This window comes from Oryza brachyantha, chromosome 10, assembly GCF_000231095.2.
Source record: "Oryza brachyantha chromosome 10, ObraRS2, whole genome shotgun sequence".
Classification (NCBI taxonomy): Eukaryota; Viridiplantae; Streptophyta; class Magnoliopsida; order Poales; family Poaceae; genus Oryza; species Oryza brachyantha.
In genome coordinates, this window is record NC_023172.2 from 2,835,302 (window position 1) to 2,895,388 (window position 60,087).

General features: G+C 40.7%; 4 protein-coding genes and 3 pseudogenes across 4 annotated transcripts; 2 read left to right on the plus strand and 5 right to left on the minus strand.

The window, feature by feature from the left end:
- Nucleotides 1-987, minus strand: part of LOC102721201 — a 1,983-nt pseudogene extending 996 nt beyond the window's left edge.
- Nucleotides 988-4,586: 3,599 nt separating this feature from the next.
- LOC102707711 (bisdemethoxycurcumin synthase-like) lies at nucleotides 4,587-7,005 on the plus strand. The gene is made up of 2 exons (XM_006661609.1): nucleotides 4,587-4,785; nucleotides 6,011-7,005. The coding sequence occupies exons 1-2, from the start codon at nucleotides 4,587-4,589 to the stop codon at nucleotides 7,003-7,005; spliced, it is 1,194 nt and encodes a 397-aa protein (XP_006661672.1).
- A 7,699-nt stretch (nucleotides 7,006-14,704) lies between these two features.
- On the minus strand, nucleotides 14,705-20,050 carry LOC102721485. The gene is made up of 5 exons (XM_040528433.1): nucleotides 19,517-20,050; nucleotides 16,227-16,523; nucleotides 15,813-16,031; nucleotides 15,582-15,707; nucleotides 14,705-15,296 (listed from the first exon to the last, which is right to left on the minus strand). Exons 1-5 carry the CDS (start codon nucleotides 19,787-19,789, stop codon nucleotides 15,060-15,062), a joined length of 1,152 nt encoding a protein of 383 aa, XP_040384367.1. The 5' UTR covers nucleotides 19,790-20,050; the 3' UTR covers nucleotides 14,705-15,059.
- A 4,850-nt stretch (nucleotides 20,051-24,900) lies between these two features.
- LOC102721773 (bisdemethoxycurcumin synthase-like) lies at nucleotides 24,901-26,731 on the minus strand. Its single transcript, XM_006662160.1, has 2 exons — nucleotides 26,533-26,731; nucleotides 24,901-25,895 (listed from the first exon to the last, which is right to left on the minus strand). The coding sequence occupies exons 1-2, from the start codon at nucleotides 26,729-26,731 to the stop codon at nucleotides 24,901-24,903; spliced, it is 1,194 nt and encodes a 397-aa protein (XP_006662223.1).
- Nucleotides 26,732-29,538: 2,807 nt separating this feature from the next.
- LOC102722053 lies at nucleotides 29,539-30,085 on the plus strand (annotated as a pseudogene).
- A 3,765-nt stretch (nucleotides 30,086-33,850) lies between these two features.
- Nucleotides 33,851-36,450, minus strand: LOC102722335 (annotated as a pseudogene).
- A 3,624-nt stretch (nucleotides 36,451-40,074) lies between these two features.
- Nucleotides 40,075-44,761, minus strand: LOC102707431 (HVA22-like protein i). The gene is made up of 7 exons (XM_006661608.2): nucleotides 44,610-44,761; nucleotides 44,453-44,497; nucleotides 43,652-43,750; nucleotides 43,509-43,565; nucleotides 43,362-43,425; nucleotides 43,063-43,281; nucleotides 40,075-40,892 (listed from the first exon to the last, which is right to left on the minus strand). Exons 2-7 carry the CDS (start codon nucleotides 44,482-44,484, stop codon nucleotides 40,341-40,343), a joined length of 1,023 nt encoding a protein of 340 aa, XP_006661671.1. The 5' UTR covers nucleotides 44,485-44,497; nucleotides 44,610-44,761; the 3' UTR covers nucleotides 40,075-40,340.
- Nucleotides 44,762-60,087: the final 15,326 nt, after the last annotated feature.

Sequence of the window (60,087 nt, forward strand, 5' to 3'; positions counted from 1 at the left end):
ATTTGTAACCTGAAATATAAAAGGAAGTACCCACGTCTCTTATTCTTAATATTTTGCACTTCTATGGTTAATGCAGAAATAAAATATATTATCAAACAGTTAAACAAAAATTTAATAGGATTAATAGACGTGCTTTTATTGAAACACCGGAGGAATGATGATACAGTCGTGGGTACATATAACTCTAGTTATCCACAGACATTTATATCATGTTTTCATCAATTATAGACATGTGAGAAGTATTTCAATATCAGTTTACTAAGAACCATAGATTTATAGTCCAGACTCCCTTTGTTGAGTTTTATTTTTTTGTTAAAAGTGCGAACTCTTCACACAAATCTGACTACGTACTATTGTGTGTATTTGTGATGGCAGTACATGCCATGTGGATCATCTTTTTTAAAATCACATAGACCCATATGACTTGTACCTTCATTGATCCCGAAGATCGCGTGCAAAAGGCGACAAATATGTATCATGAACGAGGTCGAATAATATTTATTACCATTCTGATTTCTAAATAGTGCAGGTAATATCTGGCGAATGTACGTACCAAGGATTCATATAGTCGATATACCATTTTATAAAAGTATAAAAAGGCAGGATAGTTAATAATAATAATAATCATCGTCATAATAGGTGGAATATGTGATCGACGTGCTTACATATCCTCTTCATCTTGTCCTTGAGCTCCGTAAGGTGGTCACTCTTGGTGAGGCCGAAGTAGTAGTCGGCAAACTCGTCCTGAAGCACCACTTTTGCCGGGTTCGCCGTGCCGATGGCGAGCACCGCGGCTGGGCCTTCTGCAGGCTGTCAGCAACGCCGTTGGTATCTGCTCCAGGCATGGCCGATGAAAATGGGAGAAGCTGTACGTACGTGCTTATGGAATTAATTAGCTGCCTGCCTTGAGAGGGAGATGGCTGCTGTGATGTGCTTGTGAATATTGGAAACTCTACGTGCTGATCCTGTGGCTTTATACTGGTTCATCGGTCGCCAACCTGGGCCTAGCTAGGTGGCCCCCAACTATGTGTGCGCGCATTAGTAAATGATTTGGACAAGTTTAATAAAAATCATCACATGTTGATCCATGAAGTATTTTAAAGAAAAAAGTATATTATCTTGTATACAGAGCATACATTATAACTTGCAAGCATGCATAACATAGTGGCTGAACTGTCAACAAGATCACATTTTAAGAGAAAATTATGTCTATTTCATACTCGGAACCATGTAAGTTCAATTATTTTTTAAAATTATTTTTTGCAGATGTATATATGTTTTATTTCGGTTACTAATTTGGCAAATTGCTTTTCCTGGTCCATTACTTCACTGGAATAAATATTCTCGCTTTTTCGAAAATAGATTTTTTTAGTCTTGATAACTTTCCAAAAACTGCCCTACATATATAATGGCATCTTACGAATTCACTTAAAGGATGGAAATGGAATTTTAGTAATTTTTATTTCACTTGCAACGGTAACCTAACTTTTGATGCTCTTATTGTGCGACGCCATGGCATGTGGTGTTCGACGAGAAAATGGGGCTGAGTGAGAGAGAGTGTGGGAAATACCAAGTGTCAAATATATGGTGTGAATTTATGAAATAGTAAAACTGTTGGATTATATGTAGGAGTAATAAATACGGCCAATATAGTTTAGCTTTTATCTTGCGGAACACTATGTCAAAATGGTGTTTTGCATGCGGTTGGGACCGGTTTTTACACGAGGGATCCTAGCCACCTGTGAGCAATCTCACCTGTGAAAATCAACAGTTTATGCTAGCGGTGACCCAATCTCGACAAATATGCATTTTTGTTGGTGACCTGCCCTATAATTATAATTTTCTAGGAGAACAAATATTCAGCGAAAAACCAAAAAATTCAAAAATCTGCCTAATCCCCCATCCCATCGCCAGGTCGCTGGCTTGTTGTTGTTGTCATCATCGTCGTTGCCACATCCACTAGATCTAGCCTCCCGCCAGTTGACGTAGTCGGATCCGGCTATTGTCGTAGCCGCCTCGGTGGGCTGGCCAAGCAGCTAAGCATCACTCGTCGCCGTCATCATTGCCACCTCTTCCGGATCCCCATGTCACCGATGTCATTTCTACCGCTGCCTTGCCACTACGTGCCACGCTGGCCAAGCTGCCGCGCGTTGCTGATGATAGAGAGAGTGTGTAGGAGAGGTAATAGAGAGTGGACGATAGGGGATGGAGAGGTGGCGGTTGATCTTTACTTTTCCTCCAAAGTGGTAGATCGGTCCTCTACAAATATCATATTTATTGGCAGCATATAACTAGACAGTCCCTTAGATATCTTTTGCATACGCATAATTAGCTAGTCTCTTAGATCATTTTCTACGTGCGGCCATCGATTCACCAGGATGCAATTTACATGTCCAGTTATCTGCAAAAATCATTTTTTGGTGTAGTGAAACCTATCTCTGTCTGTGAGCACCATTCTTTTAAGATCGAGATGCATGAGCTCCACTACATCAGGACTCAGATGGGGAATTAATTACGTCAGTTTACTAGCATGACGATCATGTGTGTAGATACTATAATGATCGCACTATACATTTACTATCCGGAGATCCCCAACATCACTTGACTTAACGTATCGTGTGCACGACTGCACGTACGGGGGATCCATGTTGTTTATTTGCTCCTTGATTCCCATGGCCACTCATTCGATTGATCGTGGAGAAAAAAATAATTTATGACTACTCTCTCGATTACTACTTCCGTCCCTAAATGTTTGACGCTGTTGACATTTTATATACGTTTTATTCAAAATTTTTTATCAAATTTGTAAAACTATATACATACATAAAAGTATATTTAACGATAAATGAAATGATATAAAAATAATTAATAATTATATAAATTTTCTGAATAAGACGAGTAGTCAAACGTGTATAAAAAAAGTCAACAGTGTCAAACATTTAGGGATTGAGGGAGTATAATTCTGGGCTTCATCAACATCTGCACGTTCAGGTGCTAAATGTGAAATTATGCCCTAGGATTAGACAAATCGATATCGAATTATATATACACTACAAACTCTCCAGCGCATTAGTTGATCATCCATATTTTATTGAGTCCATGTTGATGATCATAGCCTGCTTACGAAGATACGAATCAATGGTGAAATATTCAGCTATCAAATTATAATTAAACTAGTGTGAATTCGAAGATATTTTTCCCATTATCTAAAAATAATAAAGAATTACATATCAATAAGGTGCATGCAGATGCAAATCTAAAGATCATATATGATACGGCGTTATCATCCAGGTAGGAGGTTCTTCTCATACAATAAAACGTAAACACACACCTCTTAAAGTAGTTGGGGCAGGGTGTTAAACATTTGCCATGTTGATGACTACTTTGCACGATGTTTGAGCTAATGACACGAATATTGGGAAACAAGTCCCTCGTCCAAACCACATTTGCTTCTTTTCTTTCTTTCACATTTTGGCAATGGCTGACCTCATGATCTAACATCTAAAACAAATTACGGAGCATTTTAATTATACTACTAATATGCACGTGAATTGCAACAACCTCATATAATAAGCTTTTTCAACATTCTTGAAAAGGTATATTAAGGTACCATATTTTTTAGTGTAAAAATATTGTACCTTGAGACACCTAAATTTTGCACTAAAATTTTTGGTATCTCAAGTTAACTTTCAAGAATGGTAAAAAAAAACCCATATAATTGATGGAATACACAGAGTCATAGAGAAAAGAAAGGATTTTTAAAGAAATGATTTGATTTTTTAATTTCCTACGGTGATTTTTAACTGACTTTTGGATGGAGAAGAGGACTGATGAAACGCTAGTACTACCATTTCCTTTTTCTTAAAAAATAACTCGGTATTTTGGAATGCATATACCAACGGGAAACTTTGATCAAGGGCATCATTGACATTATCAGGATTAATAGTTTTATAACAAATGTCTTGTTAGGTTTATCGTTAGAAATACTTTCGTTATTTATGATAATTGTTTATATTATTACTTTTTTTTACAATTGTACTATTAATGACCAGGATTGTAAAATTAACCGACTGTTGATAAGAAGTGTTTTGACAGACAGATGGGTCCTGTACTGTTTAAATATGTCGTCAATCCGACACTTCACCATAAAATTCCAAACGGGAAGGGGCCCAGGACAGTTTTGATTTGTACTCAGAAGCTGAACCAAGAAACAAAACTAATTTGAAGAACTTCGAACTGACATCCTGTCAAGTGCAGACAACACCTAATTTTCTCTAAAATTGTGATTCCGTCCATGTTTCAGCAACTATATATATATTATGCTTGCATGTTATCTTAAATTGTCGTGTATAGAAAACAATATATTTCCGTTTAAACTACATCGTGGAACATGTGATGACTTTTTATAAAAAGATCTCAATGCAGACATAGTTGGGAGCTAACAAGGCCCAGGTGGTCGATCTGGACAAGTATAAAGCCACACCACGAGCAGCTAGAGTTTCCACCCACAAGCACATCGCTGCAGCCATCTCTGTGTCAAGGCAGCTAATACCACAAGCACACAGCTTCTCCCATTTTCATCAGCCATGCCTGGAGCAGCTACTGCCGCCGCTGTTGCTGACAGCAGCCGGTGCACGCTGCGCGCAGAAGGCCCTGCTGCGATCCTCGCCATCGGCACGGCAAACCCGGCAAAAGTGGTGCCTCAGGATGAGTTTGCCGACTACTACTTTGGCCTGACCAAGAGCGACCACCTTACGGAGCTCAAGGACAAGATGAAGAGGATATGTAAGCTCGTCGATCATCTCACTTATTATGGTCATTATTATTAACTGTTTCAGCTAAATCTGACAAAACTGAGAAACAAACAATGAAGGAGCTTAGTTGTGTGCATGATTGTACTACCACTGTATATGTATTTAGAACATGGTAAGACTGTATGAATCCTCGGTACGATTGTCTCAGTACGATTGTTTGACTTTTTCATCAAACGTCATATTTATAAATAAAAAATTATTTGTGAATAAAATTTTCATATGTGTATTTTTAGCAATCTAAAAGCTGAGACTGGGAAATGAACTTCGTTGGAAATGCTCAAAATGAACTCCAAATTTATAGTTGTGAATTTAAATTTTACCTTATAAGCATAAGCAGAATAAAAAAATGGTGGTCATAGGCTAGATATTTCCATGTACTCTCCAGAAATTAGAAGAGTATAAATAATACTACCTCTGTTTTATGATGGAAGATATTTAACTTTTTTTGTTGTAACATTTGATCATTCATTTTATTCAAAAATTTAGTACAAATATAAAAAATGATAAGTCATGCTTAAAGTTCTTTTGATAATAAAGTAAGTCACAAGAAAATTAATCAAACATTATAAGAAAAAAGTCAAACATCTTATATTATGAAGCGGAGAGAGTATTCTTTTACTTCATCTGTGATACTTTTTTTTTGACTTTTTACAATCTTCGAGATCAATCAAGGTACAAGTCAAATGGTTCCATGCCATGTTAAAAAAACGATCAGCATGCCACGTACGGCCACCTGCTCACGCAGTCACGCTGCCATCCCACATAGACATACATATGAAGAGTTTGCGTTTTTAACAAAAACTGAACAATGGGAATTAGGAGGACAAATCTATGTATCTAACAAAATTAACATTGCAATAATTCGAGCTAATTGTTAAGAACAATATATAAATCTTGTGGATACACTTATGTACCCATGACTATATCAACATATCTGTGGTGCTTCAATAAAGCCACTTCTACTAATCCAATCATTGAATTCTTAAAAATTGTTTACCTTCCAAAATATTTTGATAGGACAGGGAGAATCGAATTTGTGATCTCTTATGGAAAGCATGTAATTTCTTGGACAAAAATTAATTATTACTCTAAACATTTTTAAGTCAATTTAAATGTTCCATGACAGGTTTTATTTTTGAATTAACCTTATAACTGTAAAATACTAAGAATCATGTGTGCTTTCTTTTATATTTCAGGTCAAAAATCCGGCATAGATAAGCGCTATATCCACCTTGATGGTGACCTCATCCATGCCAACCCAGAGATCATTGACAAATACCAGCCCTCCCTTGAGGCTCGTGTTAACATCGTTGCTATCGAGGTCCCAAAGCTCGCTGAATTAGCTACACGGAAGGCTATAACCGAGTGGGGTCGTCCAGCTACAGACATCACTCACCTCATCTTTAGCACCTACTCTGGATGTCGTGCCCCGAGTGCTGACCTCCAGCTAGCGTCCCTCCTTGGCCTTCGCCCTTCTGTCTCCCGCACCATCCTCAGCCTTCATGGATGCTCTGGTGGTGGCAGGGCACTCCAACTGGCCAAGGAGATTGCTGAGAATAATCATGGTGCACGTGTTCTCGTAGCCATGTCAGAGTTGACTCTGATATGTTTCTCAACCCCTGACGAAAGCAAACTCGTCGGCCATGGTATATTCGGGGATGGCGCGGGTGCACTCATTGTTGGTGCTGGCCCCTTGATAGATGAGCGTCCTCTAGTCGAGATGGTATTTGCTACACAGACTACGATACCAGGAACCGACCATGTCCTCGGCATGCAGGCCAAGAGCAGCGGTGTTGATTTTCATCTCTCCATCCAAGTGCCAAAACTAATAAAGGAAAACATCCATCAAAGCTTGCTCAACGTATTCCAATCCGTTGGAAACAAGGATCCTAACTGGAATGACTTCTTTTGGGCAGTGCACCCTGGAGGTCGTGCTATCCTCGACAACATAGAGGGTGAGCTCCAGTTGCAGCCATGGAAGCTTGCGGCAAGCCGCCATGTGTTGAGCGAGTATGGGAACATGAGTGGAGCAACAGTTGCATTTGTTCTTGACGAACTACGCCGTCGTTGGGAGAAGGAAGAAGAGAAGCAACAACTTGAGTGGGGTGTTATGCTAGCTTTCGGACCAGGAATCACAATTGAGACAATGGTGTTGCGTAACCCACTATTTCATGGCACGAAGGAAAACTAGTTGCCATTATCATGAATAAAAGTAGTCGTGAGCTGCACTGGTTTCACACTATATTCCGGTAATTAATTAATGCTTCACATACACTCAATTGTTCATGCTTAAGTGGGATTATTCATGTTTGTGTCATCAACAACTAGAAATTACAAATAATGGTTGACCTTGTAAAGATAATTCATATTACTTCCATGTACCCTCTTATTGTAAATCTTTTGGAATTTGGAACAAAATTGTAATACCATGCGATTTGTACGTATATAACACAATGGACACAATATATTCCTTACAGCTTTCCTAAGTACGAGTTTTAACGTACTGAAATGAAGTTATAAAGCACGTGATGAAGATGAAACTAACATGGTAAGTGTTTTCATGTTATAAATATTGTCAAGATTACCACTCTATCAAACCAATTGCATACTCATTTCTAATTTCTCAGATTCATGACACAAATATAATTGATGTTATTTCCCTCATACTGATTTGTATTTTGTGAGATTCATGACACAAATATAATTGCATTTTATTTCCTAATACTTTTCAGTGCATGTATTTCTTCCACTTTCTCCTAGTAGTTATATTGTTACCTTATATATTCTTGCGATGGTTGTATTAATTGTTTACTTACATAGATTTTCAAGAACACAACTGCTGCATTTTGATGATAACACCTTTCCGTGCGCAATGTTGCATATCCATGTTGATTGTAAGATATTAAATGTTGAATTACATGAACGTATCTGTTCAGAAAACAATTACATGAACGTATGAATTAATCCATGTTGATTAACCTGAGCATCATGTCTAGGAGAGTCGCTGCCACAACCACTGGCAGTAATACCCGCCTAGCGGTGCCAGCTCCCATGGTTCTAGTCAATTCTCCTCCCCCATATTCCAGACATTTAGGAGTGACAATAGGCCAAGCCCTCGGTCCTTTCAGTTCAGCCTATTTTAAATCCAAAACACAAACAGCTCATCACCCCACCCCTGCACCCATCCACCTTGCCAATGCTCTGTGTCAGCGCTCTCCCCTATGGCCATGTTCGGTTGTTTTGGATTTAATCCCCAAAGGGAAGCTATAGAGGTGGGGACTGAGTAAGTCCCTCCCACCTCATTCAGATCCTGCTATCTCCCTACTGTAGGATCGCAACAGAGTAAAACACCTACCAGAGGGAATCTTTTTGCTGAAATAAAAGATTACATTCACAAAAGCCTTAGCAAAGCCTTCGGCCGCACTGCGTCTATGCCACCGGTCAAACCAACATTATATGGCCAGTCAGACCGCGCGCATAACTTCGGTCAGACCGCCGTTGAGTGGCTAGTCAAACCGTCAGCCTACCTGTGGTTAGACCGTCGGGATCCTGGAAAAACGCCGATCGACAAAACTTCAAGATGTAGATTGAACCTCTCGACTTTTATTGATCAACCAGTGTTTACAAAGTGCATAGAAAGCACTTCTAACAAAAACTTTCGATCTACTATCGAAATAGAGTCGAAACCCTAATTTTCTCTCACGAACAACACAAAAAAGCTCAACGGGGGCATACCCCTCGGTACTTATTTATAACCTCGCCCTGGACATGCAAAGCCCACATATCTAGCACGAATTAGGACTCCCAATCTCGTGGGAAACCAATCCTTATCCGTAACTAACCATATCTCTATCTCTAATACAACAAATCTTCTCAAATCCGGACTCTATCCGAATTCAACTTTCATATCCCATACGCACACAATATCTCCATCGTACGCTATATGGAATCTTCACTAACCATATGCATTGAACTCTAGCCTATGTATCCCGCATGATATCTTGACTGCCGGACGTCACCTTATCTCCAAGTTAACTCCCGATCCATCACCGGTATACCCTCCCGAAGCATTAAGTCACCTACACATGAATCAAACAAAGAAACCATATTCCGAGAACAAGCTATCTCCAACTTGACTCATGATTAGCAAAACAACAGTACCCATACGTATAGAAACCAACTAGAAGTCGAATTCACCAAGAACAAATCCGAAAACGAAAAGAACACCGAAAACTGAAACTGTCAGGGCTGACCTGCCGGTCTGACCACCCACATACCTGCAGTCTGACCACAGTTGTCTGAAAGGTTTGACTGCTCATATACCTGCGGTCTGACTGCCCGGTCAAATATCACAAAAACATTTAACTCGCAAACCACCAATTTGTTCATCACAAAAACATGTAGATCACTTCTTGATCTTACACCTACAAACCATGTGTTTGGTTTTGGCTGGAATTTTAGAAAAATGGAAACAAAAATATCACTCAGCAATGAGAATAGTCTCACCATGACAGAAACAAGATGTGTTGCGGAAGTTTGTAATGTCACTTCAGGAAAACACAAATGGTGTATAAGTGCTCAACGAAGTAACACACGTAGAGATATTTGCTTCAGTCCAATAAAAAGTACCTCTAGGTACCAGTATCTCGCGGTACCAAATTATTTCTGATCGTTGGATCAAACAGTGCATATCCTACTCAGCTAGATCCAATGGTGGGAAATGATTTGGTATTTCAAGATGTCAATATCTCAAGATATTTTTTGTTGGACCGGAGCAAATCTCCACACAGAAGTACTTAAATTCTGAACCTGTTCAGATGCTACTGAAAGTTTGAACCAAAGAGCACTGAAACCCATCTTGCGGCTAGCTGCACTACAAATTACTCAGGTCCAAGATAAGTGAGTGGCACGAGCTGACGTGCAACAGAACATACTACACTTGCCTTTCAAGAACAGAAATTGAGTGCAGAGAGAAAAGCGTCCATAACCTAAAATGCCTTGGTAGTAAAAAGCCTACAAGGAAAAAAGAAGTTTCCTTTACTTTCCAACTGTAAATCAATGATATATTCTACTGGAGACAATATAAGGAGAAATCTACCAACACCAATCAATCAATACATAGATTTTTGGAAAGATCTTTGGTAGTTACATGGTGAACCTCTATTGACAAAATTAAGCAGGTGAAAGTAGCAGCAGCAGCAGCCTAGATGCTGTGCTGAGCTACTCGCAACTTCAAATGTGAAGTCCTCAACATATTCAGAATACTGAAGGTTTCTGGCCCTACTTTTTGGATTAATTAGTTGATGCATGTGGCGTGGACTGCCCGGATTACTCCTGCACGCGTTGCTTGACTGCATTCAGTTGCGCACCAAGATCAGAGCAAACAAAAACATAATACGATCTCTGATTAATCTGGCTGAACCAAAAAAATTACCACATAGATGATGCGACCATCAGAGTTCATGTCCTACCTTTTTCTTTTATCATTTAAACTCAAACCATAGCATTGGCTGTGGACACTACGAAATCTTTATATATACTCCATAGTCGATCCACCTTCCTACTGCTTAACCAAAATTAAATCTGTAAGTCTTAGCTCATCTATTCCAACAAAGAAATTTTTATGAAATTGTGTTTCCAGATTGGCCTAGCTCCTGATAGAATTTGAGACAATGAAGAAAACCATGTGAAACCCGATCCAGAAAGTGACAGTGGGAACAACCGAACCTTCAAGGTGTCTTGAGCCGATGCCTCTCCACATTGTGCTAGGAATTGACTGACATGTTCAATTGTAGAAACATCATCTTGCCCTAAAAATTTGGAGAATTCTGGTATCCTATATCGGCGTGGCAATAGAACTCTATCAAACCACTCAGGATATGGACGACGATACAGATTTATTGGCTTTTTTGGCCTGACCCTAAATTGTTCCCTCGTTATTTCAACAACTCTATCGGCCCACTCATCACTCCTTGCATTGTCTTTATTGTGCCAATACTGATGAGATTCTTCCGTCCGATACTGCCCCCTCCCCGAGACGAATTCCTTGAGCAATGTACTCATCAATTATCGTCTTGATGAAGTCTTGCAATATATTCATCAAAACTCTAGATTGATTGAATTGATTCATTAACTGCATCTTCAATCGTTTCATCCATCGACTTGGAAAATTGAGTTTTATGAATTGGTCTTTCAAGTGTCATGACAAAAGATTGAAGACAACACCTTTGAAAATCTATCATAGCTTGCTCAACCAGTTGTCTCTGTTCTTCTGTCAAATCCTCCATTGTAACCGAGTTCTTGGCATTTATTTCTTCGGAAGACATCTCTGGCTTCTGATCAGACGATTACTCGTGAGTAAAATTAGCACAGGTAGTCCCACTAGGCGTGCCAAAAATGTGTTGATGTTGAAAATAACAACAATATGTCACACACGTAGGCCTGGGAATTACTCTAAGTCCACTCCAGTGCAAGACATAATTCTTAGATTTGTTGGGCGTGCCAGTCAGTTTGATCCTGTAACTGAGAAGATATAACATAGGAAAACATTTAAACCTAAAATCGCTATCATCCAGATAGCCGATACAGTTTTCGGATCCAAGCCGATGAACTAGACAGTTGGCTTTACTGGAATTTCAGGATAATGGATGATAATATGCCCAATCGGCTGAATCAGAAGTAGGATAATCACTAAATAGCCTAATCAACTAGTTAATCTCAAGAGATCAGACCTAACCAAGACAGTCTCAAGATTAACTAGCCGATCGGACCGATCTAATGCTTATCGCACATGTAATCAGCAGCCGATAGGAAGCTAAACGTGGATTTAAAGTAAATCGGACTAATATGGCAATTACTAGCATAGAACAATACTAACCACTCACACACATACTCACGCTAAACCTAGAAGATTGGACCTGACCAAGACAGTTTAGATCTAAATGTGATTATGTATGAAACCGGTAAAGCATTGCGATATACGAGCGATTAAATATTAGACGAACGTAATCCGCCAATTTACTTACTAACCTTAACCGATCGGACGAGTTCCTATAACCAGATCGAACCAAACATACATAGATCGGACTTAACCAAGACAATATGCAGTCGAGCACGATATAATTATAGGAAATACGAAGATCAACAAGTTTAATAAGTAAACCGACGAATTACTTAGGATAATGCTAGCTAGAACTCCAGCGATAAGCCCACGAGCACTCGATCCAATCTGACAATACAAACTCGACCAACTAGATTGATCGGACCAAACCGAGACAGAATCCAGCTGAACTAGTACATATTAACAGACCTAATAAAGGAACTCGCGAGGACTTGATCGAGATCTACCACTACTTCAAATTACAAATAGATTAAACCAATAATAGAACTCAAACCGCTGATTCGCTAAGCAAGAGATCGAACTTAATCAAAACAGTTCTGTTTTAGCCGATCGACGGGTTTGACAAACTTAAAACTTACATTGCGAAGCTGACAAACCTCGCTCAGAGTTCAAGCAGTCGGGAAGTTTTTGCGATGCGCCAAATGTATGTGTTTGATCTGATTGATGTAGATGATTTACAATGACCCCGGACATACATATTTATACCCTCTGGTGGATAATAGTCCATGTCGGACACAACACACGACTCCTAATAGATTAAAAGAAAATAAACAAGTCCCGATCGGACTCTAACTCTATTAGAGATAAAGCAAAAATCCTAACTAACTCTAATTAACAGATAAATTTACGCCGCCATGCCTTGGTCTTCATGTTTCCCTGTTGAATTCGAACTCTTCCGGATAAAATTTCTATCGGCAATCGCATATTTCCTTATCAAAATCTAATAAGGAAATTTACCAAATTTTGGTGTTAACACAAACTCGTGCAGCAGGGATTATGGCGGCAAATAAAAGAAAATAAGAAGAGCATAAGTGATTGATGTAGCATACTCCTACAGTGGGGAAGATGACGAGAAATAATTAACATGATTGTTATGGTCTACTGAATACGTGATTTTATAAACTAGTATGTATTGAAAAGAGAAAGGTACGCCACATCCTAAAAGTCTGATTTAAGACAAAATATAATTATAAAATATAATTTTGGCAACTGTTGGTGGTATTATAGAGTAGAATCACACAAGTAGATGAATTTGAATTAGAAAAATAAACCAACTTTGGAGGCAGAGCTATCAGATTGGGGTCTTGCTTGTCTTCTATTCCTACTTATGCAATGAGTTTTTATTTGTTACCTGAAAGTATTCATACGAAAATAGATTCTATTCGAGACCGATACCACTGGAAAGGAGCGGGGGAGAAGAAGAGATACCGTATGCTAAAATGGGAGAACCTATCTTTTGCTAAAGAGTTTGGTGGGCTTGGTTTCACACAAACCAGACCAAGAAATATTTTGCTTATATCAAAATGGATTTTTGAGCTAGAAAGAGGGGAAAAAGGAGTCCTTGTATAGAGTTGTCAAAAAAGAAATATCTTCATAGGGATGGTTTTTTTTTCAGGTGATAAATGTGACTGGATCTCAATTTTGGAAAAGTTTAGTAAATTTAAGACACTATTTTAAACTGGGTTGTCGTTGGAGTGTAAGTAAAGGGGATCATGTTTATTTTTGGAGGATGTTTGGATTGGTAATTGCCCTTTGAGAATAGTTTTCCATATTCTCTATGTTATTCGTAATCAACATACTTGTTTGGTGAGTGAGGTAATTCATAATGGGATAGGCTTCTTGACCTTTAGAAGAGGTTTCAGTCCAAATGAGATGTTCAAATGTAACTCTAAATGGCTGTGAAGACAAACTTATTTGGGACCTGGAAGGGGAAAAAAAGGCTTTTCATCAAGATCGCTATATAGATTTCTTACCTTTAGAGGTACGACTGATAAAAGAATTATTAGACTTTGGCTGCTTCTATTCCCCCAAAAGTCAAACATTTTTTTTGGCTGTTAATAAGAGATAGAATTCGATCCGTTGCTAATTTGAAGGCCACAAAATGCATGGGAAGGTTCAGAAATTTGTAAACTGTGTGGCCAACTACAAACCTCTCAACATATTACCTTTCAATGCCCTCTGGCAAAATTCATGTTGTGTCGGAGATATATGTGGTTTGATTGGCAGGTAGCTCCCAATGGTCTAGAGATATTTTTTAAGTCGGTTGTGGATAGGAGAACAGATAAACAAAGTAGAGTGGCCATGATGCTCTTAGGGGCATGTTGTTGGAGTATTTGGTTAATTAGGAATGATATGGTGTTCAGAGAAAAACATGTCTCTTCTCTATGTATTATCATTTACAGAATTGTTTCTTTTTTATCTTAGTGGAGCATGTTGGCAAAAGTAGATGAGGATGACCAGTTGGGAACGTTGAAGACCAAGCTGCTCGATGGTGTGAAGAATCTAAGACCAAGATCAATGGGGAGGAGGGCCATTGCTTAGACGGCAGTTAGTGAAGTGTTTTAGCTTTTATTTTGTATTTAGCTGAATACTCTCTACTTCCTTAAATGTTTGACGCCGTTGACTTTTTTTACATGTTTGACCATTCGTCTTATTCAATAAATTTACATAATTATTAACTATTTTTATACATTTTATTTATTGTTAAATACTTTTATGCATATATATAGCTTTATATATTTAATCAAAAAATTTGAATAAGATGAATAATCAAGTGTTTATATAAAGTCAATGGCGTCAAATGGAGATACTATGTTCTGATCCCGTGGAGACGGTGACTGTGTTTCTTGGGTACGAGGGATTGATGTTTTGATAGATTATTGTAAGCTGGTATCCTCAGCATGAATATTGTTTTGTTTTTTTTAATAAAAGCAGCACCTTGGCTTTTTATTAAAAAAATATAAACTTACTTTTTTATTATTTTGGAGAGGAGGAAGTGTATATTTTGCATTCCCCATGAGCAATTGAACCTCACACATTCTGTTATCTCGCATATAATTATTAGCCCCAACATGCTATTTCCAAGCATCTAACATTCTAGCTGCTGCACCGTGCACCCAAACTAAAGTCAATAGAACATTACCGATTGTTCAACCACTGGCTGAATTGAAAACCTTATTCCAATACAACACACTAGAAGCCTGTGTTACAAACACCAACAGGAACATAAATGCATCTCCTCCAGTTACATGGCAACCATCAAGTTACTGCAGCTTGAGAATTGATCAGAAGAAAACCAGCATTGTATCGGAGAAACTGTTGTTCTATCAGCATCAACCTTGCTTCTATTCACTTGGTGATGACACCATTGGAGACGGCGGCGACGGTGAAAGCAGGGTGGAAGGAGTGGACATGGGCTCATGGACGACACTGTTGGTTGAAACTGATATAGGGTTGCCGTCTAGCTGCAGCATCACTGCACCAAGGATCTCAGTGAGCAGTTTCTTGAACTCCGTTTCATCCACCGCCTTCCCATTGTCAGCTTTCGCCATCTTGAAAGCCTCATCCACAACAGCATCCACCTGCAGTTATCATACATTTAGATTTCAAGCTCACAACGTATTTTAGCTTGCTTTTTTTTCAGAAGTAGGGCGAAGCTACAGTGTAATGGTCAGTGTCAGCCGACCCGATGACCTCTGACGAAATCCCGGCGAGATCTATTTTTATATTGTTTAGGCGGTGAAGATGGTACTAAAAATTAAATAAAATTAGTGTATTATGATCCCGATGACCCTAACAGAACGTATTTCTGATGAAATTAGTGTATTGCTGATGAAATAAGTGATAGTAGTAGTTGCATACTATACCTGTTCAACAGCTCCATAGGGTGGTAGATTTATGGAGTCGGCCATCCTGTCAAACGCAACACGAATGTACTGCTTCGTTGTTCTATCCTTTTCTTTTGGTACACCTCTCCAAACACAATCCAGCAGCTTCAACACATCGATAGCATACATAGTTCATTAACAAGTGGCATTTTACTATTACTACCATTTGCTGTGCAACGATGAACAGGAGGGATAGAAATAACACCATACCTTGTCTAACTCGAACTTGTTTGAGAGTAGCTTCTTGATACCACTCCCATCGAAGGTGTTCCCAGTGTGTGCTACGATTACAGGGTGCCCCTGGAGTTGCTGCATGATGACTGCTAAAAACTTTTTGAATTCTTGGAAGAAGGCCTCTTGCGACACAGGTTGCTCCAGGTTATCAGCGTGGAGTTCTTGCAATGCAGGTTCTATCACATTCTCCATAACCTGTGAAAAAACAGCAATCTCTTATTGATTGGTCTCTCAACTTCATCTACAAAACCAAGCCAGTCTTAACTCTGTTTTATCAGTTTCAGTAACAGAACAACTGTTACTCTTTTATATATGCTACTGTCTATAAAATGGATTATTTTCTGTTCTGAATTATACGCATAGATAGATTATCATATTCACTGCAATTACCCATGAATCTGAAGCTGGTGGCATGCCGTGATCGACCGTCAGTTGTCGAAGAGCAGCAAGCAAGCACTGACGCAAGGTTGAATTGCCTGATTCTACTTGCGAAAATATGGCGGTCATCTCCGGTTCGTATCGTGGGCTCTCAACAAATTCATTCAGATCTTCGCCATTTATCCTCAGGATCACGATGGGGTCCCTCTTCAGGCCGGCCGCCATGCCAAGAAGTATGTCAGACAGGACTCGCTGGAACTCGGACTTGGTCACTGAATCTTTCTTTCCTTGCGTGAATTCGTTAAGAACCTGCAGGTTAATTACATGAACCATAAGATGCATTAGACAACAGTAATTATTGGATGTTTTTCTTAAAGATTACCCGGAAATATGTTAGAACTTTATTTTGTCTAATGTGCAACAACAGAACACGACTCAGGGGATAATGTGCCAAAACGAACTCGGTTACAGCCATATGAGAATGTTCAGGAGATAATGTCTCTGTCATGTAGTAGCAGACACCAACTCACCTAGAACATGCTAGACAAATTACTTGGGAATTTGAAGAGGATGATGTTGTTTGACAGCACAAGAGCAGTCACTTTCACTAAGATTATCTTGTTCTGTCAATTGATGTCTTGGGGGTTAGATCATTTGAATGTGACGTTTTCTGTTTCAGTGACGAATAATCCTGTTACTTCCAATTGTCAAAACTCTCAAAATATTCCCTTTTACGTTCACAGTGAGTTTTCTTCATTTCTAAAAGCAATTGATCTGATTATTTCAAAGAAGAAAATTGTCCCAAAATAACCTTGTCATATGCAATGCACCAAATACTATAAGGAAATATGTACAGTATTTACCCCCTTTATGTGTGGAAAGATGTTTGATTTGTACTACGTAATCCACAACCATGACACCGAACATAGTTTTCTGTCATGCCCAGATGAAAAATGTTATGAACTACTCCCTTGATTCCAAATTACAATGTTTTGCTACTAATTATATTCATCTATTTATGAATCAATATGTTTTATATTGTCTCTAAATTCATTAGTACCTATAGGAAACTACCGTAGAGTGAAATAATATCTTATAATATGAAACGGATGTAATATTTAGAGTTTTACTCATATCCTTTCTTTTGTACTCCCATCCTTCATTATTTGGTACCTTGCGGTACCAAATCGTTTCTAATCGTTGGATCTAACAGTGCACATCCTACTTAGCTAGATCCAATGGTGAGAAAAAAATTTGGTACCTCGAGATACAAAACTACTGTAGAGAGTGAAAAAAATATCTTATAATATGAAACGGATATGATATTTAGAGTTTTACTCACATTCTTTCTTTTGTATTCCCATCCTTCATTATTTGGTACCTTGCGGTACCAAATCGTTTCTGATCGTTGGATCCAACAGCGTACATGCTACTTAGCTAGATCCTCGAGGTACAAAAGGAACAATGGGAGTAAAACTCTAATATTTAATAGGAATGTCACCACTGCCCTTTTTTTCCAAGAATTTTCGGATTTGACAGAAAAATTAAAGTATCCTCCCATTTTTATTTTCCAGTTTTCTAGTTTTTTTTAAATGAAAATATTTAAACCAATGGGCAAAATAGATTAAGAAAATAACTTTTCTGCCAAATCATATTCATGCATTAGTCTTTGGATAGCAGTTACGTTATAGTTAAAGCAGCAGTTAAAAAGCCTGCATGAGCGTAACACCTTCAACTGAAATCAGTTCTCAGCTTTGATATTGACAAATATAAATATAGTGAATAATGCTCTAAATGTAGAATACCAATGCTGGCCCTAGGCCTAAGCCTCTCGGCCCAATGCCCATGTCAGCTAGTTAATAGCTTTTGATTACCAACCTAGCAATACCATTTTAAGAGGGTGTTTGTTTCTAAGGGCTAAACTTTAACCCTAGTCACATTGGATGTTTGGACAATTATTATAAATAGTAAACGTAGTCTATAAATAAAATATATCCATAATCTTGGACTAATTCGCGAGACGAATCTAATGAGCCTAATTAATCCACGATTAGCGTATGTGATGATACGGTAAACATTTGCTAATTATGGATTAATTAGGCTCAAAAAATTCGTCTCGCAGATTAGCTCTCATTTATGAAAATAGTTTTTTGATTAGTCTATGTTTAATACTTTAAATTAGTGTCCAAACATCCGATATGACATAGGGCTAAAAAGTTTAGCCCCGTCTAAGCAACCCCTAAATGCCCATGTCATCCAGTTAATTGCTTTTTGATTACCAATCAAACAATACCATTTTATGCAATATAGTACTCCCTCGGGTTTTGTTTTTTTACAGCGTTGACTTTTCTTTGACATCATTGACTTTCATATTTATGTTTGATAATTTATCCTATACAATTCATTTTTGCAAATATACAAATTCAAAGTCATATTTAAGAACATTTAAAACAAATTGGAACGAAATAATATCTAATTATGTAAATATTGAAATAAGACAAATGATCAAACGACAAATTCAAAAGCCCACGGCATTGAATAAAAATACTTAGGTAGCATATGATTCAAAATTATAGTACTGACTTAATTAAAGCGTGATTCCTTAAAACAAAAATAACCAATACTTATCATAGGAGGATGTATGAAAATATCATGATAATATATGCGCGCTTTCTGCTCAGCTCCCTTTGACAAAATTCATTTTGCAGAGCCTGACTTTCGGGTCGTCCAAATTAATCGTTAGTCATAATGAATGATACTCTCTCCTGTTTCTTTTTATTTGACGCCTTAATTTTGGATCCATTTCATTCAACTTTTTTTACAATTATACAATCATTCTTAAAGTCTTTTAGTAATAAATCATCATAACAAAATAAGTAATAATTATACATTTTTTGTAACTGTGTTAAATATAAAAAATAATTATATCGTTAATTATAAAATAAGTTGGTGCCACATGAAAACAAAGGTGACAATTAAAAACTCGAACAAATCATCGATAATTTCATAATTACGAAACAGTAAAAGCATCACCTTAATGATAATCATGAGGACAGGGGCGGAGCTACTCTTTGCCTAGGGGTGCCTAGGCACCCGGTTCAAAAAACATTTTAGCTAGAGTTTATCTATTTTTATCACGCATACATCACCCTAATTTAAATTTAGGCATTCATAACATTTTAAAATTAGTTTAAAATAAGTGGATAACACCTCCTATGTCTTATTTTAGCTCCGCCGCTACGGACGTGTATATCTCGCTCAGAACAATAAACCTCAGAATATCGAAAAAAGACATGATGTACCTCCGAGTAGATGTGGTCAGCCTGCGCCGACGACCCCCTCGCCGGCAACCCGATGGCGGCGCCGATGTCGGCGACGGCCGGCTGGAGTTCCCTCACCGACAGCCTCCCGTCGCCGTCGGCGTCCAGCAACCTGAACTTCTGCTCCACGAACTTGCCGAACGCCTCCTCGTTCTCCACCAGCTCCCGGATCTCCGACCCGTCCACCACCACCTCGCCGTTCCTCCGCTCCTTCTTCTTCCCCACCACCTGCCGCTGCTGGTCGCCGTTCTCCATCTTCTCCGACGCCGTCACCTCCTCTCTTATACCACCACCACCCCAAAAGCTCCCCAAGTTGCAGCAATGGCGCCAAGCAAGCTCCCCGTGACACAGCCTAGACGACGAACCAATCGAGATCGATCAGTCTCCCGATCGATCGCAAAAGGTGGCAAAAGTGGGTTGAGCTATATATCACGAGACGATCGAGCTGATGAAAACCGGTAGCTTTCTTGGCTTCGTTTTCCTTATCTTGGTGTGTGTTTATCCGCGCGTCGATCGATTTTTTTCCGATGCATCTGCAGTTGCAGTTTGGTGGCTAGCTTCATTTATAGATTAGTCGATGCTGCCTGTGACTGCTTGCTTCTAGTTGTGTGTAGAGGAGATGCTGATGCTGCAGCAACCTGGACATGGATAGGTGTTGCATGGGACACGTGTTGGGTTTCCCGGCATTCTTTCTGTTGTTTTTATCCTTTTTATTTATTTATTTTTTGTTCCCGAGAGTAGCGTAGACTCAGCTAGCGTTCCGTGATTGGCCGGCATTGCTGATGTCCTGACGAGGGATGGGCTTGTTTTATGGATTTATCGATGAATTTAGATGAGCAATTATTTGAAGATGAAGGTAGTACGTCGAACGACCTTCATCCAAAATAAATTAATTTTTTAATTTTTGGATAAAATATTTAACTCTATATTTATGTAATTTTTTATGATTATTGTTATTATTTTATTACATAATAAAACATGAATATAATTTTACACATGACTATTTTTTTAAATTTACTGTTATTATTTTTTAAATAAGATGGATATTCAAACGCTCGACACATAAAACTCAAAATCACTCTTTAAATAATATTTTACACGTGACTAGTTTTTTAACTTTTAATTATATTCTTTAAATAAGACAAATGGTCAAAGGCTCGACGAACAAAACTTAAAAATCTGTCTATTTGGTTTGGGACGGAGTAGTATATCATGAACACTCTATCCTAAAATATAAAAACATGTATAGTTTTATAGTAATTTATTCTAAGTATTTATTTATTCTAAGTATTTATCTTAAAATTGATAAAGACACGCATGAAAAAGTCATAGTTAAAAATTATTTTTATTTGCTAATAAGATATATCGATAAATATAACAAGTAAACTGAAATGATTGGAGCGCATATTTCTTATCGTTGGAGCACAGACACGCGTACGTTATCCTGGATGGAAAGACCGTGCATATGTACACTGCCCAAGGGACGTTTTGCACAAAAGGTATTTATTCCAATCTAAATACGAAGGATCATATAAAAAAGGTGATGTGTGATCTCTAAGTGAACACGTGCTGTAACGGAGGAGTATGGAGATACTTTTTGACATCTGAGAGAGGAGAAATGTATCTGATTGACAGTATGCAACTCCAACTTCTAATCCTCTCTATTTATATATAATATCCTCTTGTCAGGGCGCTGGCATGATAAAGAAAACGAAAAAAGGTTCCTATTTTCCTACTTCGTCCTGTGAGTTTATTTAATGTTGAGGTAGAAAGTTCCTCATATCCTCCCAGGAGAGGTTAATCTTTGGGAAGAAATATCATAATACGGTAACAATTTGGATTCACTATAAAATAGTGGTCAAACAGCTGGCTAGATGCACAGGCCAGGTTTATCCAATTTTATCAGAAAAACTTGAGCTTTTTTTTTAACTCGACAAAAAATCTATTTCAATTAAAATTCCAATTTTTCAAATTTCAGTTTTTTGTTTGCATTTATGTTTATATGCCAAAAATTCTAAACTTCCGTGGTTTCAAAGAAACGATATATCATGAATCCATTCATGTATCTTTGACTCTACAAACTATATATGTGTGATTAGAATTTCAGTTCAAAAAATCATTCAGGACTTCGATCATCCTGGAAAATATTAATTTTTCACCATCATATTTTTCACAACCAGTTGGTTGTTTCCCCCCTCAAATTACTTTCTACCCCCACGAGGAGCAAACGCAGATGATTATTCCATTATTTTACGACGTTCACCTCCACCGGCACCGTCAACACTTAGGCTGCAAAAGCACACAAAAGAAAAAAAAATATATATGGAGGGAGACGGGTGCACAGAAGCGATTAATTTCTATCGCGTCTCCGTCGCGATTATTTTTTCTCAATTCTACTAAATCCGTAAATGTTTTTAGCTTAAAACGTATAAAAAAATTTAGCCCACCTAATTTGAACCCTAACTCAAAAATTTATACTGCCTCCATAATTTTTTATACGACACGGTTGACTTTTAGGTCCACATTTTACCTTTCGTCTTATTTAATAAATATATAATTATTAATTATTTTGTTATAATATGATTTATTATTATAGAAACTTTAAGTATGCTTTATAATTTTACATATTTAGATAAAAAATTTTACATATTTATTATTATAGGAATTTCAAGTATGCTTTATAATTTTACATCTTTAGATAAAAATTTTATATATTTATTATTATAGGAACTTTAAGTATGCTTTATAATTTTATATATTTAGATATAAATTTTGAATAAGACGAACGACCAAACATATATTTAAAAGTCAACGGTGTCATATAAGAAAATAGAGAGAGTATAAAAAAACCTAGGCTCATTGTCACCTCTACACTGCCCGTCGTGCCGCTCTACGCATGATCACAGCACGCATGCAAATTGCTGTCCGCCAGGTTCGCGAAAGTGCGAAAACTGCGATGGTTACCATGGTAAGTACTCTTCGTCGGGGTAACTTCGGTATATTACGGTAACCGTCCGTAAATTTAATCCAAATTTAAAAAATTAAGGAAATTTGTAGTAAAATACATGATGTAGGAAAAATTTATGAAAAATTTTATGAATGAATAAAAATCCAATACCGAAAAATAGTTAGTAAAATAAAAAACGGTATGGTTCCCACCTATAGCACACCTAGTCCATAACATTTGTGTGTGCAGTCTTGGGCTAAACACTTGTTAGCCCAAGTAAGTCTATAATGTCCCCCTTCAGTTATTATCTTCAAACCCATCACCCTCCTTGGAAGTCCAAGACAACTCCTTCCATCTACCTAGCCCAACAGACCTCCATTTTCGTTTTTCAAAGTCTGTTTTACACTCCTCCGAAATATTACCCGTTTTAAATAATTCTTTTTTCCCTCGTCTGGAAATTACACAAATCTTCCAAAATTAACATCTCCATAATCGTAAGTTCGTTTGCCTTCGTTCAACTTCCAAATTCTTTCCTAAAATAGTTTCTATCCAATGGTATTATTAGTTAACTATAATTGTATTTATTTTAGGTCTTGTTGTATTTGTTTCTATTTTGGACTTTGCCATGGCTGTGTATTTTTGGGAGAACGTATTATCAACAAGAGGCCGTAATCCTCAACATATTCTCTCATCAACCGAATACTAAGACAAGCTATCATTTGATCATATTGCTCATATTTTATAAATGCTTTTATTGCAGAGTTGCATGTTTAGTGTATACGTTAATTTGATCGGCCATTGGCCTACGCGCACATGACCGATGGACCTAGCTATTAGCGACTCAGGGAGAACGATTTTGATAAACAAAATGGTTTTTATGGCAAAAACATGCGGTGCAATTCCACCCTGTGTGGTTTGGTTTTGTAGTTGGGCACAAGAACCATTTCTTTTCAGAGGTTCATCCGAACATAATACAGTATGAGCACATAGGTAGAGTAGGATGCTGCTGGTAGAGTAAGTAGCCGAGACATGGGTGTTTATAAGGTTGGCAGTTGAAACATACTAAGATAGGAAGACAAAGGCATTCTCTTGAGATGCGAGTCTGGCCGAGACTGTGAGATGATGTTAGCGCTATATGGTGTGGTCAGAGTAAAGAAAGGCCTATGACTGGCCTGGTTGTTAAACCCCTTTGTCAAGCCTGTACTAGCGCCGATGTGTTGGATAAAGCGAAATGTTCATGACGTGAGTAAAGCATGCAACCTCTATAGAGTTTAGTTGAACTGTTTGAATAATTGCGCCCGCTGTTATGAGAGGATGTCATGTGTTTCCCTTAGCACAGTTTTGCTTCAAAAATCATTTTATAAAAATTGGTTCCTGGGATGGGGTCATTACCTGAGTCTTTTTGTGTGCTGGATGGTCAGCCTTCATGGTTAAGAACGGGTCTATGTGACACAGGGTGTCGTTTGACACCAAGTGGGCCGTGCTAGCCGGTTGTGGGCCAAGAAGGAGGGGTTTGCGTCAAAATACTAATATGGTCGAACCCAGAGCCAAAATGGTTGGTTAACCATGAGAGTTGGTTAACTATTTACTTATAAGGAAAAAGGTTTGTCTGTGTATTAGAAAGTGAGAAGAAATTAATGAAGGAAATATAGTTAATAATTAACTAAAATATGATTTATCTACTTGAGTTGTTCAAAAGCAACTTGTTGACGGATCAAGACGAGATACCTATTTCTGATGTGGAGATTATTTAAAAATATCACTTAGTGTTTTGCAAAAATGGTTCAAAAACTAATGGTTTGCAAATTAAACCCAATCCCTCCTTTTTAGATTGCACATGCATATTTCCAATGGCTTGCATAGTACGAAGTACTCACTCCTCCCCTTATTGTTTTTCCTCCTTACGGGACCAAGGTTAGAGTTTCATCCCTAAACCCAAATAACGTCCATGGAATTAGTGTCCTAGCTTTGTTGTGTTCCCGAAGGTACAACATAATGTATATTATATTTGTAATATATTTAATCTTGCATTTGATTCAAGATGTTACCACTTGTATCAGCATCATCATCCTATGACTGGTACATGAGTAGTGGTTCCATAGGTATTAGTTCATTATGTTTGTACAGAATACCCTCCTCGATGCCATTAGTACCGTGGACAATGGAGCGGGTGTGACAAATATAGTTTATTATATACTTACACATGGTAATTCCAATTTTGTTCCAAATCCAAAAGGATTTACAATAAGAGGGTACATGGAAGTAATAAGAACTTTCTTTACAAAGTAGGTGACAACACATACATGAATATTCCCACTTAAGCATTAACAAATGATTGTATGTCATGCATTAATTAATTAACATACCATAGTGAGAAATGAGAGCAGTTGATGACTACTTTTATTCATGATATTGCTAATTAGTTTTCATTCCTGCCATGGAATAGTGGGTTACGCAGCACCATTGTCTCGATTGTTATTCCAGGTCCGAAAGCTAGCATCACTCCCCACTCAAGCTGTTGCTGCTCTTCTTCCTTCTCCCAACGGTGACGTAGTTCATCAAGAACAAATGCAATTGTTGCTCCACTCATGTTCCCATACTCACTCAACACTTGGCGGCTGGCCGCCAGCTTCCAAGGCTGCAAATGGAGCTCACCCTCTATGTTGTCAAGAATAGCACGACCACCAGGGTGCACCGCCCAAAAGAAGTTATTCCAGTTAGGATCCTTGTTTCCAACTGATTGAAATATGTTGAGCAAGTTTTGATGGATGTTGTCCTTTATCAGTTTCGGCACTTGGATGGAGAGATGAAAATCAACACCGTTGCTCTTGGCCTGCATGCCAAGTACATGGTCGGTTCCAGGTATCGTAGTCTGTGCGGCAAATACCATCTCGACCAGAGGACGCTCATTTGCTAAGGGGCAAGCACCAACAATAAGTGCCCCAGCACCATCCCCGAATAGTCCATGGCCGACAATTTTGCTTTCGTCAGGGGTTGAGAAACATACCAAAGTCAACTCAGACAAGGCTACGAGAACACGTGCACCATGGTTATTTTCTGCAATCTCCTTCGCCAATTGGAGTGCCCTGCCACCACCAGAGCAACCATGAAGGCTGAGGATGGTGCGGGAAACAGAAGGACGAAGGCCGAGGAGGGATGCTAGCTGGAGATCAGCACTGGGGGCACGACAGCCAGAGTAGGTGCTAAAGATAAGGTGGGTGATATCAGTAGTTGGACGACCCCACTCGGTGATAGCCTTCCGTGCGGCAGACTCGGCAAGCTTTGGGACCTCAGTAGCAACGATATTAATGCGAGCCTCTAGGGAGGGCTGATATTTGTCGATGATCTCTGGGTTGGCACAGATTAGCTCACCATCAAGGTGGATGTAACGCTTCTCTATGCCAGATTTTTGACCTGAAGTATAAAAAGAAGCACCCACATCTCTTATTGTTAGTATTTTACAGTTGTAATGTCAATTCAGAAATAAAACATATCATCAAACGTTTAAACTGACTTGAAACTTTTAGAGTAATAATTAAACAAATATAAAATTGAACGGTCTCGTTGATTAATTAATTCTTACAACCCTAAGCGAGAGCACCTTAAAAGAAATCCTTTATCAATTATAGATAAGTGAGAAGTACTGCAATATCAGTTTACTCGGATACATAGAATTGTCATCCTGGTTCCCTTTTTTCATTGTTTGTTAAAAACGCAAACTCTTCAGGCCTATGGATCTGCGTGATGGCAGGGTGAGCAGGTCCCACAGTACGTGGCATGCCGATCGTCTTTGAACTTGGCATAGACCCATTTCACTTGTACCTCCATTGATTCCGAAGATCGCAAAAGTCAAATAAATGTATCACAGATGAATCAAAAAGAATATTACACTCTTCTGATTTCTGGGAAATACAGGGAAATATCTGGTCTATATAACAAGGATTCATGCACAATTAAGTGCCTTCCATAGTTTGTTTCTCAGTTTTGTCGGATTTAACGGAAAACAGTTAACAATAATGATCATAATAAGTGCAATGATCGACGAGCTTACATATCCTCTTCATCTTGTCCTTGAGCTCCGTAAGGTGGTCGCTCTTGGTGAGGCCGAAGTAGTAGTCGGCAAACTCATCCTGAAGCACCACTTTTGCCGGGTTCGCCGTGCCGATGGCGAGCACCGCGGCGGGGCCCTCTGCACGCTGCGTGCACCGGCGGCTGTCAACAACAGCGGCGGCGGTAGCTGCTCCAGGCATGGCTGATGAATGAAAATGGGGGAAGCTAGTGTGGTTATGGACTTAGCTGCCTTGAGAGAGAGATGGCTGCAGCTAGTGATGTGCTTGTGGATGGAAACTCCAGCTGCTCGTGGTGTGGCTTTATACTTGTCCATCGATCGACCACCTGAGCGTAGGTAGCCCCCAGCTATGTCTGCATTAGTAAATGACAGGAGAGATCTCAAAAAATAATTATCACATGCTTCTTTTTATATTCAGAACAGAAACGACTATTTTCTATTGACAGCATATAATGTAACTTACAGGCAGAAGATAGTGCTCAAATCTGAACAAATTTCCCGACCAGTTCAAGAGTATCCGGTTTACAGATTGTTTTACACTAGGGTATGTAATTAAATAGCATCTAATTATATAGCACAGTTGTACAGAATTTGGTACGCGAATGTCTCACCATTAATCTCTACTTTCATATGCATGTTTGTGATGGTGGTGCTGTCGATGTGGTGCAGTCCAAACTCATCCTGCATCTCATAATGGAATGAGCGGCCGGGCCCATGACATATGTTAAGTCTTGTGATGCTTAATTAATAAAATCAAATATTGAACACATTAATTTAATTAATTATAATTAATTGGATACCTGAATATTTCACAATCATTTCCTATTTTCATATGCTCCTTGTGATCGTGGAGCTGTCCATAATTCTGATCGAACTTTGCCTTCTGCCACTATCAAATATAAGTGGCATGAGAATCAAGGACCCAACAAATCTAGATCAGGTCGTGCTAGAGCATATTCACAACCAGACTTGAGAGCGCATATATGGCCGGTATATTTAGCAAGTGCACATTGAGCTGTTAATGAAGTCAAGAAATTATGATTAGAATTTTCTGCGCAATCACCCCTGCATCTCCTGAACGAATGAACGGCCTCTATAATTAAATCAGGTGCACCGTATATAATTAATATGCTTCAACTCATACCCACGACGTGTTAAGTCCAAAGATTTTGGAGATCTTCACAGATTACATGAATAATACGACATCAACACATGATGATCATTCACTGACAACTAACTGAATGATGCAAACTTCCCTCCTAATTGGTAGTGGGATGATGCGTCTAGTTTGCCTTGGGATATCCGTTAGTACTTTTCGTAACATTTTTTTAGTCACAGATGTTGAGAGATCATTCCACCACAGCAGATGCTGTCTTACTCAAGGTATCATATTGGTTATTCTGACATTGCACATTAATACTTTGTGTTACAGCGTTAGTACGGACCAGCTTTTATTCTAGCATTGAATACCACTTTCCATCAATAGGCAGTGGTTTTTACTATGCTCCTACTAAGGTTGGGCAATGGGGCGGGTCAGGGCCTGGGGCCTCAGCCCTAAAGCCAAAACCGGGGCCAAGACATGCCCCGCCCCTGACCTCGACCAGGGCCTTGCAAGTAGACATCAAGGCACGACCACACAATGAGGCGACGTGCGAGGAGACGGCGTTGCTGAGCTGAGGACGACATAGAGGTAGCGGTGGCCGAGTCGAGTACTCCATGGAGGCAACGACAAACGAGTCGAGGGCGGTGCTAGAGTTGAGCATGGCGGTGGCCAGCTAGCACGGCGATCGGCACGGTTCTTGGAGTCAAGGTCGGCGCCAGCCGGTGTGGCGATGGGCACAGTCCCGGGGAACAGCAGCAATGGAAGAGGCGTGCAGAGTCTAGGGAGGCAACCAAGATGGCGCAGTCCGTAGAGTCTAGGGCGGCGATGACGAGGGCGATGACCGGCGGACCTATTAAGCAGTGGCGGCAGCACATTAGTTGCTAGCAAGTAGCAACATTGATGATTGTGGATTTGAGGATTGAGAATTAGGGTTTACTAGCTAGTATATACAGGGGCTGCTACAATAAGAGATCTTGTTTTGGAACGGGATGATTTCAATGAGGTATCAAACCCGATACCTCATCGGTATTAGATTTGATACTGGAAACGAGATGATTCCAACGAGTAGGGCTGTCAACGAGACGAGCTCGAGCGAGCTGGCTTGTTTAGGCTCGAGCCGAGCAAACCTTCGAGCTCTTAGACAGGCTCGGCTCGAGCTCAGTTAGGCTCGTGAGCTCAGCTCGACCTCGGTTTGAGTATATGATATAGATATTTTAACGATATTTATAAATAAAAATAATAATTTTAAGTCAACTATATTAAATAAATTATAAATAAGACTTAAAATTAATATATAATACTAAAACAAATTAATTTACAGTTTAAATATATAATAATTTATTATTAATCTACTATTTTATCAAATAAAAAATAAAAACCATATATAGGTAAGCTCGTGAGAATCTCGAGCCCTGCTCGAGAAAGCTTGTGAGCTTCAGATCAGGCTCGGGCTCGGCTCGTTAGAAGCTCGAGCCGAGCTTGAGCCGAGCATGAAACGAGCCGAGCTCGAGCTGCTCACGTGCTTCGAGCTGTTTTGATAGCCCTACCGACGAGGTATCAAACACGATACCTCATCGGTATCAAATCTGATACTGGAAACAAGAAGATTCCGACGAAGTATCAAACATGATACCTCATCAGTACCATATCTAATACTGGAACGGGGTGATTCTGACGAGGTATCAAACATGATACCTCTTCGTATCAAATCTGATACCGTAGCAGTAACAGGTGATACCAGTATGGTAACATCTGATACTTGGTTAGTACCATCAAAAAGTTGTTGAATTCTCGTCGTCGTCGTCACCTTCGTCGTGAGCTTGTGTTTGATTTGATTCTTTTTGTCTTTGTGTTTTGGTTTCTTGAGAGTTGTGAGCTTGTGATCTATGCAGAAGCATCAGTTTTGTAGGTTGGATGAGAAGGTGGTGGTGGTCACCGGCGCGGCTAGTGGCATCGGCAAGGCGACGGCAGCGGAGTTCGTCAAGAGCGACACCAAGGTCATCATCACCAACGTGGAGGATGACCTCGGCTATGCCGTCGCATCGGAGGTCGGAGGCATCGTACACACACTGTGACGTCATGGATGAGGCGCAGGTCACTGCCGTCGACCTCGCAGTGGCACGACACAGCCACCACGACATCATCATCAATAAAGCCGGCGTCGTGGGCTCCCTGGCACAGCGCCCACTCAGCTCGCTTGACCTGGCTAACTTCGACGCTGTCATGGCGATCAACGCATGAGGCATCCTCTCCGGGGTCAAGCACGTCGCGTGAGTCATGGTGCCCCACTGCAGCGGCAGCATCATCTACATGACCAACATCGTCGGCGTGGTCGGCAGCGTCACCCCGCACCTGTACAGCGTCTCCAAGTCTGCCTTGGTTGGCATGGTGAGCGTTGTTGCCGCTGCCACCATACTCGCCGCAGCCTTATAGTCGTATCACGTCGTCTATGGTAGACTGTTGTATAGTATTTCTCGGTATATACACCTCTAGGATGTTGGACCCATTAGGGTTTTTTCGTATTTCATATCTTTTTACGAAGGGCTAATATAGATTTTAAGGCCCTGTAGTTTTCCCGCGGGTGTATTGCATTCCCTGTCCCTGCCCCGGTTATCATTGGAGCCCCACCCCCGCTCCCCCGTGGAGAAATATCTCCCCTAGCCCTGCAGGGAAATTGCTAACCCTAGCTAGTTCGTGCGGATGATTCATTTTAGCTTGATCCACTCTTTGGGTTAACCTCATTGCATTGGAAGTAATGCATTAATGCAATAAATTTGAATAGCATTTAATCGAATATAATACTCAATTTCAAGAGTGATATTCTTCAAATTTTATTTAGATATATATAAAGGTAATTTGAATGATAAGACAAATAGTTTGTTTTCCATTCACAAACGGCAACAGTACTACAAGTATTTGAACCATGTCTATAATTGGTTCTCGACAATGTAAAACAACATTCTAATTCATGAACTTTGGAAGCCATGCCAACCATCTCTAGGTCGGTACACCATGCGTCCATGCCTGCGTTCTGTTTGCTGAGTGAAGATGAAGATGGAATTTTTTTTACTCGTGATAACTTTTGATGATATAAACGATGAAATTAACTGCTACAAAGTTAAAAATCTATTTTAAAATATGAGATGATTAAACTTCTATATAAAATTTTTTTTACAAAATATGCATCATTTAGTAGTTTGAAAAGCATGTGCGTAAAAACCGAGAAAATTAATCAAGATTGAAGAACACGAGGACATTAATTAGGATGTCTTGCAAACATGTCCATGAGAAGGATGATGCATAGGCACATAACTCGGTCTACTCATCATCATCGCATAACACATCTCATGGCTTAAAACATTTATACATGGTTTAACTAACCAAATCCTCCTCCCATATGGCAGGTAGATATTTTCATTTAGTATAAACCTTTGATATGAAAAGCCAACTCCATATCCTGGAAGGACCACTAATTCAGATTTTTTTTCCTTGTTAAATCTTCTATACTTAATTATTTTTTCCATGTAATGATCACTAATCTGTGATGAATAAAATTTAAAATACTATTCCTATATTACAAGAGTTTCTATGTACAAAACAAATGCTTTCACAGAATTGTCGAAAGCTAGAAGATCACACTAATACTGTCCACATTGTCTACAGCAATAAGACATGTTGGCAGACAACTAGCACAGTAGGACTTTCTTGGCTGACAACCACCGACGTCATCCGTAGTAGCAGTGTACGATGGCAGGCGACAGGTGCAAGTGCAACACCATTTTCGTAGCCTCGTAGGTGACAGCACATTGACATCATCCGTAGAATCTGTAACAACACTTTTCTTTCTTTCACTAATTTTATATAAAAAATACTTCCTGGTCATAGTTGCTCTTATGTATACATGGACATATGTGTTGCTAAATTATCGTCTGAAGGTGAACGATAATAGAATGGTATAATTATGTCGATTGTGAAGAGAATAATATGTACACTATTTTTTTTTTGATGTGTATTGTAGTCTTACTAAATTACATTTTTCAAATATGTAACTATTATAGCACAAAAAACAATAACTAATATCTATATGTTTTTAATATAAAATATAGACCATTACTTTTATTTTTTTTTATTTTGAAGTTGGGGATGAGTGCTATATAGATGTTGTACATGATATTTTATTTGAAAAGTTTAATAAATGTCATGATATTAAATAAGTGTGTTGTGTATTTACATGTAATAAGTGGATAATTGCTAAATAAGGATGAGATCTGCGTATCGATAGTATGTCGGTGTGATCCAAAATCATCAACTAAATTCTAACTTATGATTAATCACTAACAATAATATGAAATAAATATCTCTTATATATGAATGAGAGTTTGGGATACAAGGAATTATTTGTTGGTATTATATTTTGCTAAGTGAAATAAGTGATTCCCTTGATATGTCCAGTGTTGAATCACTGCCTGCAATGGCAAAATTGCTCCCAGGCCTTCAATGAAAAGTGATAAAGGGGTCTGTTATGCCCTTAGTACCATTGTAGGTGTCTGTTATACCATTAGAACCAACACCTAAAGGGGCATATAGGTGTCAGATCCTTAGTCACAGTTGGCACTTGTAAGGGTTATAGGTGTCGGATATAAATGAACTTCACCAATCGATCGAACCAAAAATAGGAACCTATTTGGGACAACTGGTACCTATGACATGGCTCATTGGTGCCTCCTACTAGGTGCCGGTTGGAATACCAGCACCTGTGATGGGTTCCCAACCAGCATCCAAGTGGGTTCCTTGTAGTACTGTATCTTTCACGTACGACATTAATGTTATAATCATCGATTGTTTTTTTAAACCCACAACCATTGATAAAAAAAACTCAAAGTGAAGCAAGTTATAAGATATATAGTGATTTACTTTTACATGCATACAAATTAATTGGTATTCCATGTTTTGTTACAAAATCAGCAATCTTTATAACAGGAGGACATATGAAAATGATAAAAGAGTTTATTTACAACATGGACCTGTACAAATACTCCACCCAACGGTCACAATCACACTTAGACATCAACAATTGATCTAGTCCCACACATTAATGAATTACCATATCGTAGTGAACTATATGGAACAACATATTATTACCTTTGTATTTTAGTAATGGTATAGAGTGGTAATTAATTTTTCCTAACATTATGGTGGTGTTTGGTTGGCAGAAGGTAACGTAAATGCTAATGGAATGTGCTGTGGTGGTAAGCGATACCATTGTATGAGTTTACGTGATTTGTTTGGTTTAACGATGTAACATGTTTTCTTTTCATTACTGCGTTTGGATGACGCTGGGAGGTTACGGGAGGCCAGAGGCTAATTCATACATGCGTTCTGGGATGATTAAGCTTCCGATAGAAGTATGCTTACAAAATTACAAGCATGTGACGCTAATAACCATACATATGAACTGGTAAAAAAATAAAAATACATAACCACTGATATCTCAAACTCCTAAAGCACATCAAAGGTACATAAAAAAGTTACAAAATTTTGCAATCCTGTAGCACAAAATGAACTGCATGCTACAAATTGCCTTGTCAAATTTCTCAGAATCAGTCGCAATGAACTCCATATTGCCATGTCTAGTTTCTCTGAATATCTGACATGAGTGAAACTACCAGATCAGTAAACAAACAAGCTACAGGTGCTGCCGGACGAAACCCCAAAAAAAAAGAAAACAAGGGCTAGAAGGAAAAATAAAACCCAAACGCATCCCACTCGAACCACTGACGTCGTGCGTTAGAGATTGTCGTGGAGCAGCTACGGCGCCGGGTGTCGTCGTGCAGCGCAGCGCCGGCGAGGCGAGGCACACGACAAGTGGCGGCACCATGGGCCGCTGCGACGAGGGGTGCCCCAGGAGACCGCGCGATGAGCAGCGGCGCCTAGGGCGGGTGCGAAGAGCAGCAACGCCGGGGGTGGCAGTGGGGGCAAAGAGCAGCGGCGCCGGGGGTGGGGCAACTGCGCTCTCGATCTAGGAGAAGGCGGCGCGGTGCTAGGTCTCGCACAGTCGCACTCGACCCTCCCCTCCCGTATTGGTATCGGATGGCACACGGGGAGGAGCTAGCGGAAAAGATTTTCTATTGGGCCCTTATCTGATCCTAGGGTATCCGATAACAGCCCATCTAAAACAAACGGTTGTAACGAAATCAGCTAGCGTGGGTAACAGATACGGTCCAAAATCGGCCCAACCAAACAGCTCCTATGTGAGTGTGGGTTACACAGCAGCATTGTCTCAATTGTGATACCTGGTCCAAAGGCTAGCATTACTCCCCACTCATGTTCATCAAGAACAAACGCGATGGTCACGCCACTCATATTCCCGTACTCACTCAGCACATGGCGGCTCGCTGCAACCTTTGATGGCTGTCGGTGGAGCTTACTTTCTATGTTGTCAAGAATCGCGCGGCCGCTAGGGTGCACCGCCCAGAACAAATCATTCTAGTTAGGATCCATGTTTCCAACTGACTGGAATGCATCGAGCCAGCATTGTTGGATGTTGTCCTTGATAAGTGTCGGCACCTGGATGGAGAGGTGAAAATCTACACCAGTGCTCTTGGCTTAATGGCTTGCATACCAAGGATGTGGTCGGATCCTGGTATCGTAGTCTGTGAGGCAGAGACCATCTCAACTAAAGGGTGCTCACCATTGTCTATGGGGCCAGCACCAACAATGATTGCACCTGCACCGTCTCCAAATAGTCCATGCCCGACGATTTTGCTTTCGTCGAGGCTTGAGAAGCATATCAAGGTCAGCTCGGACAAGGCTATGAGAACCCGTGCGTCGCGGTTATTCTCAGCGATCTCCTTAGCAAGCTGGAGGGCCCTACCACCGCCAGAGCATCCATGGAGGCAGTGGCGGACACACCATAGGACATGGGGGTACAGCTGTAACCCCAAATTTTTTGGAAACAAATCACTTCATAACATGTATATTAGACATATGTACCATAAGTTGAGTCAAAATAGCTAGTGAAAAAACCATGTATAATATCTTTTTACAGTCTTGTGTTTAATTAGTTCTTAGAAGTGTGATTTTCCGGGTCTTGGAGCTATGTTTAGTTACGGGTTTGAGTTAGTCATTCAGAGTTTTTTTATGTTTCTGATGGAAAAGATGGAATCCTAACTCAAAACTTCTGTATCCGACTTTCAAGTAGAAGCCAGACCCTTTGACCTTCATTTTAGAAAGGGTCAATTTTCTAAGGATATTCTAAATTTGTTTATTTATTTTGTAGCTTTGAGCATAAAATTAATTTATATTTGGTTTGGAACGAAGCATTAATCTTTTATTAACTATATTATCTATTTTCTAAAGGTCCTTTTTTACCTTTCTTAAGAATGTATTTTGAGGTATCATATTTACTAAAAGCATTAATATTTTAAGGTATTATATTTTGAGGTATCTAAAGGTACTGAAATTTTACAGTAAAAATTTGGTAAATCTCGCTAGTTTTTCAATGATTGTAAAATTTGTCATTTTCTAAAAATATTGTAAATGTATCTTATTTATTTTTTAGCTTTTTGCATGACATGAATATATATTTAATTTAAAAATATTAATATTTAGCTATTATGGATAACGATTCTTAACGAATTTGTACCTCCATCTTAAAAATCTTGGGTCCGCCATTGCATGGAGGCTAAGGACGGAGGCTGGGAAGCTAAGCTAGCTGGAGGTCAGTGCTAGGGGCGTGGCAGCCAGAGTACATGCTAAAGATGAGGTGGGTGATGTCAGTGGCCGGACGGCCCCACTCTGCAATAGCCCTCTGTGCTGCAGACTCAGCAAGCTTAGGGACCTCAGTGGAGACCATGTCTACATGAGCATCAAGGGATGGCATGTGTTTTTCGATGATCTCTCGGTAGGCACAGATGAGCTTATCATCGAGGTGAATGTAACTCGAGGTGAATGTAACGTTTCTCTATGCTAGATTTGTGACCTGAAATCAAAAAGCAAGAACACAAGCATCTCTTATGATTATGATTAGTAATTGGTAATCCTGAGGTTGTATAAAAAGTAAAACATAAAATGAGACATTTAAACTGTCTTCAAATATTGACATTAATAATTAACTTTTTTTCCAAATAATTGGAAAACTAGAAAAAAATATGATATTACGTAAGCGTTTTCCTTAGCGAAATCACACATTTGATTTCTATATGTCCCTAAATATTTATAGTTAGAGAATGAATAGATGTATGGTCAGAGGATGCATTCATTTCAGGCTGTTAGGCTGAGCTTTTCCTCGTTTTCCGTTAGCATATTTTTAAACTATTAAATGATGTATTTCGTGTAAAACTTTTCTGTATAGAAATTGTTTTAAAAGATCAAATAACTCCATTTTTCAAATTTTAATAAGTAATACTTAATTAATCATGTGCTAATTACGTTTATCGTTTTCCATGCGGCTAATTAGCTTTCGTGACCTTTAGTTTCAAACGCAGTCAGAGAATGAAGGATGTCAGGATAGTCATATAAATGCAAGCGCTTCCATAATATATTTCTCCCTGAAGTTGATTAAAAATAGTTTATAATAAATATGAATTGATGATAATTTGAATAATGAGCAATCTGCTTACATATCCTCTTCATCTTGTCCTTGAGCTCAGTGAGGTGGTCGCTCTTGGTTAGGCCGAAGTAGTAGCTGTCGGTGAACTCATCCTGAAGCACCCACCACTTTTGCCGGGTTTGCCGTGCCGATGGCGAGCACCGCGGCGGCTGTCAACAGCAGCGGCGGCAGTAGCTGCTCCAGGCATGGCTGATCAAAATGGGAGAATCCGTGTGTTTATGGAATTAGCTTCCTTGAGAGAGTGATGGCTGCAGCGATGTGTTCGTGAATGGAAACTCCAGCTGCTGGTGGTGTGGCTTTATATATACTATGTCTGTTTCATAACGTAAAATGTTTGACTTTTTTATAACAATATTTAATCATTTGTCTTATTCAAAAATTTAGTACAAATATAAAAAATGACAAGTCATGTTTAAAGTTCTTTTATAATAAAACAAGTCACAAGTCACAAGCAAAAGAAATGATATTTCCATAATTTTTTGAATAAGACAAATGATCAAATATTGCAACCAAAAAAGTCAAACATCTTACATTATGAAACGGAGGAGGGAGTACTAGTTAACCGATAGCATGATTCTAAGATATCAAGTTTTTTTAAAAATAAAATAAAGCAGATGCACTAAGAGCTAGCTACATGAGTTTTTATAAATTAACTTTCATGGACAGGCCTTCCCCAACTCTAAATTTATAATTAAAGGAAATCAGTGAAATGATTCTTAATTTTTATTTTGGATCGTGAGGGTCTGCATTTGATGCAGAAAGGAGATAGAGAACAAAGAAGCTACTGCGGTCTGGACTTGCACCTTGTTTTCCAATTTCCTCGTCGTGCAAACTAGTCATCAGGCTGTCACGAATGCTTGAATTAAAAGCTGGACTAGAAGAACTGTCCGATATTGCCGTATCACGATCTTTCCACTGCATCTGTACAGCATTCATACGTCATTCGTTATTGTTTTTATTACTGGAAAATATCTCTGCCAGTTCAAGAGTATCTGATTTTCCATTGCACGATAGTCATGATGCTAGAACATGTAAATATTAGGGTACTACCATACTCTCCGCTTGTAGTACAAACAAATTTAGACCGTTAATTTTTCTAATTCAATGGATTGATCAATATATTATACTACCCCATCAACAAATAATAGCAAAATATCTTTTTTATTATAGTAAAACTTAAAACAACGGTTAAGATTCTTATACGGATCCGTATATAGTAGCTAAGGCCGGCCGGTGAACCTGGGTCTGTGCCCTAGCTTCATCGAATGCATGCAGCATATTAGTGCCTAATTATTATGTTTATGTCCGAACGTAGCCATAGTGTGCATTACTTAATTAATATTTTAGACAACGTATGACTTAATTAATTGTCATGTGTAACACAATAGCAAGACGAATTAATTGTTGAGGATTGTGAAGTTTACTCGTGTCATTTTCTATGAATTTATATGTGCTAAATATTCGTTAATATATTAGGCTTGCTCAGACTAAAAAATAATTCTGGATCCACCCATATGATGTTGCATTCATTAGTTAGGCACTCCCTCAGATCTAATACAAGTACGGCCACTTTGGCCAAGAATTTATCAAAAGAACAAGTAACTATTTAAAAACTTAAAATGAAAGAAGCCAGAGTAATAATGATATGCACAATTATTACACCTATTAGGTAGTTATGTTAGCATATCTTTTAAAAGTATCATTTATTTTTGAGATATAGAGAGTAGCACGGAGTTGGTTCTCAATATGTGCAACCACCCCCACCCCATCGTCACCATCAAACACAAATAAGTGAAGAAAGTATAAATATCTTAGGCACATAAAAATACATGTAAAATACATACAGTCTAGGGTTATTATTAAGTTTGCCGAGACTCACAAAAGTTATTGGATCCAGCACCGCTGGTAGCAGAGTACTACACGTAGAGCACCGTAGTCAACTTTAGAGCATGTACAATAGCATAGCAGACTATAAGCCATAAGCATATTTTAAGGTGATAAGAGAATAGAGGGAGAAGAGCAGCACAGACTCTAAGACACGTGTATATGGCAGGTGGGCCAGATATTAATTGTGTAGTATATGATTATTGTATGAATTGGCTATTAAGTTGGCTATAGGCAATATATAGCCTGCAATTGGCTATACTATTGAATTGCTCTTAGAGCATTCATAGTGCAATCACTTAGTTTCCTCTTAGAGCATTCATAGTGCAATCGCTTGGTTTTCAAAACATTAAATGAGATACCACATAGAATAAAATATGACGTGGCAAGTAAGTTAACGAAGAAAGAGAAGGTAAGCATGTCTCGCATAAGACATGGTTTCGATGAGTAACATTAAATTTACATGTGAATTAGTAGCGTTTGTATTGTAAGAATAGTGTCTAGTACTAGTTTGTTTATGACGTGGAGGGTATAGAAACTCTGACTAGTATCTTAAGGACTGGTCTTATATAAATAAACAGTAACATCTATTTCTGCAGCACACTAGTTTAGAATTTCATACCGGGATATTTCACCATTAATTCGTATTGTTATAAGCAGCTTGTGAGTTGTGGTATTCGAGCTGTTAATGCAGTCCAAGCTTTAACCGTGAGGATAGTTCGATTAATTTATCTGCACCATCACCGTACACCTGCATTATTGAACTTAATCTTCACTTTCAGATGGGTGACAGGAGAATCTCAGCGACCCAATAAATCTGGATCAAGTCCTCTACAGATTGTCTTAATGTATAACTCGAGATTGATCTATATAATCTCGTAGAGATAGCTATTTTTCATATTTAGCTTGTGATCGTCGAGATCTGTTTAATATAGTCCGGCATTATCACTGAGATAGTTAAATAATTAGCTTAATTTTCTGCACCATTACGCCTCCATTCTCATAATAGATTAAGAGAATTAAGAACCCGATAAATATTGCTGATCAACTCGTCGCTGCGTCATGTTAAGTCTGGTGCCTGGTGGTGTTTTGGATCTTCGGAGATTAAATGCAGATTAGGGATATCGACACATGATAATCATGCCCTTAGAATTAAATTATGTACACATCCCCTCCTGAGGTAGTGCGGCGCACGCAATCGGCGTAACTGGGTTGGTCCGTCAACCCATTTTAAACAAATTAAGCAAGTTACCAATTTAATTGATCGACTCACCTACACCTGGCTAATGTATCTTCCACCTCCATATTTTAGTTTTTACTTATGCTGATAAGCCAAATCTTAAATTTAGAGTTGATTTTAAGAGTTTTTTTTCATCGTAATATATTTTTCAACATTGACTTTTAGATTGAATATGTATACAAAAGTTTTATTCGCAAATTATTTTCTATTTGAAAATATAGTGTTTAGCTTTTTCCTAGAAAAAAGGAAAAAATCACTACTAAAAGCATTTTCTTTTTGTATTTGGTTAAAATGCATCTGTTCAGGCGGTTGGTTGTATTGCCCATAACCAATAGACCGTAGAAATATTACATTTGCGAAAATTTATGTGGGCAGTCGGTCCGAAAAATCTATTTTCGTAGATAATCATGTAGAACTGATTGTGAAGATCTGTTTCTATAGTCGGTCACGTTAGAAATCCCCAAGTGTGGAAACTAATTTTCAGTCAAAAAAAATATAAATACAATTTCATCCACATCACATGATACTTCAAACACTAACATTAACTAGAGAGGAACAAAAATCAGGAACGAACTTAGACAACAGCATTCACACAATACTCCAAACACATGGAAGGGCTATGCTTGAATGGAAATGCACTTTCTCCAAGTAGCAGGCATAATACAGCAATATGCTCAAACCAGGAAGAAAATAAGGTGACTTGAAGTTCAATTGCTCAACAAACAAGGATTGGCTTGCCCATAGTCACCAACATATATATACAGATGTTCTGCAATATTTACAGCTTCTAGGTCTCTAGGCATATCAGCGAATTAGCGAAACAGGTGGGCGAAAAACTACTTAGGAAGCAGTTCCGAAGCAAATCAATCAAGACATCTGCTGCAATCAAACAGCAGATCAGACTAAGGCTCTGAAGAACATAATGCAGAGACAGATGATGAATGACATGCAGTTTAACTTGCTGCACGGCCATCTGCAGTGGAAACAGCAGCAACACGCTGTCTTAGCCTCCCACGGGTCACTCGAATTGCCTCCTCCATTGGTGTCTCCTCTGGAGTGGCAACAGGATCTTCCATGTCTTCTATTGGAATGTCAACCTCATCAATAGACATGTCATCATCTTCAGCCTTTGGGAGTGGCGGCGCGCTAGGCTCAGGGCTCGGCATGTCGGCCTTACTAGCTGGAGATGGGGCTTGCTCAGCTGCAAGCTCCGTTCCGCTGTTCTTCAGGTCATCAACTGGTTTCTTTGCTGCAACTATGGACCTTGTGGAAGCCGTTGGAGCAGACTTTGTTGGTAGTAGACGCCTGGCCTTGGGGTTAGAGGGAGCAATCTTTGTCTCCTCCGACTGCTGCAGAGTTACCGCTGTTCGAGCAGCAGCAGATGCTGCTCTGCGAAGTGTTGTTGGTTGTTTATGGGGCATCTGCTGCTGTTGCTGCTGGGGCAGCGATTGCTTATGTTGCTCTTGTGGCTGTGATTGCTGTTGTTTTTGTGGATATGATTGTGGCTATAACATATCAAAAGAAGACTTTAGTGAAGACAGAAAGAAGTGTTAACAGCAATTGAGTAATTAACAAACAAAACCTAAATGAGAAATAACAGTGGATACTGTTAGAGAATGTGTTAAGCTTTACTAATGCCACTATCGCATACATTACCATGACCTAAGAAGATTTTCATATCAGATAAGAGAACCAATTTTTTTCTATAACTTGTCTTGAACTGAAACAGGACATTAACAATATCATAACAAATTATTATATTTTCTCCTTGATTTTCTAAAATCCATAAAGTACAAATCAATATGGGGTAAATCTCTGGGCATGTAATCTAGCATTACTTGTCAGGTAATTCCTGAGCAAGGATAAGAGCATAGGGCAGAAGGCCACAAGAGTACAGGAAAACTGGGGAAGTCTCTGCAGTTTGTTATTTGACAAGATATAAAAGAGAAAAGTATTGCCAAAAGAGAACCTGCAATTCAGTACATTATCAAAACGTCAGTTAATTCCTAGTTTGCATAGTCCTTTTACTTGCTTATTATTTTCACTGAATGATCTCAATGACATTTTTGTTTACTCAAGTCAATCCTATTTGCCTCAAACTTACGTAAGTGCAATAAATAGGAAAAAAATATACACCCTCCATTTTTTATCATAAGGCATATAATTTTCTCCATCTTATCTCAAAATATAATGCATGCATCTCAATTTATTGTTTATTTTCCTTATTTATTTGCATAGTATCTCTTAAAACACATCTTACTAACCACTCTCTCCTATTTCCAATGTCTTTCGATATGGGTACCATGGTAAATTTTGCCCATCTCTCTCTCTATTTCACACCCTCCATCCTTATGTTCATCCCAAATATACCTTATAATACAAAATGGCAGGAATATTACAGCCTTACAGGTGATTTGTGACCAACACTAACTCACCAAAACCTTGCGTTGAGCAGATTATTTTATGAAGGAAAAAAACCAACCATCCTACAGATTAGGAAGTTAAAAAAAAAGTTGACACGATCTATTTTACTTAAAAACAGCACAAGCTGCTTGGTACGTAGGAACCAATCTGGTAGAATTTGTGCAAGTATTTGTTGGAAGTTTGCTCATCTGCAACCAACAGATTAAACCAAAAAATACCTTGATATGTCAAACAAATATGGCAATTAGAACTGCTATTTTGATGGTCATTGAATTTGCAGGTTATTAGAGTGGTACGATCAACATATGGTTTCAATATGACATATACCTGTCAGAGGAGCCAACAGCTACATTAGTAGTTTGTTAATCCTACATTATTAACATAATAACTAGTACTGCAACAGTCAACCAAATCTGGACATGTCTTGTTGTAATATGCATCATTGTATTACTATTACAATAGGGCATAAGGTCACATTTTGTTCTACGATAACAATAGCATAGCACCAGCGCAGGGGTAAAAGCAGTGGTTTGGCCAACAGGACCCAAGGTGGCTGGTATGCTAGGTTTAAATCAGGGAAGAGCACCCATAGTCAATGTCCAAGAGATGTAGGTTATGGATGAATTCAGTTACCAAATGTCGCATTTTTTGTCTTGTCATCATGCTATTAACAATGCTAGACTGACACAACCCAAAAGACAAGCCTCATGTATGACGATTGCCTACTTTTAAAGTTAAGCTCCCCCACAATCAAGATGTCTAAGGTATCCAGTAACATTGATGGAGCAGATTTGTCCTCCAGGCATCACATTGGCTTCTAATGTAATTGGTTTGACTTTTGTTAATTTGATGTTTTTTCCCAAACAAAGTTGAAGGAGCTGGTAAATATTGTGTTCGCTGACATTCTCTATTCAGAGTTTAGGACATCTTTGGCTCATTCTATTTTGGAGTACTACAGCCACGACAACGATGTGCACTTCTACTTCTGATAGTACTTAAACACAAAGTTGGAGTGGTTGCACAGAAATTTTGGAGTACTATGGCATGAGGCTTACTTACGAAACTATGAGAACAGTGGGATTAAAAGATAGCGGAAGACCTAAAACTGAGATATGACCAGGTAAAAGGAATGGCATGCCTAAATATGAATTGTGAATCAAATGTAGGAGTATTTAAAGGGGGGAATTAATTGATGAATGTTGTTTAGTTCTCATTCAAAGAAAGATAATATATAACATTCTGCTTACAAACCTGTGATGGGCGTGGCCTTGATGAATGAGCTGGTGATTGTGCAGAAGCATACTTCAAAATGTTAAAGAATGTAGTCTGGCCGACAATTGCAACCTTCTGCCAGTATACCACAAGCATATCACTAGCTCTTGCTCTAAAATCAAGAATACTGCAATCGATATCATTCTCGTACTGTGAAATGTATGGCTTAAAGAAGGTCTCATAGACATATGTGGTTCCCTACCATAAAGAACACGCATCAGCCTTGTACACAAACATATATTTAGTACAGGAAAAACATCATTATTAAAGTCAAGTACCTTTGTCCTTGGGCACCATAAGTATATAAAGAACATTAGCTTTGCTTCTGAGTACAGTGGCAGCCTTCAATGAAATCACAATCAAGCAAGCATTAAAAACAGTTAGAAATCAGCCGTTAGTCCCTTACGAATCTCAGAACAACTAACCATGATATTGTAAAATCACCAAATCGCTCCAAAACCGTCAACAGCGCAACTAAAATCCTGGACACAAGCAACAAATAAGTGGCACTTACAGAGTTCATATGAAAACCAACCTTGAATACACAAGATTGAAAATAGCCCCTTACCAATATTGACACCAGAAAATAAGCTTCTCAATCTCTGGCTTGTTCAGCTCAACGGTTTTATAGCATTCGTAAGCAGGATAGGCATAGCCAAAGGCCAACCTGCGTCATAATCAGTCCATCACAACCAGAGCCATCATTATTTTCTACACTATGCAGTTCCAACCAAAGAAACTAATGTCCTCATGTTACTCCATTCAACACATCATTTCGTAAACAGGTGTAGCTGACCGTTGTGAACATGTATTGAATATATTTTCCTCCGTGCTATTAAAGAGAGCACCTTTTATTTGGGTGCATAAACCAAAGACAGGCACGGATTCTAAGGCCGTGTTTGAACAACTGAACTGAATGCCCATTGACCCTTTTTTTTTTGGCAAAGAGATAATCAAGACAGGAGTAATGGCCAGCGCAAATCACACAAACTTAAAAACATGGGAAAACTATAGATTCCTTCAATAAATCAGTTCAAAGAGATTATTTCAATATGACAGAGAAAGAAAACCACTATAAATATTTTATTTTCTCACTAATCTTCAGCAGGAAAACCATTGACCTTGAACACTCAAAACAACAATGACTTTTGCCGTGCTGTAAATCTGCCTCCTATGCTCCTCGAAAGAACGAACAGATATGCAGATTTTCCCAATGTTCTCAGTCACATTGATACGATTCAAAGGAGGAAGACTCCAGATAAATCGACACACGGTAAAAAAATCGATTCTTGAATCCATCCCCACGGTCAAGCCCCCCAACAAAATGGTGAAGAAACATCGGGAGATTCCGGGGTGGGGGAGGACTCACAGTAGGACCCTGGAGAGGAAATCGCCCATCATCTTGCTCCGACGCCTCTACACAAGAACAGATCCAGTGAGGTGCTGCTAATCCGAATCCAAGAAACGTGTAGTGACGAGAAAAGGAGAAGAGCGAGGAGATGAACGGATGGGGATGGTGCAAGAACCTTGGCGATTTAGATCCGGAAGAAATGCGAGGAGCTGAAGAGTGAAAGATCTTCTCTCCCTTTCTTTCTCCGATCTGAGTGGAGTGGCTGGCGACTGTGAAGACTGAAGAGTGAAGGGGTTGACAGACAGAGCTCTTCAAACAACACCAAACCCAACGGGCAACGCAACAACACACTGCATTTTCTGTCCTATTTTTCTACTCTGCCGTACGCAGTACTCAACTCAAGACAAATACTAGATGCATGTATGGTATGGCCGTATGGCTGGTAAAGGTCTCTGTCTGTCTTATTCTCTATCTAAAAAATATTCGATAAAAATTACAAATTAATATATAACAGAACGACTATTCTATCGTCTATTTTTATATGTCATTTATATTAGGAAAGAAAACATTCATATTTGGGTGATCTCTTTATCCTCCAAATAGACATAGAGGATGTCATATATGGATGATCGAGTAAAGTACAAAGACATATAAAGGATGAAATTTAGTTTAGATGATCATCCAAATAAAGATATAGATGACCAAATTTAAATGAGCCGTTGGGATGCTCTTACGGGTGTTTGTTTGTAGAGGCTAAACTTTAGCCCCTAGTCACATCGGATATTTGGACACTTATTATAAATAGTAAACGTACACCGTTAATAAAACACATCCATAATTTTGGACTAATTCGCGAGACGAATCTAATAAGTCTAATTAATCCATGATTAGCTTATGTAATGTTACAGTAAACATTTGCTAATTATGATTTAATTAGGTCAAAAAAATCATCTCGTGGATTAGCTCTCACTTATGGAATTAGTTTTTTGTTAGTCTATATTTAATACTTTAAATTAGTGTCCAAACATCCGATGTGGCGTGGGGCTACAAAGTTTAGCCCCATCTAAACAACACATTAGGCCATCCTCAATTTAAGTTTAATGGACACGATTACCTAGAGTGATATGTTATCTAAAAAATTTGAAACTAAGATAAAACATCCCTCTCAATGTATAGTTTCATCTATTATTGTTTTCTAGGTTACATGCAAGACACAAGCTGTCTAGGTAACGTTTCATCTCGATGAAACTTATTTCATCTCTCACTTCATTAATACTTTATCACATCATCAAAAAATATCTAAATGGCACCCTATTATTACCCATGAAACTCATATTAAGATTGACCTTAGTGGTTGTTTGGATGCAAACTTTTTTATAGTCTCTTGTTACATCGGATATTTGGACGTTAATTAGGAGTATTAAATATAAACTGATAATAAAACTAATTACATAAATAAACGCTATTTTATTGGACAACTTTTTTAAGCCTAATTAATCCACGATTAGTAAATGTTTACTGTAACATCACATTCCCTAATCATAGACTAATTAGGCTCAATAGATTCGTCTCACGAAATAGTCCAAAGTATGGGGTGTGTTTTATTAATAATCTATATTTAATAATTCTAATTAGTGTCCAAACATTCAATATGATATGGAGGGAAATAAACGGGGTCTTAATTTAGCTGAAAGTTTATTTGTTTTATACTGGCCTGTTACTTTTTCACTTTAATAACTTTTAAAATCAGGCACATAGCATCCTGAACCGTGTGTCCATAACTATTTTTTAGTCAGCGTGAATTTCAAGTTTGAAGTTTTTAAGGTCGTCGATCTAATTGACATTTGCATTCATAGAATATGCATCCTGAACCGTATGCCTAATGAAAATAATAACTGGTTTTTAGCCAGCATGAGTTTCAAGTTTGAAAATGTTGCATTATTAGGACGGTACCCCTTCCTATATGAATATGTACTGGTTATGGACCTCAGGTATAAATATCCCACGACATGATCCAAATAGAGGACTGATCTATTCTCTGGTATTATCTTTTACTTAGTTCGAGTCAGTCTCTACCGGTGATGGAAGCCGAATTTGATTGACTTAGGATTGATCATGATTTCAGAGGTTGGTTTACTGGTTTGAGAAACATATGGACTAGACACAATTTTAAGTAATTTCGTTATTTGAATCAAGTAGTTAATTTGTAATTTATAATATTGAGTATATTATAATCAAGGGACAATTAGAAATTTGTCACTGATCTAAAATGTTATTGTAAAACTGCCACTAAAAATTTACAAAAATAACACTAGAACTGTATGGTGTCCTTGCAATTTAGAAAAAACAGTTACAGAGCCCCTGTAATCAAAGCTTGGATGTTCCATTTGTTTAGAATGAATATCGCTAGATTAAAGTAAAAAAAAAAAGCTTCATTGTTAGGCGTAGGATCCCATGATGTTTGATCAAATTCACCATGGGTGAATGATCGTCTTTTTTAAAAGAAAATAAATATGTAGGAAAAATAATAGAAAAAAATTAATTATTCACATCAATACATATAACATGCAAAACACATAACTCGTCTGCTACGGACCTACGGTACCACGCAGCAGTACTCGTGATGATACAGTAACCGAGCAATATGAACAGTCCACGCACATTAAAAGCAGCTCCGATACCTCGAAAGAATAATCGCCATTCAAATTCGGTCGATGCAATACCTGAAGCATAAGGCAGCGTCTAGATTGCCAAAAGTTTTGGCAAAAACATCACATCAAACATTATATTGAACGTTTAATCAGATGTCGGAAGAGATTTTCGGATACGAATGAAATAACAAATTTTAAATTTTGCCTAGAAACCACGAGACGAATCTTTTGAGTCTAATTAATCCGTCATTAGCACATGTTGGTTACTATAGCACTTATAGCTAATCATATCCTAATTAGGCTCAAAGATTCGTCTCACGATTTTCTCCATAATTGTATAGTTAGTTTTAATGCTCATGTATATTTAATGCTTCATGTATATTTAATGATTCATTTAGGTGTTCAAAGATTTGATGTGATATTTTTGAAAAAGTTTTTGGGAACTAAACCGGACCTAAGTTCATTTAGGTGCAATAGTAGACTATAAGCTGGCGATAAACATATTTTAAAGAGAAAAGAGATGAGAGAGCAGTGCACTACTAATTTATAGCTAGCTACAGCACGGGCTTTAAGACGCTTAGTGTGTATGACATATGAGACCATGTATTAATGTTTTGTAGATAATTATTGTATGAATTGGCTATTAGATTGACTATAGATGAACTGAAGCTAGTAGTTGGCTATACTATTGAACTTGCTCTTAGAGGGTGTTTGTTTCTAAGACTAAACTTTAGTCCCTAATCACATCGGATGTTTGGACACTTATTATAAATAGTAAATATAGGCTATTAATAAAACTCATCTATAATCTTGGACTAATTCGCGAGACGAATCTAATGAGCCTAATTAATCTATAATTAGCTTATGTGATGCTACTGTAAACATTTGCTAATTATGGATTAATTAGGCTTAAAAAATTTGTCTCGCGGATTAGCTTTTATTTATAAAATTAGTTTTTTATTAGTTTATATTTAATACTTTAAATTAGTGTCGAAACATCCAATGTGACATGGGGCTAAAAAGTTTAGCCCCATCCTAACAACCCCTTAAGCTCAATTTTAATGAGCAACACAAAAAGCAATGGACGCAATTGATGGAATCGAACCAAAATTTGATCTTACTAAAAGCTAACATATGTTCAACAAAAGCTAGATTGATTAAAAACTAACCGATGGAATTGCCTCAATTAGACTTTAATTTGAAACTAACCAAAAAAATTGTACTCAAATCCAATTGATAGATCAAAATTTGTAAGCAATCTAAGATTAGTGAAAATCCAGCCAAAACTCACCATGCGCGAAATCCACACTGAAAAAATGAAATTGAAATTTAAGTTGTTAAACTTTATGGATCAATTTATGTTCCAAAAGTACCTACAGAAGCACTCTATCTCTCTCAACTCTCTCTCTCTCAAACCCTAAAAAGAACAATGTTTCCGTGTCCACTCCCAAACTCCAAGACATCATAGGGACGATGCCCTCTGCAACTAATGTAGACTCGTCTAAGGCCACCTTTTAACAACAGAGATAACATACTATCTCTAAGTATTTAAAAGATAATTTTTTCGATGATCTAGCTCTTAACAAATAACTCATAATTGATAATACAAATGACCATATAATTCATACTCACTTGACATTAAAATATGCATAAGAGACTATCTCTTGATTAAGTGATACCTTTTTATCTCTCTTCTATTAATATATATATATATAGTATATCTCTTCTATTAAAAAATTATATAGTATATCTTACAGATAGCTTACAGATATCCATTGGAGGTGGACTAAGCGGGTCGAGACATGGGCCTCACGATCCCAAGCACCACACGCACCGGGGGTTATCAAGGTCAAAATGGGGGCTTCTCTCGTCCGAACGGGGGAATTTAACTATTTGCCATTTTTAGGTTTGGCAATTAGCCAAATACCTTTCTTAGGATTGCACTTATTATTTTGTCATTGGAGAGAGAAAGTTTTTCTATTTTTTCTACACTATACACTGCCACATGTGCTACCAACATGGAATAGATGCGCAAAATTACCAATCTACCTCTTATTGAAATACTATGCATGTCCGGTTTATTAGCCCTGTTTGGTGGAGATAAAATTAGAAAATAAATTGAAATATATAAAGTAATTGGTAAGACAAATAATAATATCATCTAATTATTTAATTTTAACACTATCATATTATTATTTAATTTTTTCACTGTCATATTATTATTTAATTTTAACACTATCATATTATCATCTAATTATTTAATCTTAACACTGTCATATTATTATTTGTCTTACCAATTACATTATATATTTCAATTTATTTTCTAATTTTATCTTCATTAGGCTTACCTAGTATTTCAATCAGGGGTAAATTGGTAATTTTGCACATTCATTTCATGTTGGCATGCACATGTGGCAGCCTATGATGCAGCAGAAAGTGGCAAAAAAAAAGTAGAAAAGCTTCTCTCTCCAATGGAGTACAATCCTAAGAAAGGTATTTGGCTAATTGTCAAACCTAAAAATAGCAAATAGTTAAATTCTCCATCCAAACGTGAAGCAGAACCGGAAGCATGCGGACAAGTCCCCATCCCCTTCCTCCCTTCCCGCCATGTGAGCCCCTGCCGGTGAAGAAGAACTACTGGCAAGCGGTGGACAAGTCTTCAGGCCATGCCAGGTTTGCGGTGCTATAGGCTTGGACCTTCACTCCTCATGCGTCCAGGTTGCTCCTAGTCCCTCTTCCGCTTCTGTTGCGTGGGCATTACCGGGGCTGATTCTGGCCCGGGCATTGACAAGAGCACCGCTACATCGATCGTTGATGGTAGGGAAGACTGTTAATGCCGGATTTTGAATAATTACTGTTGAAGATTAAACTATGATTAAAAACCGAATCGGATAAAAAACAAGGCAATCAAACAGAGGTTAATAGGTTAATGGGACTGCAATTTGGATTCTACCGATGGAGTTTGAATCAGACAGGAGACAGAGTCCGATTGGACCTAGGGAAGCTTGCGGGTAGATTCGAGATTAATAAGAGTCCGTGTAAACTAGTTTATCAATATTTTAGAGTTTGTTTAGAATTTTATCTCCAATTAGAGTCCGTGTGTAATAGATTAGTTATTAAGTATGGATCTATATCCGGTTAGGTTAGTTATTTCTCGGGATATAAATAAGGTATCCCGTAGCTTTGTAAAAACAATCAGCAATTCCATACACACATCTTCAGCGCATCGCCAACTTTTTGATAGGAGCAAACTCTCGGCGCGAGGTTTGTCAGCTTTGCAATGTAGTTCGTGTTTGTCAACTCGTCGATCGGCTAGTTAGGACTTTCTCGATTTAGTTTAATCTCCTGCCTAGATGTTCGACGATTTACCTGAGACTTATTGTTGCTTTTGATCTGTTCTTATTTGAAATAGTAATAGTTCTCGATCAAGGCTTCACGAGTTCTTTGTTCGGCTTGTCAATATGAATCTGGTTAACTTGATTCTTCCTCGGTTTAGTCTGATTAATCTAGTCGGTTGGGTTTGTATTAACAGATCGGAACGAGTGCTCACGAGGTCATCGCATCTAGTCTTGGTCCATTCATGCAGCTTGTTGAAAAAATATTTTTTTCCTCATTTATAACATAAGAGATAAGACTCCTCAGTAAAAAAGCAATTCACTAAAATTTAAATTTCCTTTAAATCTTAAACAGAAATATTAACTTGAGTAAATTTTGCAATAACAATAATAACAATATTTTGACCAAACTTTCATAAAACTGCATATTTAAGACCATGTATCATAGACCTACATACTTGAATATCAAATTTATCCTGAAACTACATATTTAAAAAAGGAATATCATAAAACTACCAAATTTTGGTTATGATCGGTTCATAAAACAGCAGCGTCAAGTTAATCACACAATTATAACATTTATAACTCTAGTAGAAAAGTAGTGTGAGGAATTTAAACTCCAAAACTGACAGCATTTTGATAGGCATGTGGATAAGCATTTGTCAACGAGATTTATTACAAGTTTTTGGTACACATGGTAACTGTATTATACACATCAATGTCTCCGTTCACTATCCCTATGACATCACTAGTTCACTAAATACAACATTTCTTTTAGTACTTTGCACTAAAGCATCCCATCCTATTAATTATTAAAGAGGGTAAGCACAAAGTACTTACCTTATCAATATCACCTTACCATGAACTTACCAGAAAAAGGCCAGGGAAGTGAAATCCCTAATCACTGGATCCCTAGATCTTCTTTTTTGGCGTCGCACATGTGTTCCCCTGTGGATGATGATCACTTTTGGTTCGTGCCAGGGCTTTAGGGTTGTGTGGGCTAAAGATTCCTAGGTCACATGGCAAAAACATGACACAGTTATGCAAAAGTAGATTAGAGGCAGACCATCCCTGTTGCTGAAAGAAATTGTCATGTACGATGGATCTGTGCGCTACTAGACTCAAGTGTGTGTCAACAAGGGGTCTGCATTTTTTAGATAAATACTAGTGAACTACCCATGTTTTACAGCGGTATATTAAATGATAAACTTTTAGAGGGGTAAACTTATATTCTAAAGATGAAATAATATATTGGTAACATGTAGAAAGACTATTTTTTAATACTAAAGGAGTAAAGATAAGATAGATAGGTGGTGGGGTGGTAGATTTACTGCCACCACTATTGTCTTCTTTTAAGAAAGTATAGATAAATCTATATCGACCTCAGGTAATTACATTTAGATGATATAGCCAAACTGAGAATATTCTTAGCTACTGATAACTAAAGGGATCTGTTAGTGTCGGCATGGTTATCGAATTAGGTACTAAATATTTCAATTTTTTATAAAATATTTGACATTTTTTAAAAAACTGTAATTTACTTTAACGAACAGTTTAGCTGGAAGGTGCTAAAAAAAGAGAAAGTAGCTAAGACAAAAAGCTCAAAAGAACGCTGCCCTTGGGCCCCTCCCTTGATTAACTAGCAACAATTTAATTAATATAAAGAAAAAGCAGGAAACAAAAAACATCGAACACACCTCTCACTTTTTTGGACCCAAAAAAAAACAAATATAGTTTAACTTTTGCATTCATTCAGGAACAAGAAGTAAACAATTAACTCACATCCGTATTCAACGACTTTCAGGAAAAATATGGTTTCGTTGTGCACGAGTATATTTTTGTTTTATGTCAAAAGAAAACTAATAGTCACAGCTGATCCAATCAAAGAAGATGGTGCATGTATTTTTTTTTTTTACAAAACACTTACAAACGATGAGATTTGGCACGTTGTAAGTAAATCTAGATGTTTTTTGTAACCTTATCAATTGGTTAAGAATTTAGTTTGTAAGAGTTTTGTAATGACTCTTTAACTATGTGTAGTCGCAATCCAAATGAAGTAATTTTTTTTCAATTCAATCCAACACAAGTGATATTATCAATTAATTAGATGCTAATAATCCTTAAGAGTATCTCCGAATGGCTGGCCAAGCTAAAATTTAACAATTTTAACCAAAATATTCAATCCAACATACTTGCTAACCGGATACTAAAACTAACCGGATACTAAAACCATCCGGTTAATCAAACTAGTCTTCCTGCTTGTTAAAATTTGGCCAGCCAAACCAAGGTTACCGCGTGGGGCCCACACTCCACCTCGGCCAACTCCCTCCCTGCCGCTGTCCATCACACTGGTGACCAACACCTTGTCACGGACCTTGGACACGCGGAGCTCCTGGATCTCGACGGGCGGCGGCGGGGAGGGCGAAGCGTCCGCCGCGGCGGTGAGGACGGCGTCGTTGATGGAGGAGACGGACAGGGCACGCTGCACCTTCTTGTTCCGTTGCTCCAGCGCGTCGTAGCCGCCGTACTCGTACTCCTCCGCTCCGCCGCCGCCGATGCCTAATGGGTTCGCCGCCGGGGCATTCGCGGTGTTGGAATGTAATCTTCTCCTCCATTCACGGCTCCCTTCCATCTCCTCCCGAATGTGTATTGCTTTGTGATGAATATACCTATCGCATTGAGTCATATCGTCTATCATGGTATCAGACTTCGTACGATCATCCGCTTCCGCTCTCTGACTTCGCCGGCGTCACTCCGCCGCCGCGCGACTACCTCCGCTGGCGACGCCTCTTCTACCCCTCCCTCCCCCACCTCCGCCGCGATCAACTCCGCTGCCGACGCTGTCCCCCAGGCATGGACATCGATCCCACGACAGCAAACGCCGTCGCTGACTCTGCGGCCACCCGCGCCTCCGACGCTGCCCGAGCGGCCCTCTCCAAGACCCTCGGCGCTCTCCTCTCGGCGCCCTCTGCTCCACCCACCGGCGCTCCCGCCGCGGCGACCGCGCTAGCCCCCGGCTTCGGTGCTCCTGCCACGTCGACTGCGGTGCTGCATGCGCCTCCTCCGCCCGCGGTGTCCACACCGCCGGCGCTCTCCGACCTCTTCGCCTCGGCGCGTCTCGCCCACGGCGCCGCGGCCGCACCCGCCGTCAACATCCCACCGCCGGCGGCGCCCCTCCTCGACGACGCCGCTCTTGCCGCCCTTCATGCGCAGGCGGTCGGCGTCCTCAACATCAAGGCGCTCGTCCCCGTCACACTTGATGTCGCGAACGCCAACTACACCCGATGGCGAGGCATGTTCCTGGTGGCACTTGGCAAGTATGCTCTTACCGACCACGTCCTCTCCAACGCAGCACACTTCGACCGCGCCGACTGGGTGCAAATGGACTGTGTCGTCCTCGCGTGGCTCTTCGGTTCGATCTCCACCGACCTTCTCCAGGACGTCCTCGCCACTGACACCACTGCCCGCATCGTCTGGCTTGGGCTCGAGCACCAATTTCTCGGAAATTGTGAGCAGCGTGCTCTCAACCTGACGGCGGAGCTCCACACGCTACAACAAGGCGACCTCACCGTCTCCGAGTTTTGCCGCAAGATGAAGGCCATCGCCGACGACCTCGGCGATCTTGGCAAACCCGTCCGCGACCGCACCCTCGTCCTCACCACGCTCAACGGTTTGTCCGACAAGTTCAGTCATCTCCGCTCCCTCATTCCCATGCAGCGACCGTTCCCGACCTTCGCCGAGTTTCGCACCCTTCTTCGCCTCGAGGAAATCACCAAGGCGTCGCGCTCCACCAAGTCTTCTGCTGTCTTCCTCGTCGGCACCTCGGGCAGCAACGCCAAGAGCAGCAACCAGGCGCACGCCACTGGCTTTGGCGCCGGCAATCAAGGGAACCAGGGTGGCAGCAACAACAACCGTAACCGACGCCGTCGCGGCGGGGCAGCGGCGGCAACACAGGCGGCGGCTCTGGCACTAGCGCCAACGGAAATCAAGGCGGCGGTGGCGTCAAACCAGCCGCTGGAGGCGCCCAGCAATGGCCGTCCCCACACAATCCGTGGGCTGGCACCATTCATATGTGGCCGGGCCCATTGGGTCGTGGCGTCCTCGGGCCCCGTCCTACTGGCTCGCCCTTTGCTGGCGCAGCACTTGCCGGCCCACCAGGCGCCGCTCCCATGTTCCAGCAGTGGCAGGCCCAGGTGCCCCAACAAATGGTTTCCCAACCACCATCTTCCAACAACCCACCGGCTGGTTCAGCGGCGCCCCCTCTTAGTGGGATCAGGCCTCTCTCGCGGGCTGCTTCAACACCATGACGCTGCCACAGCCTGCAACAAATGAGTGGTACATGGATACCGGTGCCACTTCACATATGACATCCGATGCCGGTACTCTCTCATTCACCCACCCCCCACTCTCTACCTCTGTATCCCACATCGCTGTCGGTAATGGTTCCACCATCCCCGTCTCATCCATTGGGCAAACTGACATTCACCACACCGCACGATCCTTCACACTCCGTGACATTCTCTCCTCTCCACTTATTATCAAAAACTTGATTTCTGTTCGTCAATTTGTTATTGATAATTGGAGTTCTATCGAGTTTGACCCCTTTGACTTCTCTGCGAAGGATCTGCGCACCAGGACCGAGATCGCCAGGTGCAACAGCTCTGGTCCCCTCTACCCGCTCCAGCATGTCCTGCCTCCATCTACATCCGCCACTGCCCTCGCCGCCACCACCACCACCACCTGGCATCGCCGCCTCGGTCACCTTGGCCACGACGCGCTCGCTCGGCTCTCCTCCATCGTCCCACTGCCCAAGGATGGCCCCTCCGGAGTTTGCCACGCCTGTCAGCTTGGTCGGCACATCTGTCTCCCCTTTCCCACTTTCATGTCTAGGGCTACGGCCAATTTTGAGTTAATTCATTGTGACTTGTGGACCTCTCCTGTCGTTAGCGTTTCAGGATTCAAATATTATCTTGTTATTCGTGATGATTGCTCTCATTTTGTTTGGACTTTCCCGCTTCGTTTTAAATCCGACACCTTCTTGAACCTGTCACATTTTTTTGCTTATGTCCAGACTCAATTTTCTTCCACCATTCGCAATGTCCAATGCGACAACGGCCATGAGTTCGATAACTCTGCCGCCCGCACCTTCTTCCTCACCAACGGTGTCCACCTCCGCATGTCTTGCCCACACACTTCCTCCCAAAACGGTAAAGCCGAACGCATCCTCCGCTCCCTTAACAACATTGTTCGCTCTCTCCTGTTCCAAGCCGGTTTACCTGGCTCCTTTTGGGTCGAAGCCCTTACCACCGCCACCCACCTCATCAACCGCCATCCCACCAAATCACTCCAACACCATACACCCTTCTTTGCCCTCTACGGAGTCCACCCTACATACACACACCTTCGCGTCTTCGAATGCAAGTGCTACCCGAACCACTCCGCCACCACACCCCACAAGCTTGCTCCTCGCTCCACCATGTGTGTCTTCTTGGGTTATCCACTCCACCACAAGGGTTACCGGTGTTTTGATCTGTCACGCCCAGAAATTCCTCACACGAATTTCTGAACTTAATTGTGTATTAAATCCCTGTCCAGGACCAGCCAGGGTACACAAAAAGACAATGTTGATTACATAACCATCGTTCTTAGAAACAACTGAAAATTACACTTATTCTAGTGGAAATGCAGCGGAAAGAAAAAGGTAGACTAGCTCCAGCGGGTACGGCTCCAGTCCACAGGCAATACTTCGACGGCGGAACAGCTCACTCCTGAGAGGCACCTCCATCGGACTCGACTTCTAGCTCTGGGGTGGGAAAGTTAAACAAGGCTGAGTACAAACCACCGTACTCAACAAGTAACACGGACAAGGGGGAAATAAAATGATGCATAGGGATTAACAAGGACAGGCTAAGGTTAGTTGCAATAAAGCGGCAGTTAAACAAATAACAGAGATTAAAAGGATAAAGGTAATTAAATACAGTAAAGCACAAATAAATAACAGTTGCAAAATACCACAACACTGTCCAACGTTACACCACGTTGCAACAGGCCTTGGTACCACACTTCAGATTTCACCCCCTCCTTTACACCAAGTCGGGCAGTCCCCTCTTGTGCCTTGGTAGATCTGGAAGCAGCAGAGGCTTTCGTTACACCACGATTGCCCGTCCATACTCCATCACGCCTACCCTTGCCTGGGTACGTCAAATAGTTCGAAGTCGTGCTTCAAATCCCACCTTACCCATTTCGGCATGTGGTTAGCACTTAATTACTTCCAGGGTTTCCCGTGAACCGGTCCTTAATCGCCATGGGTGCGACTCTCAAAACCATGCACCCACAGCCCACCATTAACAATATTTTAGTTGACATTAACCCGAACCGGGTAGTGAATCAATGTCTCAGCTATTCAGAACTAAGCATGATTAAATGTGATCCCATGAGCTATTTGTTCTAAGCACGGCTAAGCATTAACCTAGGCCTAGCTCTAATCAAGTTACCCCTGGTCCAGCAATGAATAAAGTTGGATAAACAACGGCATAATAATAAGGTTTACCCGAAAACAGCGTAAAGTAAATACTTTAATAAAAACGATGCATATTTGAAATAATAAAGCAGAGAATTTGCAATAATGGGTTCAATATGTTCAAGGATGAGTGTCACTTGCCTTGCTCTGGCCCTTGGGGGACTTCGGCGACGATCTCGAAGTAAACCGGCTCTTCGGCGGGGTCCGAATCTAAGCGACAAAGCACAAAAATAAATAAAACAGACACAAACTCTACTGAAACAGCAAAAAGAAACTATTTTTAATGGATTCTTGACAATTTTATGAATTTTATGAAATTTGAATGGACCTAAACGGAGACTAGATGAATTACTTATGAATTTTAGAAGTTTTCTGGGTTTTTTAGCTAAACAGAAAAGTCCTAAATCAGTTATTGCGCAATTAATGGGGCTGCTGACGTCAGCGAGGAGAGAGGAAGCTGACGGCTGACAGGTGGGGACCACCTGTCGGTGTGAGAGAGGGGGAGGGAGAGACTAACACGCGGGCCCGGGGAGGAGAGAGAGGAGGAGGGGCGCGGGGAACGGCTGACGGGTGGGGCCCACTCGTCAGCGAGAGGGGAACAGAGAGGAGGGGAGCAGAGCGCACGGCTCGGGCGGACGGCGGTGGCCAGCGGGAGCGGCGGGCGACGCGGCGGCGGCGGCGCGACGGCGACGGCGCGACGACGACGACCGGCGAGCGGCGACGGCGCGACGGCGACGACGGCCGAGGCGGCGACGCACGCGGCGCAACCCGGCAAAGCAGCGGCGACGGCTGGCACGGCGACGGTCGGCGAGCGGCGAGCACGGGCACGCGCGGGCGCAAGCGACGGCGGCTAGACGACGGCGACGTGAAGGCGACGACGACCGCAGCGGCCGGCGGCGAGGACGAGCTTCGCACTCGTCCGGCGACGGCGCGCGACTCGGCGGCGGTCGGCCAGAAAGGGGGAGAGAGAGGGGAGGAGGGTGCGGGTGCTCACCGGCGGCGGCGAGAGCGCGGGCGGGTCGGCGAGGTCGAGGCGGAGGTGGCGACGCGGGAGGGAGCGGGAGATCGGCAACGGCGGCGGAGATCGACAGGTGACGGCGACGGGGCCGGACGCGGCGGCGAGGTCGGAGGAGCTGCGACGCGTCCACCGGCGACGACGAGAGGCCGGGAAAGGTTGGCGACACCGAGGCGGAGGCGATGACGCGGCTAGGCGGCGACGACCGGCGACTGGTGGCGAGATTGCGCGACGGCGGCGAACGGCGACAGCGTGGCGGCGACTCGAGCGGACGGCGGAAAGTGAGCGACGGCGCGCGGCGGCTCGGGATTTATAGGGTGGCGGCACCGGCTAGGGCGGACGGAAGTTGGAGACCGAGTCGGGGACGACGCGGTCTCGGCGGCGGCGGTTGCGGCAGCGGTGGTTGCGGCGGCGGCGCGGAGTCCGACTCGGCGCGGAGACGGCGCGGCGCGGGCTGGCGCGGGGGCGGCGAAACGGTCACTGACAGGTGGGCCCGACCTGTCAGTGGCGCGGGAGAGGAGGGAGGCGGCGCTTTCTCGCGGCGTGGGCGCGGACGCGGGAGCTGGGCCGAGCGGTGGCCCAGGCGGGGGTGCGCGCGGGCGGAGGGGAGCGGCCGGCGCGGCTGGGCCGTCCGAGGGGGAGTGGGCCGGCTCGGCTGGGCCGGCCCGGTAAGGAAAAGAAAAAGAAAAAGAAAAGGAAAAAGAGAGAGGGAGGAAAATTGGACTTCGGCCCAATTTGAGAAGGAAGGGAAAAAAAGGAAAAAGGAGGGAAAAAGGAAAACCCCACTTTTGCCGAGTTTTAAATTAATTTGTTTGGCCAAATTTTATACTTCTGCAATTTAAATTTAAATCCAGTTAGTCGATTTGCGAGCCTCGATTTAATTGAATTAATTCCTTTTAGAGGGATTCTTCCTGAGTTAATTAAGCCAATTGTTGCTTACGAATTTCTTTTTACAATTTAGGCTAGGGACGAAACTCCGGGTGTGACATGATCCCACCTCAAATAGAGTGATTATTTCACGGCATGTCGTATTTGATGAGAACTCCTTCCCCTACGCCGAGATTACCACTAACTCACCAAATGCAGCTGATCTCGCGTTCTTGGAGGATTTTTCGGCTCCTGTGCAGGCTCCCATTGGCGCTACTCGACGTTCGCCCACTGCTCCTGTGCCTCCACCATCAGCTGCCCATTCACCTGGGTCGGCCGCCTCTTCCTCACGTGCCGCCCATTCAGCTAGGTCGGTCGCTTCTTCATCCCGTGGGCTGACCAGGCCGGCCTCTCCATCAGCCACGCCCGGCCCGTCCTCGGTGCTTTGGTCCGCTGGGCCAGCCTCTCCATCACCATCACTTGGGCCACCCTCTCCGGCTGGGCTGCCCTCGGTGCTGCGGTCTACTGGGCTGGCTTCTCCATCGACAACCGTTGGGCCGCAGCCGACCGCAGCTGGGCCACCCACCTCGGCTGGCCGACTCGGCCTCGCTCTGCCACCAAGCGCCGTGATTCCCACCCGGCCACGGTCTGCGCGCCTCCCCGGTGCACCCCCACCGCTCTCTGTGCTCGGTGCCTCCCCTGTCATCAACGACCATGCCATGGCTACCCGTAGCCATGCGGCAAACACGGCATCCGCAAGATCACCGATCGGCTCAACCTCCACATGGCCGCTCTCTCTCCTGTTCCAAGGACGTACAGGGCTGCTCTTGCCGACCCGCAGTGGCGCTCTGCCATGGAGGAGGAGTTCTCTGCCCTCCTCGCCAACCGAACGTGGGAACTCGTTCCCCGCCCGGTCAACATCAACGTCGTCACCGGCAAGTGGATCTTCAAGCATAAGTTCCAAGATGACAGTTTCCTCGACCGCTACAAGGCTTGGTGGGTCCTTCGCGGCTTTACGCAACGGCCTGGCGTTGACTTCGACGAGACCTTCGGTCCTGTCGTCAAGCCCGCCACTGTTCTCACCGTCCTCAGCCCGGCGGTTTCAAGGGATTGGCCCATCCATCAGTTGGATGTCAAGAATGCCTTCTTGCATGGCACCCTGCAAGAGACGGTCTACTGCACCCAAACACCGGGCTTCGTCGACCGCTCCCACCCCGACATGGTTTGCCGACTCAACAAGTCTTTGTACGGCCTCAAGCAAGCCC

Coding starts and splice junctions, on each gene's coding strand:
- LOC102707431 (XM_006661608.2), bottom strand. CDS start 44,484: ATGATGGGCGATTTCCTCTCCAGGGTCCTACT. Junction 43,566..43,651: donor ATTTTCTGGTGTCAATATTG/GTAAGGGGCTAT, acceptor GCTTGTGTCCAG/GATTTTAGTTGCGCTGTTGA. Junction 40,893..43,062: donor CAAGGCCACGCCCATCACAG/GTTTGTAAGCAG, acceptor GATATGTTATAG/CCACAATCATATCCACAAAA.
- LOC102721773 (XM_006662160.1), bottom strand. CDS start 26,731: ATGCCTGGAGCAGCTACCGCCGCCGCTGTTGTTGACAGCCGCCGGTGC. Junction 25,896..26,532: donor GGACAAGATGAAGAGGATAT/GTAAGCTCGTCG, acceptor TTTATACTTCAG/GTCAAAAATCTGGCATAGAG.
- LOC102707711 (XM_006661609.1), top strand. CDS start 4,587: ATGCCTGGAGCAGCTACTGCCGCCGCTGTTGCTGACAGCAGCCGGTGC. Junction 4,786..6,010: donor GGACAAGATGAAGAGGATAT/GTAAGCTCGTCG, acceptor TTTATATTTCAG/GTCAAAAATCCGGCATAGAT.
- LOC102721485 (XM_040528433.1), bottom strand. CDS start 19,789: ATGGAGAACGGCGACCAGCAGCGGCAGGTGGTGGGGAAGAAGAAGGAG. Junction 16,524..19,516: donor CTGACCACATCTACTCGGAG/GTACATCATGTC, acceptor ATTAACCTGCAG/GTTCTTAACGAATTCACGCA. Junction 16,032..16,226: donor CACCAGCTTCAGATTCATGG/GTAATTGCAGTG, acceptor GTTTTTTCACAG/GTTATGGAGAATGTGATAGA.